Source organism: Thunnus thynnus, chromosome 3 (assembly GCF_963924715.1).
Source record: "Thunnus thynnus chromosome 3, fThuThy2.1, whole genome shotgun sequence".
In the NCBI taxonomy this organism is placed as follows: domain Eukaryota; kingdom Metazoa; phylum Chordata; class Actinopteri; order Scombriformes; family Scombridae; genus Thunnus; species Thunnus thynnus.
In genome coordinates, this window is record NC_089519.1 from 7,081,048 (window position 1) to 7,153,136 (window position 72,089).

The 72,089-nt window shown below is 39.0% G+C and overlaps 3 protein-coding genes and 1 long non-coding RNA gene across 8 annotated transcripts; 1 reads left to right on the forward strand and 3 right to left on the reverse strand.

Moving 5' to 3' along the window:
* Nucleotides 1-9,557: 9,557 nt before the first annotated feature.
* On the reverse strand, nt 9,558-35,905 carry LOC137176866 (complement C3-like). The gene is made up of 43 exons (XM_067582860.1): nt 35,743-35,905; nt 34,711-34,903; nt 34,345-34,507; nt 33,671-33,765; nt 33,191-33,279; nt 32,266-32,348; nt 32,071-32,158; nt 31,799-31,901; nt 31,366-31,486; nt 30,965-31,080; nt 30,404-30,550; nt 29,535-29,634; nt 29,318-29,412; nt 29,004-29,195; nt 28,701-28,856; nt 28,277-28,406; nt 25,943-26,011; nt 25,482-25,679; nt 25,234-25,354; nt 25,026-25,114; nt 24,722-24,861; nt 23,668-23,880; nt 23,302-23,353; nt 23,104-23,193; nt 22,720-22,926; nt 22,256-22,331; nt 21,953-22,112; nt 21,693-21,788; nt 19,342-19,492; nt 18,036-18,121; nt 17,547-17,624; nt 17,259-17,414; nt 17,076-17,138; nt 16,863-16,944; nt 16,669-16,717; nt 12,765-12,855; nt 12,577-12,666; nt 12,377-12,479; nt 12,092-12,181; nt 11,040-11,132; nt 10,866-10,949; nt 10,093-10,237; nt 9,558-9,825 (listed from the first exon to the last, which is right to left on the reverse strand). The coding sequence occupies exons 1-43, from the start codon at nt 35,817-35,819 to the stop codon at nt 9,681-9,683; spliced, it is 4,965 nt and encodes a 1,654-aa protein (XP_067438961.1). The 5' UTR covers nt 35,820-35,905; the 3' UTR covers nt 9,558-9,680.
* LOC137176868 (uncharacterized) lies at nt 12,862-14,434 on the forward strand. The gene is made up of 2 exons (XR_010925877.1): nt 12,862-13,308; nt 14,018-14,434. It is a non-coding gene; the product is annotated as an uncharacterized lncRNA (long non-coding RNA).
* Nucleotides 35,906-43,219: 7,314 nt separating the features above from the next.
* On the reverse strand, nt 43,220-52,010 carry dennd1c (DENN domain containing 1C). 5 transcript variants are annotated; one of them, XM_067582903.1, is made up of 23 exons: nt 51,821-52,004; nt 51,271-51,335; nt 50,553-50,596; nt 50,385-50,434; nt 50,162-50,281; nt 50,008-50,077; nt 49,839-49,919; nt 49,680-49,745; nt 48,671-48,724; nt 48,365-48,475; nt 47,930-48,030; nt 47,787-47,832; nt 47,578-47,679; nt 47,150-47,275; nt 46,834-46,935; nt 46,033-46,123; nt 45,893-45,933; nt 45,751-45,801; nt 45,594-45,641; nt 45,383-45,490; nt 45,036-45,115; nt 44,714-44,921; nt 43,220-44,618 (listed from the first exon to the last, which is right to left on the reverse strand). In XM_067582903.1, exons 1-23 carry the CDS (start codon nt 51,835-51,837, stop codon nt 43,605-43,607), a joined length of 2,796 nt encoding a protein of 931 aa, XP_067439004.1. In that variant the 5' UTR covers nt 51,838-52,004; the 3' UTR covers nt 43,220-43,604. The 5 variants fall into 5 exon arrangements, with proteins under 5 accessions (XP_067439004.1, XP_067438992.1, XP_067438983.1 ...); XM_067582891.1 differs by having other exon boundaries at nt 45,036-45,490; nt 47,578-47,676; nt 51,821-52,010; XM_067582882.1 differs by having other exon boundaries at nt 45,036-45,490; nt 51,821-52,009.
* A 735-nt stretch (nt 52,011-52,745) lies between these two features.
* zgc:65894 (uncharacterized protein LOC335798 homolog) lies at nt 52,746-56,117 on the reverse strand. The gene is made up of 5 exons (XM_067582924.1): nt 55,892-56,117; nt 54,669-54,777; nt 54,452-54,562; nt 54,043-54,287; nt 52,746-53,957 (listed from the first exon to the last, which is right to left on the reverse strand). Exons 1-5 carry the CDS (start codon nt 55,946-55,948, stop codon nt 53,145-53,147), a joined length of 1,335 nt encoding a protein of 444 aa, XP_067439025.1. The 5' UTR covers nt 55,949-56,117; the 3' UTR covers nt 52,746-53,144.
* Nucleotides 56,118-72,089: the final 15,972 nt, after the last annotated feature.

The following is a 72,089-nucleotide window of genomic DNA, read 5'->3' on the forward strand; positions in this document are numbered from 1 at the left end:
ATTGACATCGAGTTGGTCCAATGATAGTTTCCAGAATTCATCTTCAATTCTCTCTACTGTAAGGCAGAGTAGCAGCAGTAGATAGCTCCTTGCATTAGCCAATGCAGCAGCTGGCTTGTTGTAGCAGCCTGAAGGACTCTTTATACATCCATGGAAGGACTGTTAAGGACTGTTGTTAAGCTAATGGGAGAAATTATCTGGACTGTGCAGCGCAGCAGTAGGACAGCACCAGGGAGCGGCTGGAGGGAGAAGCAACCGGAGAGACAACCAGGAGAGCAAGCTTGTTTGTCATTGTTGCTAATGATATCAGACTGGTTAAGCAGCAGCCATAAAATTCTGTTAACTAACAAACAAGATGACCAACAGCCACAAATGGATGTTATGACATGAATACTTCATCTCCATGATAGAAAGAAGACATCAGATAACGTGAGATATACATATAATGCGTTGTGGGTAGTTTGCTTGTTGAAGTTACAGTGAGATGTCTGGACTCACTCATTCATGTGGAATTGATCCCATTTTTAATTGAGTGGTTGTTCAGTCACCTGTTGACATTGTATGATTAGTGTGCAGGAGGTCTGGCTGCTTGCTTCTGACAGTTTCTTTACTTCGTTTTTAGCTGAGCCGTATATTGAGTAATAAGCTTAAAGTAGAATAACAAGTGTTAATTAAAGCTGCAAGCAGCGTTGAACGGGCCTTCGCACCCTTGCGCACAGCAGGCCGCGGCGCAGTCACCTAAGCTTCTGGGAACCAAGAAAACGTTTGGAGATGATCAGTGTGAGAGTCTTTAGACACACAATACTAACCAGTGTCTCTCTGTGAGCCCACCCCTCTGTTCACAAACAATTATGGGTAATTATAGATTATGAAATCAAAATATTGTTCACCTTAATCAATAATTCAGGCACCAACTGTAGGATCTGCAAGGAACACAGTTGCTATAATGATCAATTATCAATGATAAATAATTATAACAATTAACAGAATTATTAATATGAACTAACAAATACGGAGCACCACCCGGAAACCGGGACTAATAACCGAACAAGGTAATCTCATAAATGGGAGTTCACCTAGGATGTTAATATCTGAGAGATATCAACATTCAAGGGTAAACAAAGAACGGTTGAATTCGAGCTCTGACTCCTTCAATCAGCCACTTTTCACAATATGTTACCAATAATGACAAAAGAACTTCTCTTTAAAGATATAACAGTGTTTATGAAACTTAGCAAAATTAACAAAGTTAACAAATGCTTCATTCAATAAATAGCTATTCTAAAATCTAATTCTACCAAACAAAACACAAACAGCTTTGCACAGAGTTGGACACTTGCAGGTTGGACACTTTTGTCCGACGTTATCTGACCATCAGATGTGCAAAACGATGTCGGTGCGTGTATCTGTGCGCACGTGAGTGTGGTGTTAGTCACAAGAGAGGGAGGAGGGAAAGCGATCGTGAGACAGAGAGAAGCGGTTCTTTTTCCACAGAGAGCGCACGTATGGACAGCAGTCTGTAACGCACGTTGTCTGGTTTCAGATCGACAAATCAATTTACTTTCTCACTCAAGGCAGCACAAACACAGTAGTCCCGAGCGAGACAAACACAAAATAGTCTAGCGTGGTGAACACAACTAACAGGCAGCAAACAGGCAGAAGCGGAGCGTTAACTGCAGCATGACCGAAAGAAGCACAACCAGTTAGCCTCTGCTAGCCTCTCAGCTAACCCCGGCTCTCTGTTTAGATCCAAACGGAGCACCGAGTCCCGATTTGTTATTTAGGTTAAAGCGGAGAACAGGCAGCAAACAGGCAGCAGCGGAGCGTTAACTGCAGCATGACCGGAAAGAAGCACAACCAGTTAGCCTCTGCTAGCCTCTTAGCTAACCCTGGCTATCTGTTTAGATCCAACCGGAGCACCGAGCCCCGATATGTTATTTAGGTTAAGGTGGAGAGAACCAGCGGGTCTGTCGGCCAGCTGAGTAAGTGAAACCTAGGGAAAAAACACCGTGACCATCACGGTAAAACAGTACGTAGAGAACTGCTGTGTTCAGCTGCAGAGATAGGAAATCCCTCGGCTGACAGGATGTACCACTCTGTGCGGGAAAATATTTTACCCTCCTATTTCTGGTTTATAACAATGATTGACAACCAGAATATTAGGTGCATTACTGCCACCCTCCGCTTCAGGCTGTGAACCAATGATTAAATCCTACACATTATTCCTGCCTGTCTAATAAACTACATAACGAACCTGCTGCTCCACCCATCCCCCCCCCCCCCCCCATTCTCTCTCACTCCCTCTCAACTGCAGAGAAGGATATTAGTGTACTCTACTTGTGAAATATCCTCATAAATCCCATAACTTTGGCCAAATTCTACATAAAAATCACATTTTTAAGTAGGAATTTTCGTCGCGAATCCATTGATACAGGTTTGAAAGTGGTCGGACTTATAGTTTAGACACCAGATGCCCCAGTTTGGCACAAAGTCCATGCCCAGAGATTGCCTCCCCATTGGTTTACATTGTAAGGTGTAATGTCGCACTCCAACTTTCAGGGCTTACTAAATCTAAACTGTTCGAGTTATTACAAAGTTTTTAATAACTTTTGCTCAACACAGTGTGATAAGTTAAGTATTAAAGTTTGAAGCCGATACCATTAACGCCCTAGGAGGAGATAGCGTTTATTCAAGGTCCAAAATTGGCACAAAATCATATTTTGAAATTGAGATTGCGGACAATGATGAGATACATAAACGCGAAAAATGACCACTTTTATCAAGATGGCCGACTTCCTGTAGGACTTACAATACGGCTCCAAGAGGCTTTTTTGTGCGTCTTCACATGATACATAAGCCTCCCGAATTTCTTTTTCCTAGGTTAATCTGGAAGGCGGGGCTACAATTTTGAAATTTTCAAGGGGGCGCTGTTGAGCCATATTGTCACGTCTATGCAAATGAAGTATCGAGGATTTTAACTGGTGTCACTCCAGACATGTGTGCCAAGTTTTGTGATTGTAAACCCATCCCTTGTCCCTAAAATACAGCATCGTATTTCATGGCGAAGGATGTGTCGCCATGGCAACGGCGTTTGGTCATGGGTCATGACCTGCCCAATGTAGCATCACCAAGGTCTTACATCTTAGCTGAGTGAATTTCAGGTGCATCGGCCAAATTTCCTAGGAGTAATACAACAAAGAACGACGCATGATACTTCCTGTTGCACTCTGGCCCGTCGGGATCAGATCACGCTTTTTAAAAATGAGGGATATTTCTTACAAGTGTGGTGTGCTTTTATTTTGAAAGTTTGATTGACATGTGTACTGTCAGGTGTGTAGAGACAATAAGTAACTGCAGCTGGACACAGAAAAATACTCATATTTTTGAATGGAGAGTGTGAGCGAACCCACACCTTTTTGAACATTTACTGCTTCCACATAATTTTAGATACAAACTTCATTTGAACTTTAAATGAGCCACGAGACTTTGACCTACAAATCTTGAATTTACATGTTTTTTCTATCTTTTATTGTTTTTGAGATATTAGAGTGTGAGTTTTAAAGTCTTTTCTTGCTCCTCCTGTGATTTTATAATGAGTGTGTATTGCGGAATGTTTCACAGCACTGAGGGAGTGACATCACCAGGAGCAGTTGGAGAGGAGGATATTAGAGAACGCTTCTTGTGAAATATCCTCATAAATCCCATGACTTTGGCCAAATCCTACATAAAAATCACATTTTTTTGTAGGAATTTTCGTCGCGAATCCATTGATACAGGTTTGAAAGTGGTCGGACTTATAGTTTAGATGCCAGATGCCCCAGTTTGGCACAAAGTCCATGCCCAGAGATTGCCTCCCCATTGGTTTACATTGTAAGGTGTAATGTCGCACTCCAACTTTCAGGGCTTACTAAATCTAAACCGTTCGAGTTATTACAAAGTTTTTAATAACTTTTGCTCAACACAGTGTGATAAGTCATGTATTCAAGTTTGAAGCCGATACCATTAACGCCCTCGGAGGAGATAGCGTTTGTTCGGGGGCCAAAATTGGGGCAAAGTCTTATTTTGAAAAGCTGATTGCAGACTTCCTGTTGGATTTAGGTCAGGGGTGTCAGCGTATGATTTGTAGGTCTTGATGAGACGAATAATTGAGTTTTGGTTCGATCTCTCTACGACATTCCTACGGGCCGTGGCGGCCGTTTTAGATACATAGGTGGCGCTAGAGAGCACATTTTGGCACTTCGGGGGTTAATTTTTACATTTTATCAAATTTTTCACCAGACCTGATGTGCGTGCCAAATTTGGTGAGTTTTTGAACATGTTTAGGGGGTCAAATTAAGGATTGAAGTGGCGTATTAATAAAGAATAATAATAAAGAAACAAACGCACGAAAAACAATAGGGTCTTCGCCCTTTGGGCTCAGGCCCTAATTAAAGCTGCAAGTAGCGTTGAATGGGCCCTTGCGCTTCCACGCACATCAGGCCACGACGCAATTGAAGGTCTTCTGTCACAGGCATGTAGATGTAGATGTCCCGGGCTGTTTTCAGACAAGTCAAGAAGGAGATAAACATCACTTCCTTTGTCCACTGTTTTGCCCGCTGTTGAGGCTGCTTTGCTGAAATTTCGTAGGGGGCGCTATTCAGCCAGTTTGCATCACTGATGGAATATTATCATGTAGACGTGTTCAGGCCGGGACTCTTATCAAACATGGAAAGTTTGGTGCAGACTGGAGCATTTACAATAAAGTTATAGCAACTTCCTCTGTCATGGTGAAGCATCAAGTCTCGATGGAGCGAGGATGAGAATTTTCTGCAGGGTGAGACATGTCTGTCTTGCTCACATCTGTGTCATCAAAATTATGCAAGTTTTGGGCCCATTCACTTGAATTTCAATTAGTAAACAGAAAACTCTTGATGAGTTTGTGTGTAAAACAAATTCATTTCCTAATTTTCATCAAGTTTATTTTTAGAAAAGTAAAGACTTTTAACCCACATGACCTGGTCAAAGTTTGATTGAAATGTGTATTGTCAGGTGTGTAGAGACAATAAGTAACTGCAGCTGGACACAGAAAAATACTATATTATATATATACTACTATATATTTGAATGGAGAGTGTGAGCGAACCACTAGGTGCTTGGGCCCTAATAAAGGAAAAACTGCAGTACAGAGCTACAAATTTTAGTTTTGATTTTATTTTTCTGCATCACTAAACTGTCACTCTCACTCAATGAGCTCCATTCAACCCCCACACCCACCCCCCCCCCCCTCCTATTCTCTCTCTCTCCCTCTCCCTCTCAAATCTTACATTAAAAATCACATTTTTTGTAGGAAATTTCGTCGCGAATCCATTGATACAGGTTTCAAAGTGGTCAGACTTATAGTTTAGACATCAGAACCATTTGTTTGACACAAAGTCCATGCCTAGAGATTTCCTCCCCATTGGTTTACATTGTAAGGTGTGATGTGGCACTACAACTTTCAAGGCTTATAATATCTAAACTGTTCGAGTTATTACAAAGTTTTTAACAATTTTTGCTCAACACAGTGTCATAAGTCATGTATTGAAGTTTGAAGCCGATACCATAAACGCCCTAGGAGGAGATAGCATTTCTTGGAGGTCCAAAATTGGCGCAAAGTTGTACTTTGATGGGCATATTGTGGACTTCCTGTTGGATTTAGGTCAGGGGTGTCAGCATATGATTTGTAGGTCTTGATGAGACGAATAATTGAGTTCTGGTTGGATCTCTCTATGACATTCCTACGGGCTGTGGCAGCCATATTAGATACATAGGTGGCACTATAGAGCACATTTTGGCAATTTTTACTTTTTATCAAATTTTTCACCAGACCTGATGTGTGTGCCAAATTTGGTGAGTTTTTGAACATGTTTAGGGGGTCAAATTTAGGGTTGAAGTGGTGTATTAATAAAGAAAGAATAAGAAAGAAACAAACACACGAAATACAATAGGGTCTTCGCCCTTTGGGCTCAGGCCCTAATAATAAGAAAGAAACAAACACACAAAATACAATAGGGTCTTCGCCCTTTGGGCTCAGGCCCTAATAAGAAAGAAACAAACACACGAAATACGTTTCTTGCTGTAAGTGTGTTACAGAATAAATGGAAAACAAAGTTTTATTTGTTTGACTCAAATCCATGATACGATCCGAACTACGAGTTTTGTGATCTGTTGCACCCCTAGTGTCAACAGCACATTTTGGCACTTTGGGGGATAATTTTTACATTTTATCAAATTTTTACCAGACCTGATGTGCGTGCCAAATTTGGTGAGTTTTTGAACATGTTTAGGGGGTCAAATTTAGGGTTGAAGTGGCGTATTAATAAAGAAAGAATAAGAAAGAAACAAACACACGAAATACAATAGGGTCTTCGCCCTTTGGGCTCAGGCCCTAATAATAAGAAAGAAACAAACACACAAAATACAATAGGGTCTTCGCCCTTTGGGCTCAGGCCCTAATAAGAAAGAAACAAACACACGAAATACGTTTCTTGCTGTAAGTGTGTTACAGAATAAATGGAAAACAAAGTTTTATTTGTTTGACTCAAATCCATGATACGATCCGAACTACGAGTTTTGTGATCTGTTGCACCCCTAGTGTCAACAGCACATTTTGGCACTTTGGGGGATAATTTTTACATTTTATCAAATTTTTACCAGACCTGATGTGTGTGCCAAATTTGGTGAGTTTTTGAACATGTTTAGGGGGTCAAATTTAGGGTTGAAGTGGCGTATTAATAAAGAAAGAATAAAGAAGGAAACAAACACACGAAATACAATAGGGTCTTCGCCCTTTGTGCTCAGGCCCTAATAAGAAGAAGAAAGAAACAAACACACAAAATACAATAGGGTCTTTGCCCTTTGTGCTCAGGCCCTAATAATAAGAAGAAAGAAACAAACACACAAAATACAATAGGGTCTTCGCCCTTTGGGCTCAGGCCCTAATAAGAAAGAAACAAACACACAAAATACAATAGGGTCTTCGCCCTTTGGGCTCAGGCCCTAATAAGAAAGAAAGAAACACACAAAATACAATAGGGTCTTCGTCCTTTGTGCTCAGGCCCTAATAAGAAAGAAACAAACACACGAAATACAATATGGGTCTTCGCCCTTTGGGCTCAGGCCCTAATAAGAAAGAAACATGTTAAAATGTTAAAATTGCCATTGTCTGTTTTGCTTAATTGCTTGTTTTTTTAAGCCTGCAACATGGGTTAGCTAGTGTGGCTGTCTGGACTCTGAGAATAAAACGTCTCTAGTAGTTTATAGTTGTGTAACGTTATTTGTGTTTTGACACAGCTAACGTCAGTCAGTGTTAGTTTACAAAGCGAAAAACACGAAATACGTTTCTTGCTGTAAGTGTGTTACAGAATAAATGGAAAACAAAGTTTTATTTGTTTGACTCAAATCCATGATACGATCCGAACCATGAGTTTTGTGATCTGTTGCACCCCTAGTGTCAACAGCACATTTTGGCACTTTGGGGGATAATTTTTACATTTTATCAAATTTTTCACCAGACCTGATGTGCGTGCCAAATTTGGTGAGTTTCTGAACATGTTTAGGGGGTCAAATTTAGGGTTGAAGTGGAGTTTTGTGATCTGTTGCACCCCTAGTGTTAACATGTCAGCTTTGTACACTATACTTTGTATGTCGTGCACATAGATAAGAGTGTGTAAGTCATGTATTTGATACATGCATTAATACTTTCTGATGTGAACCAACACTTTTAGATCTGTGAATGTTTTTAGTGCTAGTCTCTCTAGTATTCAGCACTGATCTGTTCCTGTATCACATTATAAGCTTTGTGGTACTTTATATATTTCTTAAACTAAGAAAATACATAGGAAACACGTGTAAATCATGTGATATCTTGTCTGTTTTTGATGAGAATGTAAATCTGTTGTCACAATAGAACAATACTATAAATTTGAATTTCAATTTGTTGGTAAAATCACACATCTGAACCACTCCACGGCTAAAATGAGCTCTTCTTTGTGTAGAAACAATATGTATATGCTAAATGTCTTTAAAGAAGCAGCCATTACACCACTCAGGGGTTTTTGTTTTTAAAAGCAAATTGTTTTATGGGCATATAAAATTGCCCCCCACCCCTCGGATTTCATCAGGTGGGACAATGATATAGTTTGATGCAGTTTGTTATAAGATTCCATGTTGTTTTTCCTCCTGTCCTCCCCAATTTTTTGAGTCACCAGCTGCCACTGGTGTGGGGGTTGAATGGAGCTCATTTTTGTAGGATACAGCAGAAAGGCCTATATACATATATTATGAAAATAATCATAAGGCTATAGAAATACTGAATTAAATGTTTTGTTTTTAAACAGAGGAGTGACTGTGTACTAATAAAACCCAAATATAGAGTGGGTACATAGTATAAATCTAGGACTACCAGCCAGAAGACAGACTGCAATTCGCATGTAAGTTTATATGTACCTTATTATTGACTTAATAATAACTTTCTAGCACTGCATAGTAGACACAGAGAACGATTGTTATCTCCCACATTTAATGTCAAATATTCAGGAAAATGCATATCCGTGTACAATACCCTCTAGTAAATGCTGCATCATATTGCTTGGCATTAACAGCACTTCAACTGTGGCACACCCCGACGTGCGCAAAGGTGTGAGGGCCCGATCATCGCGGCTTGCAGCTTTATTATTATTATTATTATTATTATTATTATTATTTGAAGGGTTTCCTACCTTTTGATAAAACGCCTCATCAGCTCTTTGAATGATTTTTTATAGATCCATAACCACAAATCCTTGCACAGGTTTGGTGACAGGCCAGAGCATTATTATTATATTAAAGCTCAGGAACCTGAAGATGGTAAAACACATTGTTGCTTTGTCCAAAAATCACATTCACACTAACTCTGTAATAATACATGTTACTTATCCAGTCACTTCATGCTTGCCTTAGAGCATTTGACTACTTAATAGCCTTAACTTTTGTAAATGAGCTCAGAAAAAGGTCCTATTATTTGTGATTGTTAATGTTAACCCACTTGACTATAAAGGTTCTGCAAAATAGGAGACTAACCATTAACAGTTATGTGTATGCATGTAGCCTATTAATTTATGTTTTAGCCTATTATTGGTGGAATATTAATGCATAAAAAAATTCTATGCATTGTGTGTGCACATTAACAACACATTGTGGCCACCTCTAGACATCCCTTTCACACCCCTGGGCCACCCCAGTTAAAAATTCCTAGAACCACCCCTGCTGCTGAAAAGACTACATAAACGAACAATAGTTTCTCCTTCTTTACTCAGAGTGTAAACTTCTCAAATACATCGATACATGTTAGAGCACAAAGCCAATCCAAAAATAGTATGACACAGTATTTACTGCATCATTTCCTGCTTTTTCTCTATTTCTATAATTAACCTGTAATAAACCTCTCGATACTGCCTGAGGAAGAGCGCCAAGCTTGAAACACGTTGCAATCAGTATCTGCTGATCCATGACAGTAATCATTACTTTTCTATATTTATATAAGACACAGACGATGGAAATAAGATTAAATTTTAATCAACATAGTATAACATTCAACTTTTACATCACTTATATCTCGTAGCAGTTGAAGTTTTACACAAAACAACAGCTAATTTTAAAAGAACATTTTATTTCCTTGAGTTTCACTTCTGCTGACATCCAAAGACCTCGTACTGATTGACCATTTCCTCCATGCCCACACAGGCTGCTCTGTGTTCCATAGTTTGACACTCTGCATTCGTAGGCCAGTACTCAATCCAGGTTCTCTCACCGAGCACATACTGATACCTGAGGAGAGCAAAGTAAAAATCATATTGTATGTTCATGTGGTCAGCTACCTGTAGTGCTCTAGATTTAACTTTTTGGATTGAAATATAAACAGATGAAAAAGCATGACTCCCTCCCTTCCATAAAAGGTTATATAGCAACAAACTAAGCTGCACATGACAGGCAAACCTGATTTTGTGTATGTTTTGGTAATAGAAAGCGGTGAAACAGTTTAATAGAGATGATGTTGGGGGGGGGGGGATGCACACACACAAAGACCAAACTTACGATTGCCTCTCATCGTCTCTGTGAATATCTTTGGATGTGCCCATGATAAGGAAGGTTTTGCCAATCCCCAGATCTAAAGCCTCTCTGCAATGTGGATAACTGAGGAACGTGCGCAGGGAACCCTCAGGACCCACATCATAACTTCCTGTAATTACAATGCAGGAGAAGAGACAGAAAATGCTTAAGGATTAAATGCATAACTAAAGGTACAGTATGAAACTATTGTATTCTCACATCTTCCAAGCGGAACTATACTTAAAGCAACAGTTTGACATTTTTGGAAAATGTGCTCATTCGCTTCCTGGTGACTCAGATAAGAAGAATGATAAAACAATTATATACAGTAAGTACAGTGAATATGAAGCTACAGCAGCAGCCAGCCAAGTAAGCTTGGTTAGCCTGGCTGTGTCCAAAATCTGCCTACTAGCACTTAACGCATGTCTCATGTGTTTAATCTGTTCCAAAATTGAAGTGTGAAAGCAATGATTCATCATTTTATGAGGGGGTTGTGTACCAGACTATTTCTTGACCAAGACCAGTAACTTCCTGCAGTCTCCACTAGTTACCTGCCAATGCAAGCTAAACTGTCCAGCTGCTGGCTGTAGCTTTCTGAGAGTGGTATCAATCATCTAATCTCACTCTTGGCAAGAAAGTAATTTCCTAAATATTCCCCAAAATGTCAAACTAAAATATCTAAGGTAGAGGCAAAAAATGTCACCTATTTTCAGGCACTTTTGTTTCATTTTGAAGGTTCAAAGCAGATAAATACCCACCTTCTTTGATGACTTCCAGTATCCGCATTGTATAAATGTCGGTGGACAGAATGTCCTCGAAGTTTTCCACTCTCACTTTGTAAACTGAGGACAGACAAGATGCAGATGTTAGCTCACATACTTACTTCCTTGATCTCTCATTAACACAAATGCAGTCCATTTACATTTTCTTACCAAAATCAATTGTGCCGGTCGGTGTAGTCTCACACAACTTAGCTGTGCGCTGATTGTTGTTGATTTTACCCTTCTTCTGCATACTGCAGTTCTCTGGAAACAGACAATGGGCACAAAACAAATACACAACTTAGGACCTGATTAAATAAGCACATGTGCATATGTGTGGATAAGTTGATGGGTGAGTGCAGCTGTAATCAAAGTCACAACTTAATTTTGTAAGCTCTGAGTACTGCTCTGATCCTATAGGATCCAGCAGGTGCTTGCTGATAACTACAGTACTGTGCAAAGGTTTCAAGCACTTTACATGTTAAGATTCTTATCCACACATATTTCCATCTGGGAGGCAAATGAACAGTCCCAAATTCAACCTGCAGCATGACAATGACTCCAAACATACAGCCAGAGTCACAAAGAGCTATCCTCAGTGAAAAGAGTCCTGCAACAGATGGTATGGTCCCCATGGAGCCCCGATTTTTTCACTAGTGCCTAAAACTTTTGTATAGTATTGTATGTTATCATCTGGTGATTTACAGTAAACAAATTCTGGGACCATCTCATTTGCCAGATCTTAAAGGGGCACTTTACTGATTTTATGCATATTTACCCATCTGAGGTGTTCTACTCAGCTTGTGAAAACACGTGATCAAGGTTTGACCATTCTTTTTAGCCATATTAGCAATGTCTGTCAGTTGGTCCACTACTTTGGTTCAGACTGAAATATTCCAACTATTGAATGGATTGCCATGAAATTTGGTACAGACATAAATGTTTCCCTCAGAATGAATTGTAATCAGTTTGGTGATCCCCATCTGTCTCAGCTATACTTTGTGTTTTAGTGCTTATTAGCAAATATTAATACTAAATCGTTTACAGACAAAGCAGAATGATCACCCCCCCAAACCATTGATCAAGATATGCTTTACGTCTTTGAAGCACATTGTTCGTGTTGTGTTTATGTGTTTCTTTTAGAAGAATTTTAGGTGTATGGTTTGCTTAGGTATGCCTGCTGTAGACAGATTTTATCATCCGTGAGACTTCATCCTGCTTACCTTCAGCACATGTGCATTCATTTTTTGTACAGAGCCTCAAAAGCTGTCCAGCTCTTCTCTCCGGATGGTAGAATTTCACACAACGTGTCTCTGCAATGAGAAAGAAAGATATTGAAAAAATATTTTGTGCTGATTGCTGTACATCACAAAATAATCATAAAATACTAAAATATAATAATGTCTGCTTATCCATTCTGTTAATTACTCTGAATATTTATCAGCAGCAAAGAAAAAATCATGAAACTCATAGAAGCAGCATATAGTATAAGTGTCTTTGAGACTCACGTTCATAGTATTCATAGACAGACACAGCAGCTGGTTGTAAGACGCCCACTTTCAGCTTCTGATGAATCCTAAAAGCAATCTCCTCTGGACGTTCACGAGAAACCTATGGAGAGATGTAAGACAGAGGTGAGACAGAGATGAATAGAGAAAGAACAAGGCAGAGAGAAAAGGGGTAGAGGGAGGTAATACTGATGCCTTGCCTTGTCCAGGTAGATGATGAGTGAGCCTCTTTCTGACAGGACCTTGTTCATCTCATATTTTGCAATGGTGCGGGCACGTCCTTTGGACAACTACACACACAAACATACACACAAACATGATTAGACAACTTTCTAGACCATAAAACACATCTCTATATGGGTATGTGCATATCTGTAAAGACTCTTACTAAATCGAGGTCTTTTGTGTTAACAGTGAAGCCCGTTAGCAAGCCAATATCCAAGATTGACATGGTTGCATCACGCTTGGGGTCCTTAAAGCTGAACACAGAAAATGGACAGAATATTTTAAAAAACAGAATAAAACAGATAGAGAGAATGAAAGTGAGAAAGTGAAGCTTTAATAAATATCCTTACAAGGCCACCATGAGCTGTTTTTTTTCACAGACAGTGGGCTCCCTTAAAGGGCTATATGGCTATATTTTATATAGCACTTTTATCCTATATTTTAGCTTAACTCATTTACCTGTCAGACAGATTTTGTTTACTTTAGTTAATCATTGGTTAGGTGGCGTATTGAAAGTTCCTGTTGGTGGACTCTCTACCCACACTATGTGCTAAAATGTTAATGAGAGCAGAAGTAGAGAAGAGTGCGCAGTGAGTGAGAAATTCTTTGGATATTAAAAAGTGTAAAAAGTAAATAAATGTGATATGTGTCTTGAGGACAGCAGACAAGTGGAATGACAGAGTGAACAATCCAGGGACCTGCGTGCCGTAGGTTAACTATTCTTTTGTAACGTCTCGTGAGTTAATTTTTCTGCTAAGCTAGTGTAGCTAACTCCTGTAGTTGGCATGAGACAGTCAACATGTGGTTCTGCAGGGAGAGTGTGTATGTGCAATGCAGAATTGTGTGAGCAACATCTATTACATTTTACTGCTGTGAGATATTAGTGTTGACCTTAAGTTAAAGGGAAATTTCTGTGGTGTTCACTCTGAATGAAAAACCTGAGATGTAAAATGTTGCTCACGAGTACTTTTCCACTGTGTCATAATGGTGTTAATGTGCATAACAGAATAACAATCCTAGTTTCATACTGCTAGTGTGATAAACAATTTTATTTGTGCATAAGGATATAACATAGAAGTGAAAGCACTTAGCTAAATGTTACTTCTATTATAAAAACATAAGGTGTGTAAGAAATGAATACTGTGTACTCCACCTCAGTCCATGGTTAAAAAAAGAATAAATTCATGTGAAATGTTATTTCTAAAATGTTAAAATGGTTAAAATGTGTAATCATAATTCATGATTGATGTTAAAAAGAGGAGAAACATGGTTCATAAAAGATATTGTACAGTTAAAACTACTGAACTAATTGTTATTATGTTGTAGAGGGATATTGAGAGTTTAATGATGTGTTGATTCACCATAGCCACAGATAATGGAGACATGACCGAGAGTAATTGCCCTGTTGTCATACAGGCTAGGTTTTTGAGACGCCCTGAAGATACCATGCCTTGGACCTTGGATTCTGAATTTGCTCCTTGATGAAGAAGATGGCAAGCCACTATTTGTACTTCATCTACCCGGAGGAAGACACCTTTCCTTCATCCCCTTATGTGGTGGTGTGGTGGGACTGTATTACAAGGCCTGCGATCCCTTTGCTTTTATTACCGGGTGCACCCAGAACTATAAACTGACCTCAGAACTACCAGATCCAAAACTGGCTGAACCTGACCTAAACACTGAATAGACTGACTACAACTAAGGACTGATGAAACTTGAGCATAACAAAGAACTGAACTTTGTTACACCATAAGGGACATTGCTTTAGAGGAACTAAAGACGTCTACTGTACATGGTTTATTAAAATTGGTTATTAAAGTTGAATTGGTTTAAGTTTTGTCTGTTATTGGTTTTAACAGTATATTTATCTGCTGAAATATTGAGGAGAAATATGGGTTTCGTATAGGCTGTAGGAGTATTAGTACTTTTAGAAGTGAGTTGCTGAGCAAGTGAGGCTGTGATGAGATGTCTCAGCCCAGAATGATCATTTGGCTTTGGGTCACAGATGTGCAGAGGTCCATTTGGGCTTTTGCTGGCTTCTTGTAAAACAACGTGCCAGTGGGGATACAGGCTTGAGACTTTTGTGATCTTTTGGTTAAATGCAGAATAAACTTTCCTGATTACACTTTGTGTTTACTCTGGCTTGAAAGAAACTTCAAATAAAAGACTATGAAAATATGAAAATGCAAGGCTTAATCTTAAAAAGATCGATAACTGAACGTGTTTTAAAAAGGTTTAAAATATGCGCTTACTTAGAAAAAGGAAAGAGAAGTCTTAAAGGGGTAGTTTCTTACTCATGAGGAGGAGGCCAGCTCAAAGAAAAATCTCTGTGAGGATATTTTATGGGTTTGGACAAGAGCAGAGTAGTTTTGAATGTTTTTTTTAAACTGAACTAAGCTGAATTACTGATGAATATTCAATTTCTTTGTTCTCAGGGGACTTCAGGTGTGGCTGATGTCTGCAGCCTGCATTTTCGAAAATAAGTGAACTTTTGGAAAAGTCTAATTTTGTGTTTTTACATGCAAAAATCACACTTCAAGTCACTGTGACCAAGTATTTCACATTAAAGTTGTAAACACATTCTTTTTATAACGTTCAAGTATTTCATAATATTTTCTGATTAATAACGATCCTGCTGTAAAATAGTGAATAAAAGAGTTAAACCAGCAATTCTGTGAGGTTAGCACAACATTCAGAAACAAATATACATTCAACATAGTTATTTCATTACTTCTGTAACAAAGCATTCAAGGTGACTTCCTAGCTAATGTGCTAATCAATATATGATTAAAGTTAACACTTATTTTCAAGTAATATTGCATAGACTATGTAAACACCAACAAGTGAGATTATTCAAACCTATACTTCTAACCTTATCAAAAAGATGACAATATTATGAAATATAAGATGACCAACTTTTTCAACATCTCACCAATATAACATATTGCACTTATCAAAGTTACATCATTCTTTATGAATTTTTAAGATAAACAATTTGACAGAGCCCATATACTGATTAAATGGCTAATTTCACAGTTATTAAGGTTTGGAATATAATAGGAGTTCATTTTGCAGTCTTGCAAAGGAATGTTCCTCTTGAGTTTTATAACCTTGGGATTGTGTAGATAAAAGGGTCCGTGTCCCATTTAAGGTAGGGTTTTTTGTTTTTTCTGTGGTCCAAGTGACCTTAGGGTCAGTTTTATGCTTTTACTTCAGGCAATAATTTCAGGATGTTCAGTCAGAAATGGTCTCTTAGGAGGTCTTTCTAAGTCTGTTGAGCATCATTGATCAACCTCCACTTAGAGGGTTACAAAGGTCAGTTCTGCAGGCTGAGGGTGTACTCTTACCAACTTTGGAATCCAGGTAAGTCTGTCTCTTCCTCTTAGGAATCAAAGATTAGTTTAACACAATTAAAGAACAAGCGGTTGTCAGGCCTGCTGTGAAACTGGTTCATTGTACCCGAAGAAGGTAAAAAATAAGTTTTTCTTTTGTAAAAAATAGCTGTATCATTTTATTTTCTTACAAAAGAAAAGTTTCAATGTAAGCAATGTAAGTTTACTTATCTTCAACCCCGCCCTACGAACTTAGACACTGGTCCAGTATCATTTAACTACCCTGTGGTCATTAGGCGTCGCAGGGGTTACATAACCAAGCGTCCTGAGTGGTTTTGCCATAATCTGTGTCCATTATGAGATTGGCCAGCAGCTGTCCTATGATGACATCATTGATGACTTTGCTGCTAAAACATCTAGTTTTGAAGATGATGATGATGTTAACAATGCTAAGCTAAGTCCCTGAAATTAAAATAAGTTTTTTATGTGTAAACAGCAGCATTTGGTCCCATTTATATGCATATGGAATATGATGCAGCGATGGAATATGATCCAAAATGCTAGAAATGGCCCTTGACTGCAGGCAATTAAAATTATGGTAAAACTGAGAGGAGAGAAATAGAAACAGAGCAGGGAAGAAGTGAAATATTGAAGGACCATAGCTCGTTAGAAAATGTTCTGTATAAAGCCATGTTACTGAAACACAAGTCAGTGTTACGTCTTGATTGTACTCACAAAACTTCTATTTTCAGCTTGTATATCTTCTCATCATCTTCCATTTTCTCTGGAGGAGCAAACAGTAGATGTAGTGTTTAGTTTATTAGTATTTTACGTATTTTACATAGTTTTTCTCATTAAAGAAAAAAACTTAAGGAACACAAAAAGCAACAAATAAAGACTAATATATAAAGTGGAAGAGACAGAATTACCTGGGACGAGCTGCACAGACAGGTTAAACTGTTGACAGTCACTCTCCTTTTCTTTAGGCAGAGCGTAATACAGTGACACCATCTGTCACATAGACAAAAGTGCATTTTAATATTGCATTCATTGTGATAAATGAAATTAAATAATCTGGAATTCCAAAGGGACACATCAATACACAACAGATGATCCAAACAAATATATTATCTTTTACATACTGTCAGCGTTGCTTCTCCGGTGCCCTCGGCAGTCACTTTCACATCCTGGTTTATATTATTGATCTGTTGGGATTTAAATATGCACACAAACACACGCACGGGTCAGCGGGAGAAACACACACAGAAAGCAGAATGCATGATGGTATGATATGTGTGTTTGTGCATGATGAGTGTGTGTCTCACTTTAGATGTTCTGGTGGCATAGTGGTTCTCCTTGTTGAAGTTGAACTGGTCAGGCTTTGACTTGCCTGGCAATAGGATGTCGACATTCAGATCATACTCTGGTTCTTGTGCATTTGCCCAGTACTCAGCTACAGCCTGATACACTATTATGGTAGCCTGGAGGGAAAAAGAGTGGGGGGGGGATCAACGAAACTTGAGCCCATTTGACCTTAAAAAAAAGTGCAGTTGATGCACAAATAGTGGTATATGAATATACAGTATCAAGATTGACAGAAATGTCTGTGTTACCTGAGTTGATCCATAGCCTCCACCCACTTTCTGCTGTTTGTTGAACCATCTCACAATAAGTCTGGCATCCTCAAAGGCCTTTATTAACAGAAGGCAAGAAAAGGGTTGAAATCTGTTTGATTGACTGTGTATTTGATTTTTTAAATCTTAATTCTGTTATGGTTATACTTTAAATTATTTCCTGTCAGTTTCTAAAGCCTACCATAGATTGTTAGATTACCAAATCAATTTTTCCTATTATTATGACACAGTCATCTTGCTGAGACTCGAAACTTGTCTGATAGAATCAATCAATCACAATAAAGTGTCTGCTTCATTTTTACATTTGACATTACTGAGAGACATATTTCACTGACTTTGGTTTCCAGTCATGGAAATGCCTCTCTTCACCAACCATCTGCCCTTTAAGTGACCTAATAAGAATAATGACTCTCTTGTTTTCTGTAACATGACGTGCTGGTGAAACACACATAACTGGGACGTACTCACCTCGGCCTTGACCAAAGCCAGAAGGGCATAAGCTGTGGCTTCTAGGGTGTACACACGTCCCTTGGGAACAGGCCAGTGGGATAATTCTGAAGGAGACACAGACAAATATTTCTTATTGTTATGCTGTATCTGTAAAAAGCTTAATCGACTTTTGAATTCCCAATCCCTAATCTTAAAATTTCTAACCTAATCTGTGAAAAATTAAATAAAAAATCTGACTGATGAGGCCAGTACTGACATTGATATTTGAAAGTTAAAATATCAGATATTTGTCTTTTAACATTAACACCTAACATAACCAAACATTTCTGATAAAGATTGATTAAAATTTCAAAATTCTTATATTCGTACTGAGCAGCACACTTTTGAACAGTGGCGGATTGTAACTAAGTACATTTACTCAAGTATTGTCTATAAATACACATTTGAGGTACTTGTACTTTACTTGAATATTTCCATTTTATGCTACTTTGTATTTCTACTTAATGTTGTTGTTTTTATTATTGAATTATTATTATTATTTTACTTCACTACAATTATTTGCCTCTAATAGTTACTGGTTGCTTTTAGATTAAGATTTCACATAAAATATTATATTTTGATATTCTAACTGTTGTTTCAGTTGTCTGCTCTTTTCTGTTTAAAATTTGGTATGCACTTTGTGTGAAAGGTGCTATGAAATAAAGTTTATTACTATTATTATTATCATAAAGAAACATATGATTTTATGATGACACTTATGTAATATGATGCAGTACTATGACTATTAATCTATGATGAGATAAACTACAACATTAAAATGTTCTTACATGTATTTGTTAGTGATAAAAACAAACAGTATAATATAGGCTACCAATAAAATATAACACTCTAAAAGAAGCCAGTCTGCATTATGGATACTTTTACTTTTGATAGTTGGAGTGTATTTAGCTGATAATACTTCTGTACTTTTACTTATATAACATTTTTAACTCAGGACTATTACATGTAATGGAATATTTTTAGACAACAGTATTTCTAGGATCTGAATACTTCTTCCACCACTGCTTTTGAATGTCTTGAACAATGTTGAAAAATAACATTTGTTCTGGTGGACAATCCATGTAAATGAGATACTGTTTCTTAATTAGCTCAGATATATTGTTGGTATTTCTCTACTGCAGTTTTTATTGTCTAATGTATTCACTGATACTGATATTCCTGTGTCTGTGATAAAGTAAAATCATCAGATTATTTTGGCCATGTCAATGTCCATCTATAAATACTGTTTCTGAATATGATAAACAATATTGTTGTGTGACGACACCTGGAGAAACAAAGGAGTAGAGGATCTGCCGGTTCAGTTTGCCTTCATTGGCCAGGGCATATGATGTCATGGCAACAGCATATGGGTTGGTGAGGCTAGGCAGACGCTTTTCCAGGAAGGCAACAGCTTTGTCTATACTGCCTGGCAGACTCTGGACAGTAGGAGAAGATGAAGGAAGGAGGAAGAAGAGAATGGGAGAACAGGCAGACAGTAAAAATGAACACAAAAGGCTTTAAAATGGGGGAGAAGACAGCAACTCATTCATTTTCAATAACCACTCTGTATGTTAGAGCAGTATTTGAACCTGAGACAAGTCTGGATTGTTCCCTCTCTCACCATCTTCTTTGCCTTATGAGCCATACTGAGCCTAGTTACTGAGTTACTGAGTTGGTTACTGTTGGGGTGTGGGGTAATGATGTTATGCATAAACACAAGAGAAAAAGAATGAGGAGTGTGTGTTTATCTGCTCTATTGTAAGTTGCAATTGTTTGCATGTCTGTCTACAGTACTATCTACAGTGGCAACAGATACTTACTTTTATGGCCAAAGAGCACATAATTAACTAATTCAAACCTGGAAACATGATGTTAGGCTAACGCTAGTCACATTCCAGCAACCCCAGAATATTTTACACAACAAACACAAGTTATTCCGTATCCACAAAGGAATTTCTCTAGTCCTGTTAAAAGTGAAACACTGTTACACAGTTATGTTGCAACAAAATAAGTCTGATTTTACTGTTTTTTAAAGGTGCCTTCAGACAGCAAGTAGTTGTTGCTGCCGCCTCCTTTGATTTCAGTGTAAAAGTGATGGCTGCTGTGCTGCCAAGGCTGGAGCGACAAGGAGAGGAAGGGCAGCTGCCGCTCTTTTGAATGTGCACAGATCTTTGGTAACTTTGGTGACGCTTTAGATTACAGTCCACAACGTACAGCTTAATTACTCCGTAGTTACAGTGTAATCTTTTTTACTAATGGTGTACCAGTGCAGTGCATACCAATACATATACGTAGGTACAGGGGAACAAGATGTGACGCTATGGAATAAGGGGGCAACAACTTTGGTACTTATAAAGAACTTAAACTGTAGTTACTTTTTAACTGCTGGGTATCTATTCTATTAGAGTACCTATTCTTCTACAGAGTTAGAGTTCATTATGGTTCAGCTTTTCCAACTTGCTGCCATGGTTTGCCATGTGACCATAGCAATCACAGAAACCACAGTTAGGGAAGAGCATTGGGAAACAATACAGGAGTTGATTTTACTGGCATCAGAGTTTCCTGAATGGTACACCTATACACTTGGTTGATATTAGCAGCCTGTGGTGTAGCCTACAGGTTGGAAGGATCGGAGGCAGCTGGGAGCCATTGTGGCTGCATTCTGCCCTGCCGACTCAAAACACAGAATATCAATGTTGTTTGTTTGAAAGCAACTTAATGAAACTAGGACTAACTAGCTCTACAGCAAACGTTAGATTAATTATCTACTTTGCCTCAGCTGATAAATTTGCTAGCTTGCAAAACTGATGGTCACCGGCTAGAAATGCTTTTGCCTGCTTTTATCTACCTCTGTCTCATATTTAAAACTTTCTCCAAATTTTCAATCTGTCACTGTTACTATTAAGTGCATTATCCACCTGTTGTACATTTTCAATTTGTGCATAAAGAACCCTGAAATTTTGAAAAAGAGTTTTTACATTTGGCTGAGGTGGAAAAGATGGTATATTGATAAAATCAAAATGCAACAAAGTACAATAGAAACCTGAAGCATGTGACTTAAATGTCATTTAAGCTTCTGCTTCATTGAAGAAACTACAAATACCATGTAGACAGATGAGGAGACTATACCGTTCCCCAGTTTAATACATGAGACAAATATAAATGTAATATGTCCATCACATTTCCACATGGTTTTCCATTGTTTGAGGTTTGACTAGCGTTCTTTCAGTTACGTCAGCTTGTTGCACCCTCATCTTCTGCAATGGTGTCATAGCACCAAACTGGAGAATTAGCACCAGTAACTTTGTATCTTGATGTGCCCGATTCCTAACATTTGAAGTCAACAGTAGTTGATGAAAACATGCATTAAGGCATGCATTCTCATTTTCTTTAGCCAATTTTCTGGAAACATGATTAAAATTTGTGCTACACTGAGTATTGTAAACCACATATGTGCCATGCAAGAATGGAAAGCAGTAACAGTAACTAGGGGAGCAGGGATTAGCTAGCGGTCAATTGCTTAATGGTGGTTCAGTGACTGCAGAAAGCTTGCTTTCGCTCATCATTAATTTGTAGTCAGTGAATGAAAAAATAAAACTGGTGAGGGAAAAAGATGTTTGCAGGTGAGGTACTCACATTCACTGTGGCAGCACATAGTGTGCGTGACTCCTGCATAGCAATGAGGCAGAAGGCCGTCATGGAGGCATCTGAATCTGTGCCACGCACATCACCCTACACACACAGACACACAGTTGTCAGAACCATCATCAATATCAACATCATGAACATCTCTTTGTTTATATACTGTAAGATCATAGTGATGTGATTGTTTTTGTCTCAGTAGCTATTTTTTAGCATCAATTAAAGACTGATGTAACTGAAATCATTGCACGCACAATCATCTCTCCATGGGACACTTTTCCAACTTCTCTAAACAGGCCATCAGGTTGTTGTGCGTTGAGAATTAGAAACTTGACAGCATCACAGATCTTATCTTTTTCCACTGCCACCAGACCGTTGGCCATGGCAAAAACCTTGGCAACATATGCTGTCAGCCTTAGAGAGGAGAGGAGAGGGTGTAAAAGTTTAGTTAAATTTATTTTCACATGAGACACACCCATCCTCACAAAGTTGGAATCTCAGTTAAGTAGGATGAGCAAACATTTACATATGTGATTATGAATGTTTTGATGCCTCACCACGTGCTACTTTGATGATTGGCCCAAACAGCAAAAGAACCATCCTTCTTACGGTAATTAAGCTCATTCTGGTAGCCTGGACACAAACAAAACCCACAACCTTTTCACTGACTGCCATTCAATAATCTTATCCAATGTATGACAATTTGAGAAATCTTGTTAAAGTGTGATCCCCGTTTAAAGTGTATAAGGTCATGTTTTTTTCTGCAATTTATAGCATCTTTCAAATAATTTTGATGGATGTAAAAAAAAAAGTAAGACAATCCTAGTGAAAACTTCTGTAGTCTATGTGTTGCATTCATTCAACCCATATTCTGAATGTTCCTGGCCAGGATCTGTGGGGCAGGAGCAGCATGCATTGCTGTCTACCACTGTCTTTTTTGATATCACTTCTGCCAGTCAGTAATGTAGAAATCCAACAGATAGAGGTTTTTGTGCTAATTGTTGTATCTATGTGTGCCTACCGGTTTTGATGTGTTGCAGAGCTTCGTTCCGTTTCTGAAAGCCCACAGTTTCCCACTGGTTGGTTTTATCCAAATATGTGGTTGCAATGACAGGCAGGGTCATGTAGATCATGTTCTGCTCTCCACAGCCTGAGGGCTGGACAATCAGACTACCCATTGACGTCCCACTAATGGCGCTCTCCACCAGATGACTTACTTGCTCTCTCCCTGCATGCACACACACACACACAGAAACCATAACATTATAGATCAACTGGGAGAAACAACCAAACAAACATGTAAAGGTCCCGCACAACCAGTGAAGTCATTGCCAATGAGAAGCAACAACAGTAACAGTTTACACCAGTGCAGTTTTTTGTTTGCCCATACAACATTATATCTCACCTGTCACAGAGATCTGTGTGCTAGTAGGTGTGTCTGGAACCAAATCCTTCTTAGGAATTGCACTGTTGATAATTTCTTCTTGTTTACCACCTAAAGGGACGCACCATGGTCAAGTTGGAGGAAGAAAATATGATATTACTAAATTATTTCGTTGCTCCTATATTGCAGCCATTTAATGGGTAATCTCATCACACAAACCTTTAGGGTCCAAAATTATAATTTGAGGAGATTTAATCAGTACGCCTTCAGGCTGGAGAAACGACAGGACAAACATCAGAGAAAATATTTTTGAGTAAACTTTATAGGCTGGTGTGTAGGAAAATACAACATGGCTTCCTTGTTCAAATATTGCTCTATCTTTCTTAGTCTGTTTTTCTTATTTTCAGTTGCATTTAAAAAGACTGATATACAGAAAACAAGAGTCTTCTAAACATGCATCAAAGTTAAGCCCCAAAAGATGAGTGTTTCCCTTTAATGACAATAAGTAACATGACTTTGATTTCAATCGAGTGGCTAAATAGGGCAACTGAACAAACTGATTGTAACTGGTTGAAAGCCTCTTACCACCACCCGCAGTGGTTTCATGATTCCATCATGAAGTGATGAGTCTTTAACAGCTGCTTTGACCTCAATTGGGTATTGTCCGTCCTTCATGGGAATAATGATAAAGGGTACAGCTCGTGTCGTGTCGGGCCCAATTTTAACCTCCTGACGATACTTTCCACGCTTAGAGGCTGAACTGCACACATGGTCTGCCTCAATCAGATCCACGCGCACCTTGAAAACAAGACAAAGATGGAGAGAGAAACTGAGGTATGTGCAGTTGATTGAAGATGAGGATCCCCTCCCTGAGTAGAAGATTCTGAAATACTGTATGTTGATTCTTCTGAGCATCTACATATAATTTCTTATCACTTTCAACAATTTCTGCCACTGTGTTTCCTTATCTATAGAATAACAACAACATTATTTTTTTCTTAAAGGACCAGTGTGTAGGATTTAGTGTCATCTAGTGGTGAGGTTGCAGATCACAACTAGTTGAATACCCCTCCCCCTCCAAGTGTGTAGGAACACCTATGGTGGACACGAAACTCGCAAAAAACACAAAAGGCCCTCTCTAGAGCCAGTGTTTGGTTTGTCTATTCTGGGCTACTGCAGAAAAAAAATGACAGTCTCTGTGGAGGAGGACCTGCTTTCTATGTAGATATATTGCTAAGCCTGTTCTGCTACTTACCACTAAATTCTACACACTGCACCTTTAAAAAGGGATTTGCATGATTATTGATGATAATAATGATCAGTATCAGTTTAAGTCAGTTAATGATTCCATCCCCATTTGAAGAAAATATCATTTTTTAAACTGTTTCCTAAAAGATCAATTTGATCTTAAGAATGGAAAGGCACACAGCAAATATTGCAGTGAGACATCACAGTTATCACAGACTGGAGAAAGGATTGCTTCTTGCTTTACTTTCATTTATTATCTCTCATGTTGTATATCAGTCCAATATTTACTATTGTTTTTGCTCTTCTGTTTGCAAACTCTGCAGAAAAATATCATGGTCTCATCGGCTTGCTGAATGTCCTGAAACACTGGAGCAGAGTAACATAGACTTACTGTGTGATGGTCTGGGGTGTAGTTGTGGAGAATTGCCTTAACTTCTACCTGCTCTCCACGAACAGCAGAGTAAGGCAGCCTGAGATCAATGAAGAAATCCTTCCGGACAATTACCTCTAACGGATCGCCAACACAGATTCCTTAAAGATGGGAGGGATTAAAAGAAACACAACAAAACAAGGGATGACAGAAGAGGAAAAACAAGTGTGAGGGATGGAGAGACAGTACAATAGTGGGCTTTTGGCTTTAAGATTAAAGAGGCACAATTAAAGCACAAGACAGATTTTAGTCACTGAATCCTCACCATTGGTTCTTGACAGACTAATGCCAGTGAATTCCCAGGTTGTGATTGAGTCTTGCAAAGGGACATTTCTCTGATGGAATGTTTTTTCACTGAAACATAGAAAATTGTAATCAGGTTGACAGGTAAAAGGTCATTTTAAACTCAAGTGGTGTCATGAAATTAGTTATCAGTATATTTGTATGTTTTTTATAGATGTCAGTTGACTCACCAATCAGGTGTTTGTAGAGGGCAAGCAGGCAGTGTGATATCTAACCACAGCCAACTTTCAGGGAACTTGGTGCGAGAAATAATCTCGTTGCTGTCCATGTAACTGTTGTCATCTTCCTCACCTGATGAATACATTTAAAAAGGTTACTATTTTTAACTGGGAGACAGTGATTGTTTTCTAGCTTCCTCTATAACCATGGAAAGTAACCACCCAGGGCTTTTCTCCCATCCCTCGTCCCTGTCTCTTACTGCGAGCCAGTTGTAGGCTGTCATGCTTCATCTCAGCTTGCTGTCTTTCCAGCTCTTTGCAGCAGTGCAGAAAGGCCTCGACACAGGCTGTACCATCAGTGATGTACTCGCTGCGCACCTCACAGGTGTAAGAGAGGGGGGTGTCCCTCATGCCATCCAAACAACAGTCACGTTGCAGTTCTTCTTTATATAGCTTCACTGGAAAGAAGGAGGAGAAACAGTGGTGAGAAGGTATAGAGAGCAAGAAGAGGGGTGACGTACAACTGGACAGTTATTTAAAATGTAAATACATTTGAAAATAGGGAAAATAGAGATATGAATTGTGTTTCTATCTTTCCATTGATAGACAGAATTGCAAAGACAAATATTGTTTGTAACTACAAACATTTTGGAGAGTCCAAGCTGTGTGGCACAGGGGACTGGATATGTGTTTATTGGATAGTTTCAGCTGTGGTTCTTACCTAAGCTGGTTGTGACATCTGTTATAGTAGTGGCTCGTCTCCTCCTGCTGGGGGCCGGACATTTCAATTCTGGAAACGCAACACAGACTAAATCTTTAAAGGAACCCAACAAGGTTAAATGTAGACTTGAGTTCTGCATGGTGTCTGTGACGTGATGCTATTAAAATCAGAGTGAGGTCATTTAGCTGTTTGGACAAAGGGACAGGGTGTAGGTGTGAGAACAATGAATCTACAATTGCATATATCATTTGTTGGACTGTTATATAATAAAACATATACAACATATACAAACACAACAGCACGTTACATACACCCACGATGTCAATTAGAAATTAATGATGTAAACTTGTCAAATTAAAAGCAAGACTACCTGAGAAGACCATAGATGAAGTTTAGACTCACAGAACTGATTAGTCTTTAGTAGATTTTTCAATTTGGCCTTGAATGTATTGATTGAACTGCAGTTCTTCATATCATCAGGTAGGGCATTCCACTGAGTTGTGGCTTTCACAGAGAAAGCTGACTGTCCAAATGCAGTGTGACTAAATGGTACAATCTTGTATAGAGAATATTCTAGAGGATCTAATAGAACTTACTGAGCTAGTGTACACAAAGTCACATGGTGGAGGAGGGGCCAAACCATTTAAAATTTTATAAACTAGGCACAAATTTGAGAATAATCTAAAATTCTCAAAGCTCAGTAAATTGTATTTCTCCAGTACACTACAGTGATGGAAATGCATTGGCTTTTGAATTTTTAGAGTTTGTTTGTATAAGAAACTTATGGTTGTTTCTCCAGCTTGCCCCCAACATGTGATGCAATAAGACATATGGGAAAGAATCATAGCATGCATAAATATCTTGGCTGTGTCCAAAGAGAGACAGTTTCTAACACGTCTGAAATTTGCTAAGTTGTACTTTATGATTTTAACTGTTTTTTAACATGTTTCTTAAAGTTCAAATTTGGATCCAGTGACACACCAAGATATTTAAAATCAGTAACTATGTCAATCTTTTCACCATTGATGAAAATATCAGGAGGTATATTAGGTAATATTATGAGGTTGTACCATGGTTTTAGAGAAAAACATACCTTTTGTCTTGTTTACGTTTAGACTCAGACATGATTGATCAAGCCAATGTGTGATCCTTCTCAATACAATTGTTAGCTTAGCAGCAGCTAACTCAGCTGTTTTTGCAGGTGTGTACACAATGGTGTCATCTGCATACATTTGTAGTTCTACATCATGACACTGTTGTGGGAGATCATTAATATATAGGCTAAATAATAGGGGACCTAACATTGACCTTTGTGGAACACCCATTGTGCACTTCATGTTACTGGACAGTGTGTCACCAACTTTAAGACATTGTATCCTATTAGATAAATATGAAGACGTCCATGCCAGTGCTCTAGATGTGAAGTTAAATTTAGAGAGTTTCGATATCAAAACATCGTGATTGACTGAGTCAAATGCCTTATGCAGATCTAAAATTACAGCACCAACTACTCCTCCTTTGTTGAGTCTTGATTTAATTTGCTCTATCAAGTGCAAGGTAGCAGTTTCAGTGGAATGATTTGCTCTAAAGCCAAATTGCATACAATGTAGACCAAAACTGCTTGTATTAAGAAATGTTGTCAGTTGTTTAATGACAACTTTCTCAGCAATCTTTGAGAGTACTAACAGTATACTTATTGGTCTGTAGTTACTGGCTTCAAGGCGGTCTCCAGATTCAAAAATAGGCGTGACAATAGCACATTTCCAGTCATCTGAAAGGAGCTGTGTTTAAAAGATAAGTTAATTAAATTAAATGTTAGTTAATAATTTTCTCACTTTCCCTAGTGGTATTTGGCAGGTAGTTTTGGAGATAAGATATCTGTTGCTGATTTTTTTGCAAATTCTGTTAGTTGTGCTGAGAGCATTAAAAAATGACATTAAAAAAAAAAACTTACTACAGAGTCCCTGAAACCATCTGCATGGCAAGATACCTTATCTTGGTTGACCTCCAGTGGTTTAACTTCTTGATTTCAACAATAAAGTGAAATCAATCAGATACAACAAAAGGGAAATATAATGTAATTTGGGTGAACCAACCATGTGAAGAGCAATTTAACACCACTTGATAATCATGTCTTTGCTGACCTCTAGTGGTTTAACTTCTTCTCTTGCTGCAGTGATGCACAGGTATACTCAATGACCCAGTGACATCACTGTTGGGTGTGGCTAAAGGTGCGCATTTCTGACCACACTCAAGCTGGGTTTGGTTGGGAATTGATGAATGAGATAAGTAGGAGGAGGGAAAACAATGAGACTACATATTAAGTAGTATCACCTTGTCTGTAGGGGGTCCCAGAAGCGGAGCTGGACTCGAATAACAGCCCAGCATCGTAGAACACATTCATGCTGTCCTTCCCTCCACCTGGTGTGCAGCCTGTGTCGTACTTCTCTACTTGGTCCCAAACCTGAGCAGTAAAATACAAACATACAAGGGTTAAGTTAAATGGACATATCAGTAAACTCACATGACAAATTGCATGCCAAAAATCTGCTGCATGACAATATCCTACTGGATATTATTTGAAAGCACAGACTAACACACTTGTACACTTTGTACCTATTTTTAGAGAGTATTTATCTGTACCTTAGAAATACTGAAAAGGGAACGTGTGTACAAGTTATTTATGTCTTAAACCTAGATTTTTCAATGAATCCCCTTTCAAATAGTTTGGAAAATACAGGTAGAATAAAGAAATTGCCTTTTTCTGGGTGAGGCGGTGCTTGTTGTTTAGGACGTAGACACCTTTGTCAACTGCCACCAGTCCCACTATGGCCCCTGGGTCTCCTGTGACCTTCAGACCAAACATCCTGCGAGGCTCATAGGTTGGAGCAGGTCTCGATGATTCCAGCTTAAGCTAGATGTGAACAGAAGGACAATGAAGGAAACATGCAGATTTGCATTTGTTAAAGCAGTTACATAAAAATATATCCTAGAACTTAAATCAGCTTGACTGTGGGTGGATTTTTCATTAGTTTAACTACTTCAATGTTGTGTGCCTCACCGAGCCCATGCAGGAGTCCTTGACATCCACCCAAACAGAGTCTGATACCACTTCATTGTCAACTGTATGGTAGTAGGCTATGATGCGGAATGATGGCAGCATCTCTTTGGTGATGGGAAATGACAGGGAAATCAGTATTTGTCCTTTTGACTTGTGACGGCCATGTTTCACCAGCTGACCTCTGCTCAGGATCTGAGGGCACAGATTTGAACATCAGCACTCAGCCAACATGTGTGTACATATTGGCACAAGACACAAACACTCAAGCATGTGCACAAACACACACACATGCACAGGTATAAAAAATTTCTCACCAGGTATGTGATGTCTTTATCTTGAGTTTGCTGCCTGTTGAGGTTGAGGTTGATTTTCAAGTTGTCCCCTAATTCCATCTCAGCTGTATCCACCCCTACAAAAATTACATTTTGTGATTATTGCTAGACACAGAGGAGATCTTGGCACTTAGGCAGCACTGCCACTGCCATCCACATCTTCTTTTAAAACCTCATGTTGTTTCAGGATGCTTCTTACCTATGTGGATGTAGTTTTTGTTTTTGGTAGTATATGGGAGAGCTACCATGGTGGCTGATGCTTGCCTTTCAGGTGGAATACGAGGATTGTTGGTCTTTGCCTGCATTTGAACACACACATAAGTAAGTGTACATGCACTGTTAAATAAATATATGCACATGAAAAGTCTCAGGTCTATCCTATCCAATATTGTCCTTGACTAGCGTACCTCACCCTAGAAAAAGTAAAAACAATTAAAGAAATGGAAAAAAGATTTGTATCCTTAGATAAACATCAGTTGACAGAACAGAAAAGGACCTACAGATAATAGAGTGACACAGTATAATAAAGGCCGGTCATCGTTGCCAAATTCGTTTTTGAGCTTGCAAACGATATGGCTTTGTCCTATTTGAGGGCTGTTTTAAATTTTGCCATTTAATTGTGTTAAATAAAAACTGTTCCTTTTTCTCTCCTGAGTTAAGGCACTTTTAACTGACATCCAGCATTAACTGACCCTACAACTCAACTAGTATTATCAACACCACTAACTTCACAGCTAAACCTGTGCCTGGCTTTTTGTCAGTCATCTCCCCAATGAGTTTTGCCACCAGGGGGCAGAAAAACATCAACATACACAGCCTCCACATGCTGTATTACTAGCTTATAAATTTATAATGATGATAATGATGATAATATTGATCAACTTTCATATCCAGCAGAAACAGAACCACATTAGCCTTCATTTGGAGTTACATTTCTGGCCACCTGATGAATGTGAACCTAATATTCATTCTCCTTTTAGCTTAAAAGTTGTAGATTTAAGCCTCCGTTTGCCAAACCTGGCTGTAATGCAAAAGGGTAAAGACTTTCAAAATATTTTGGAGACTTACAGTGATCGTCAGTCTTGGAGCCTGTTCCTCTGTATTGACGGTAACCCTGGCCATGCCATTGGATGCAGTGACGCCGCGCACCTGGCCTGGGTCGACCATCACATCAACACGATGTGCTGGAGTCTCATCAGGATTCAGAACTTCAACCTGCCATCCAAGACACAAACAGCTGAACAATCAGAAAAGATCTAACTATTATTGTTATTTAATGACATATTATTAATGGTAACCTAATGCTATTAGATTACTTTGGCTGCAAACTGCACAAGCTGAGCACTAAATATTATGACTTAATATATAGTGACCCTGTGTGTTTATGTGTGAATTTCTACTGTGTAAAGATCTGTTTTGCATCATAATGATCCAGACAAATTGAATCATTACACTAATCAGTTACAGTTTTATGGAGATTTAGGGAGCATTAAACAGCGTGTGGCTTTTGAAAAAAAAAAAAAGAAAGAAAACAATAATTGATGGTATGAAAGTTGGGTTCAAACTGTGACTGTATTTCAGCAGTGAAATGTTTTCTGGAAAGGGTTTATTTAAAGTAGAATTATTTACCGCAACATCAAAGGACATTCCTGGTTTGAAATATTTGGGTGTTTTCTTGAAGTGGATGGTGTAAGGTGATGTGACAATCTGGATGCCTCTCAACTCTGCCTCCACCATTTCACTACCTGTGAGATGATGCAGAAACACAAACACATGCACACAAAAAGTATTTTTACACATTTTTGCTTCATTCATGATTAATCGATACAGAAACAATGTAAATCCATTCAATTTCTGACATACTTATCCTGATATGGCATTTTTATTTTCTTTCTTTCTCTTTCTTGTGTTGGAAATGTTTGGAAAGACGTTACTGATGGTTAATTTGAACCCTGTTGTGCTGCTGAGTCATATGATTCCCACATGATCAAACGTACTGAACAGGCAGAAACACAGTCTCTCTTTCTTACCGCTCTCTGTCAGCACGCTGACAGCTACAAATATGGACTTCCCCACCAGCTCATTGATGTTTGGGAAGGTCTGTGTGATGTGGTCTCTCTTCAATATGGCCTGTCCAAGACCTTTCTCGACCTAATGTGACATAATACAGAAATGCATCTTGAAATACAGTCAGTGGACAGTTGATAGGAATTTTGTTGGGTGTGTAAATTCTTATGTTAATCTGGCTTAATTCTGAACTTGAATACCTCTCTCTGAATATAACAATTATAACTGACATATGGACAACAGTAAAATCCCAGACATTTTTCATGTTCTGCAGTCTTGCAGATTTTGTAGCACTGGTAAAGGCCAGATTTGAGTTTATATGCTTGTGTATATGAGAGATTAGACACACCTAGTATGACAGATAGAGATGCGGCAAAAGTATTAGTATGGACTCACCGGCACTCTCTGAAGAGAGCTGGGAAAGCTGTTCTTTTGACCCTCTTGCACAACCCCAAACACCACGTAGGCTGTCCCATCCACGTCTACACCAAACAGATACCTAAAACCACAAGAGAAGGACACATTTTAATCAATCAAATAAAACAGGAGAGAGTTAGAATAGGAACTATTACAAAGAGAATAGTCAAAACACCTTTTACTTTGTCGTCCAATCTAATCTACCAATCAAACTCATTCTCCAAATCCACAAAACAAAAACCTGCACCTACTTAGCTTTAATGTCGACGGTGAAGTCTTTGCTGTCCACATAGAAGAAAGCGGTAAGAGGCATCAGTTTAACCTCAAAACTTGGCAGCACTGAAAAATTGAAAACATTATTATTATTATTATTATTGGATGTCCAATCAGGTAAAGAGTAAGTTGTATAGGTTTTTAAATGACAGTCCAAGTAAAGAGGGACTCACCGTATTCTTTGACTTCAAACTCTGCAGAGAAGCTCTGCTGTGGGTTGCTGTGGAACCTGGTAATCACCTTCCACAGTCCGGGACTACACACAGACACACACACACACACACACACACACGGACAAATACTTCAATAATCAAGCAAAAGATTAAAATATTAGTAGTAATAGTCCAAACCTCAGATTCAAGTTATTTATGTCTTATACAAGTTGAGATATGAACAAATTAGCTGCTGCAACACACTTTTAGTGTCCTACATTCACGTTGGCCGACAAACTACACAATTGTTAGAAAGGTACCTTTATTTTACCCCTGTTTATACTGATTATTTAATAAGATTAACTGTGCTATGATTCATTTACAATAAATATTCAGATTGAAATAGGCTGGATATGATAAATTACCATGCAATTAAAAGGAATAGTTTTGGGAAACAAACATAATTGCCTTCTGATGGAGAGTTACATGAGAAGATTGATACTTTACCATTCTCATATCTGTACACTAAATATAAAGTTAAAGCCAGCAGCTGGTTACCTTAGCTTAAAAGACTGGAAACAAGGGAAACAACTAGCCTGGCTCAGTCCGCAGGTAACAAAATTCATCTGCTCACTAGCTCACTAATTAACATGTTATATCTCATGTGTTTTGTTTGTACAATAACCTAAGTATGAAAACAATAATTTGCCTGGGGGGTTGACCATTGGGCCAGAGCATTTCTTGGCTCCACGCAAAAACTTCCTGGAGTCTGCGCTGGTTACCTGTCAATTGCTAACTTTTTACTTTCAGACTTAAGCCAGACTAGCTGTTTCACCCTGTTTCCAGTCCAAATTTTTACATGTTAAAAATGTTAAATTCCCCACTAACACCTACCAACCACAACAGAATGTACAGTAGTGCAATTAAAGTAAAATAAAATACACACCTGACAATTTCACCCAGTTTGAAATGTCCAGAGTGGATGCCTGATTCCAGAGAAACTGGATCAAGTGGCATAATGACGCCTTCAGGGGTCTAAAAATATGCAAAATTGAACAATCATTAAAAATGAGCCTTGTCAGTTTACACATTTATTGAAATCATTCTATATTTTCAACAAGTCCTTTGTTTACTGTCCATAAATCTGATCAGTCCTTGGACACTGTCTTAAACATTTCTTAATTTTTTTTTGTCTACCTCTCAGGGAGAGGCTGCAACACAACCACTAGAGGGAGACATTTATTTTTATGGGTGGGACGTGTGTCAGAAGAGATGAAACAAAGGAATACAAAGGTCATTCAGGTGTTTAAGAAGCATACAGAGACAAAGTGGAAAGTATGAAAATGATCTCACCTACAGTTGAACAGTGACATCTCATTACAATATTTAATTGAATTCTGTGCTCATCAAAGATAAAATACATTACCACAATCTCAATGGCAATAGAAGTATCAGCTTGGGTTGCGTCATCTCTCTCTACTGGCTCCATATTGGGCGTCACTGCAAACATCCTGTAATAAACTGAGAGACAGAGAAGAGGTCATGGTGTATCTATTTTGAGTTTTCACTTTATTATTCCACTTATGTGAAAAGAAGAGTTCATTTTATTGTAGTTTATCATGCAGTCACTCTTGAAAAATGAGAGATGTGCTAGTCAAACTGTGATGCTCTCAGATATGATGAGGATTTTTAGGAAGGGAGTATGAGGGGGAGTATTTGCTTTCTGGCAGGTGTTTGTATTCTCTATTTATTAAATATTTTTCATGTGTTTTTTTCTTTTTTCATTGTTTGTTAATGTGTATTTATCTCTTGCTTTAAAGACCTCCTTAAAAATGATAGTTCATCTTTAGAAGTCTATTCTTGAATTTTGATATCGATATTGTACATTATCAACACCAGTAAAGAATAAATGCTTTCAAAATGTCCTTTATGAACACTAAAGAAGTAGTTCATAATGTGTATTGTTCAATTTTGCAGCAGCTTAATACATTTTACCTTCTGACATAGATTGGGTGATATATTTTCTAGGGAGATACCTTAGCATGCCTACAGATATTTTCACAAGGGTAGACGTATTTCTCAGCAGTGATGCGAACTCACCTGTGCTGTCGGGGGTGTAGAGGGTCTTGTCGGTCTGGATGAAGATGTAGCCAGACTGGAAGGAGACTAAGACGATTTTCTCCAGCAGACGGTCAGGGAACTGAGCTTGCAGGTACACATACTGCTTCATGTTAGGATCCTTACTGAAGTCCCCAGCAGGGATCTGAAACCAGAGACATAAACATTATGTGAGCAGCAGAATCGATATGTCATGAGCTTTTATAAATGCTAAATCTATTGTTTGTGGTCTTAATAGAGAAAATTATTTCTACAAATTATGTGATGAATGCAGGCAAAATACAAAAAGTCAAGTATTGTGTAAGAGTAACATTAAACATTATACAGTACATACAGTATTTATTTTACCGTAATTTGTCCGAAGCCCTGGAATTTTGCTCCACTTAGGGTCACAGATGTGGTTGCCAGCCTTTTGGTTTTGGTTGGATGGTTCATCACTTTGATTTCGACCCTGATGTCACCTCCGGTGCAATCTTGACACTCCACAAAGATGTTTTCTGCTGTTCCTACCCGCAACAAGTTGGGGGCAGCCATCACTTGTCTGCAGAGCAGTGGGGACAGAGAGAGAGACAGTGTCACTGCACTGAATCACACCGCTGCTCAGGATGCACTGACTTACTGACAAACATGGTCTTTTTAATTGTAAGGCACTATAACCCCACACACATGCTAATGACAATGAGGTTTGTCACTATTTAAACACAAGATTTACTGCTGTAACCCTTAGCCACATGTTAATGCCTTAGTGTGGACATTTTCTTACAATATTTATTTCATTTAAAGGACTTTTACAGACTTAAAGAGGTAGAAATGTCCAGAATTTCACATTGTTTACATATTTTCCCTTTCTTATTTCTTTAATTGTCTTATGACCCCTCAGGTTTAATTTGGAACCACTGCTTTGCAGCCTGAGGATCATCTGATCTAGCATGGACTTCACACACAATGAGTAATCTATTTATTATCTTAACTAAAATCCAGCACTGGATCAATAGAACTGTTTGCTGTGTGTGGTGTAATGCATCACTGTGCAAACTCAGAACAAATGTGGGCCAACTTGCTGGCATCATTTGAAAGACCACATTACCTTGACTTATGAAACTGTAAACTGGTCCACTCACCATTTTGTAAGACACAAATGAAATTAGAACTGTGTTAAACCAATACATGCACAATACGTCCTTTGTATCCATACACTTTTTAAATAAATTATAAATGTAGAGAACCACTGATCTTGTTGTTGTGCTCCTTACAGTTTCACCACAACAATTTGAATATCAGGAAGCTGAGTAAACAAACTGCATATTTTGTATTCTTTTGTTTTGTCTGTGTTAATTAAATCTCAGGAAGAGTGTATGAAGGTAAGCTAGGTCTACTTACAATGGAGCTCCATCAGCCAGAGAAGACAGGGAGGCAAAGGCCAGAGAGGCCAGCAGCCACAGTGGAGTTCTACACATCCTCCTACCTGATCCTGATCTGCTGTCAATGAAGACTCTAGCTGCAGCACTCTTCTTTTATCCCCCCACAACTCTTCCTGTCTTCACTACTGTCTCATCCGTCCCCTTCTCAAAGGTTTCTGCACACATGTGTAAACACAAACACACACATGATTTCCCAGCAACAGTTGAGAAACGGTTCAGCTCTGATAAACATTGAAGGGTAAACAGAAAAAATCAATGAGGGTTTACATGCTTGACTAACTTCTGAACACTGTTGAGTAAACAGTTCTTTGCAGAATTAAATAAAAACAGCAATTTCACATTTCTGATGTACATTTTCTAATATGATTCCCTTGTTTTTTTCTTGCTTGAAAAATGTAGTCACCTATGGTTATTCTCAACCTGCTGAATAAGTATATTTCCACATAAACATATTGAACATGCACAAACACACAGACAACTGTTGAGGTAAAAGTCTATCTGGCAGGGTTTTTTGAGTTGCAGCACCAAGGAATTTTCTCCAATGACAATCTGCTTCATGTAAATTCTGGGTTTTTCTTTCATGTTGACGTGTCAGGTATTTAATTTGCTGGATTTGCCAAAAACAGACATATATCTCAGGTATTTTATCCATGAATTTCATATATTACAACTCTTTCATCTCTATTGATTGCAACAAAATATATTTTGTCAGGAAATTGGACTTGAGACATTTTTTTATTAACATTTACATTAAAGAACATATATAAACAAAAGTAGTATATAGGAGCAAAAAGTGTTTATGTGTAGTATTGAGGTTGCAGTGGGTGGTGGTGCTGGTGTACTGGAGTGCATTATATTGAATGGTGTCCCTAATATTTTGTCCACTCCAATAACATACATGGGAGGGACTAAATATTAGGAACACTTTTCAATATAAAGCACTGCGGTACACCACTACCACCCACTACAACTTCAATAATAAACATAAACATAAACATGGACACTTCTCCAAATTGGAGCCACAGAGAGACAGATGTAGAAAATGTGGAAGTGATTTGCCACAGCGCCTCTGCAGGACCTCCAGCAGTGTAGTTAGTATTTTGAGCTGGAATACAGAGGAATCGAATCACTTCCAGTTTAATTGTCTCCATGTTGGAGCGATTGTCATTCAGGTCCTGCCCCATTCTTCCTGTGTTACTGTGAAATTTTCATAACATGGCTTGTCTTAAAGAATTTGTTTGATATTTGGGAAATACGAGATTCCTCCTTTCTTGCAGAGACAAGACAGTTAGCTTAGCTTAGCATAAAGACTGGCTAACCTAGCTCTGTCTGCCAACATTACAGTGATGTCAAGACTCCAGGAAGTGACTGTGCACGGCCAAGAAACAGTCATATATATAACCCCCCATAAAACCATGTGTAGTTTTTGCATTTTGGATTTGTTGGGATCAAACAAACCAGATGTAATCTTTATCAGTGAGCTTCAGAGGTTCTAATAGACAGATCTGGTTACCTCTGGACAGAACCAGCTGTTTTCCCTACCAGCTAAGTGAAGTGGTATTGATCTTTTTATCTGAATCTCAACAAGAATGAGCTCACAGTATTTCCCAAATTGTCAAACTAGTCCCATAAAACACATACAAGTGCTGTAAAGCAATAATCTTTTTGTATACTAGACATTTTGTCATTGTTTTTTATTTAATATTTTACTTTTACTCCAGTTCATTGTTCCTCAAGCAATCATATAGAGTGCCTATTTTGTGGACTATCCATAAGAAAATGAAAGTGGCAAAGTTCAGGACAGTCATCTGGCTTATACATTTTGTTTTACACTTGAAAGAGGTGATTTCCAGTTAAATGGACTGAATTTGATCTCTCATATCTTACACATTTGCTTTAAACTATTACATCTAACAGTACATTTATACTACTATACTTTCTATCTCTGCTCTTAACTCTTTGTGGTGACTTTTTCACTTCTGGTAAGACTTGATTCATAGTCATAGTCATAGTGTGTCTTTGTCTGATAAGTAATAATGAAAGTAGGCAACGCCAGAAAGCAGGCCGTCCTCAACTGGCACAAGGCCTTTTCTCTCTAATTATTAAACCTAGGCCACCGTGATCTCAGTGTGATTGATGATTTGTGTTTGTCAAGGCAAACAGCAGCAATCCACATACTCTCTGTAGTGAGCTCTGTGGCTTAGTGTTAATACAATAAAGTCACAAAAATATATAGAACATATATATAACAGAAAATAAAATATCTGAATTTGAACTAATAGATGCAGTGCAGTTTCGTGTTTGTGTGTGTGTGTGTGTGTGTCTATGTGGTCCAGGTATTCCTCACGTTGTGGGGACCTAAATCTGTTTACACAGTCATGTTGTGGGGACTCGCCGTCCTTATGGGGACAAAAAGCAAGTCACCTTAACGTAAATAATCGCTTTTAGGGTTTAAACTTGGTTTAAAGTTAAGGTTAGTTTAGGCTTATGTTAAGGTTAGGGTTAGGGTTAGGATAAGTCTCAAGGAAATGAATGTAAGTCAACGTAATGTCCTCTGAAGTGATGGAAACACAACTGTGTGTGTATGTGTGTGTGTGTGTGTGTGTGTGTGTGTGTTTGAGAGAGAGAGAGAGAGAGAGAGAGAGAGAGAGAGAGAGAGAGAGAGAGAGAGCGAGAGAGAGATAAGCAGCTGTTTCTGATTGGCGCTGGGTGTGCACGTGACCAAGCTCATTTGCATAAGGGCAGGTAGGTGAGCGTGGGAGAAAATAGCTTCAGGTAACACCTCGAACCCTGGCGTTTTGTCATTTCCGCTCCACATTGTACTTTGAACCAAGAATCACCACGGGACACGCGAGTCATCTCACCTTGACACCTCATAACAGACCAGGTAACTCTCACTGAATTCACTACTTTTTTTTTCCTTCAAAAGAAACTTAGTGTAGTCAAGGAGGCGACCCACTATTGAAACAGCGTCGAGTCAGAGAGCCCTCAGGAACTGCTTCATTTCTCTACCTGTAGTTTCACTTGTTACTTCGCTGCAGCAGCAGACTCACCTGATCTGAGAGGCCACCGGTTAAACAGGTGTAGCAGGACCTACATTCCGCCGTGCGGAGACATGCATCCGCCTGTGGCAACATAAAACTAAATGTGGGTGTGTCAGTGTAATTAGTTTACCGATCATGGACAAAATAGGCCCTTTTCTGTCTGAATAGGTCGATGTACAGAAGCTTTACATCTTTTTCATTATTAAGAAAAGAAGTATCTGCTTTTAATGTCTCTGTAAGGACTTCTATGGTGAGTTTAGTGTACTTTCTTATCCTCCTAATCAATGGTATTTTCTTATCTCTATGGCTCCTACCAGGATTTATTCTGTACTTTTGGTACGTTTCCTGTCCGTGTTGTTGCCCATTTGAGGATTACATTTTAATTTATAATTTACACTCTTCCCAGTCTGTGGTGATCAAGGTTATCATATGAGATGGAGAAGTAACGTTTTTGAAATGCTTGTAATTTAAAAAAAATCGATGATTATTATTATTATTATTATTATTATTATTATTATTATTATTATTACTACTATTTTAGGTTCATCTGCTGATTATTTTTTCAGTTAATCAATTGATTGTTTTGTATAACATAGGAAATAGTGAAAATGTCTGTTTTAGTCCATGGTGACGTCTTCAGATGTCTTGTTTTGTTCGATCAACAGTAAAAAATCCAAAGCTATTCAGTTTACTGTGATGTATGAAACAGACAAACTTATAATCCTCACATTTGAGAAGCTGCAACCAGCAAACATTTGGCATTTCTGCTTGGAAAAATTGACTACAATAATGAATCGATTATCAAAATAGTAGCATATGAATTTTCTGTAAATTGACTACTCATTTAATCAACTAATCATTGCAGCTCTAATATCAGGAAATGAAGAAACATGCCAATCACAGCTACCTGGAACCCGAGATCCAAAGAAAGCAGCAGATCTTCACATTTGTGAGGCTGGAACAAACTGATTTATGGTATATTTATAATGATAAATGTTAATGTTCTGTTGACAATTGAGGCATTGACTTGTTTCAGCTTCAATGCTTCTTGCTTTGATTGTTGTACTCACACAGTATTGTATAAATCAGCATTTCTTCTCTTTTCCACTGCTGTTTAGGTCAATGTGCAGTGTCTGTGGTTTCTTGGCCTTTTGGCAATAATACACTCACTTAGCAGAAAATTCAACACCCCCTGAAGAGTGTAATGCAATCCAGTACAACAGATTTGCTGTTAATATTACCTTTTGTGAAACAAACTGAAAAGAAACTTGGTTGTGTGTGTCAGAAATGTTAATTCAACTCTGTGGTAACTTTTGAGCCTTTTGAGGCTACACTTTCTGGTGTTGGACTGGTCTGGTCTGGACTACAGCATATTGAGGGATGTCTCTGCACACATCAGGCAACAATATGCTGCCATTTTTTTTTGTCTCAAAGAGGATTTTAGAGCAATTCATTTACAGCTTATCCAGAATACTTCAGTTCTTGTCTTGACTAAGTCATGACACACAGACATAATCTTTCTTCTTAAATATTTTAGCTGTCGTCCAGCCAGTGTTAGAATTGATAAGATCTTTTTCTGGTATTCAAAGCTCTCAGAGGCCTAAAAGAAACATATTTCTTTAAATGTACTATGCAGGATTTTCCTAAAAACCAATGTATAGACTCATACAAAAGTAATCCCCCCTCAATCATCACTTATGACCCACCAGAAGCATGTGGCAGTGTATCTGCAGAGACTCTGCCCTCTGCCTGTATTTTCTTATTTTCTTTTGTTATGTTCATTTTTGGGCGTCCATCTTTGGGCGGTGGGTGTGTAGCCCCCAGTCAATAACCGCGTGCAGGGTGTGAGGTCAGGACTCGTGGCGTATCAACCAGGTTACATCACTGTCTCTGTCTCTCTCCTCTGCTCCGCTCTGCTCTCTGTCTCTATGTCATGGATGCATAAAGAGCTGCAGGTCTGTGTGTCTGCTTGACCGAGGACGGGGCTGAGCCACACATACACAGAGCAGAGAGGCCACAGCGGACAGGATGAAGCTCTGCATTCACATAAAATCTGGCAATGCAGCACCTTCCTGCAGGGTTGTGTGGAGGTGTGGGTGTGTTTATTTGCGCTTTAGAACATAAATGCTGTGAAACAATCAGAAAATAAAGTTTTATTTATGTGATTCATGGCTTTGTTCTCGCCAGCGCCACTCACCCCTGTATTCACTCTCTTATCTTGCTCGACCACCGCTGCACTCTCTCTCTCTCTCTATCGCTTGCCCAGGAGGAGGGGCCAACTTTGAATATGGTGTGTTTACAAACACCAACAGGCAAATCCTGCGTAGTACACCTTTTAACAGTTACGTTGCTTAAATGTTTATTGTTGCACCACTGGCCACAGAGAAACTGAGTTTCATCCCTACCGTGTACTTGTACTGTACATGGATGTGTGGATGGTGTGACAATAAAGTTTTCTACAGTCATGAGTCTTTCAGGTCACTCAGGTCATCTGGTTGTGGGGTTTTAATAAAGCCGGCGCCAGTTTAGAAGCAGCTGGTTTTTATGTGATGTGCTTTAACAAAAACAATTTACTACATTTTACAATTTCATATTGAATTTAATTTTATTTAGTCTGGCATATACATGTAGCTACATGTATACCTGAGATGATGGCCCGTACCCCTTCCTCACTGTTTCTTTATGTATGAATCCAGAATACACTGTTTGTTGTTGTTGTTTTTCTTACAGAATGTGTTGCGTAAATAAATGTGATTTGAGATAAACCTTGCCCCCCACATGAAATTCTGACCAGCCTAAGAGATTAGTTTTTTTTTCCCCTGGCACATAAAATCTCAGACAGTATCTAGTAGGATCCATCTGATTAATCCCTGATTTGTCTGTTGTTTTGTGTGTGTGTGTGTGTGTGTGTGTGTGTGTGTGTTTTCAGATGCCCCACCATCTTCTTGTGTCCAGCTGTATTCTGTCTGTCCAGATGTAAGATCTCAGGTCTAGCAGCCCTGATTGACACTTTTTATTCCTCAGGGAGGTGAGTTTTGAATAATCCCTGTTACTTTGGTAATGCTTTTTGTCCTCCCTTGGATCAGTCATTTTGTAAAAGCAGGTTTCCTGGAAAGAACTGTGTATTTTGGAACAAATTATAATAAATTCCTCAACAGCAAAAATTATAGACCCATGAAAATATTAATTAATTATCAATTTATTATAAGGAACTTTATTCTGTGTTGAATTATATGCTTGCCTGTAGACAAATTTCACATTTCTGCATGTTCAGCTGAATTGCTGTCCTCCAAATGTTATGCTTTCACTTTGAAGTGTACCAACTTAGCACTGTCTCTATTTTCCCCATATAAGTAGTATTTTACTAATATGGGGATTATATTGTTATACAGTATTATAGTACCAAATTACATAGTTAGTTCTATGAAACATCAGGAAAATTATTTGGAAATTATGGGACAGAAAAGCATCACAGAAACTTTAATTGACATGTTGCATGTGCTCATCAGTGGTTTAATTTGAGGTCATGCATTTATTGACCCCTCTGACAGGCTGACCTGTGTGTGTGTGATTCCCTCCGCAGCTGTCTGTCACCACAGTGATGCAGATATTAATCTCACATACAGTGTCAGCGTTGGTCAGCACCGCGCTGTCCCTGCTCAGCTTGGTTCTGCTGCTGCTGCTGTGCGTCATCAGGAAGAAAAGGAGGATGGAGGGAACATACCATCCCAGCTCAGAGGAGAGAAAGCAGGCAGGATCAGCAGGATCTGAAAAGCCAGGCCTGCCTCTACCATTGCCCAAAGAAGAACGCCTCATATAATGAACGCATAAAAGTGGCCTTGCATACTTTTTGCACCACATTCAGTTTCACTTCACTCTCAACGTGTAAGCCTGTGGATTAATACCTCCTGTCCTCTGGGATGATCCAACAAGGTAAATGCTGAAACTTTTTATTCACAGTGACAACAGAAAGACTGATCAGATCTGATCAATTCTATCACCGGTTTCACCGCATGAGAAGAGGAAATGTGTGTTATTTGAATGTGGATATTTTGCTCACTGTTGTATTCCCTCATCTGAAGAAGTCACTCCCTTTACTCTGCCACATAAGGGACTTGCTGAAGTATGTTTTGTATTTGTTTGTCTGTCATTGTATTGTGTGTTCTGTGTATTTATATATAAAACATGTATTACACTATTTCTTGTTAGGAAGAATGTTGATTAGGAACACTATGACTGCGATGCACTTTTACTAAGAAGCATGATTTTGTTTTAAGAAAAAAAAATCAGTATGTATGATACACAAGGTGTTCTGTTAATAAACCAGGAATGTGCACATCTAGTACTACTGCTCTTTCTTTACCTTATCCTGGAGCAAAAGGGGAAAACATACATGTTCAAAATGTTTATTTTATGAATTCATTTATTCAAAATCTGTGTGAAGAGTTACCAACAATGAAATGATTATCCTCGGAATTTGTCAGTTTTTGTTGGGGAAGTAGCTGATGGAGAGCGTATATCTCTCTCACACACATACATTTGTAGAAAATATTAATGTTACAATGACATGTGGGCCATGACAAAGTACATGATGTGCAAAACATGTTTTGTCCTCACAGATACAAAATGCATTTCTTATTTCACCCATGCTTTGTAGATGCCTCAATCCTGAGTGCAATTCGACAAGTGCACAAAATTAAGACAAGACACAAAAATCTGTTTAAACATTTGCAAAATCTCAATAAGGCAACCTGCCAGCCAGTCTGGGGCCTTCACATTAAGCCTCAAATCTCTTCTTAAGTTCAGACACTTTGATAATTGGAGATGGGTCTTCCTCCTCATGTGCTTTGGAGCAGCTGCTAGCTTCTGATCGGGTATTTGAGTCACATGACGCGTGAGTTTGTGCGTTCTCCTTGCTGCGAAGCGTGCTGCAAGGTCTCTCAGGTTCAGCCAAACCCTTGGTCCTGGACTTCACCTGGAAGCCTTGGCTGGGTCCCTGAGACTTGGAGCGTGCAACAGCAGATAGGACTTTAGGAGAGGGGGTCTGTGTCATTTCCTGCTCTTCTTTTTTTACTGCTACTTCACCCCTTATTTCCTGGCCTGCCGGAGGTGTTAGGTCAGCAGCGAGACTCTGAGGCCCAGCAGAAGCTGCTGTTTTCAGATTGAGTGTCTCCTCCTGTCCTTGCTGTTGTTCCACAGTGTCAGGACGATGGTCACACTTGGGATTCAGTTTCATAAGTTTGTTTAAAGATTCTGTGGCCTCTTTACTTTGCTCTTCCAGTTTCTCTTTTCCTTCTTCTTCCCTTGCTACATCGTTTTGCATTTCATTTGTTCCTTTTTCTGTCTCGTGTCCCTCAACTACCTCTTCACTCTGATTTTTCTTTTCTCTCAACTCTTCATCCTTTCGCTGCTTGACTGTTTCTATCACAGGGCCTTCTTCAAGACTCACTCTCCTTTCCGGATCTTCTTTCTTTGTCTCTTCCTCTAACTTCACTTCCTTAGAGTTATTTCTGTCATCTATTTCCTCTCCTTGGTTCCCATTTATTGCTACCTTCACTTCTTCCTGTTTTTCTCTGGCCTCCCCCTGTCTCTCTTCTTGTTCCCCCATTTCACACGCTACCAGCAGACTTTCTGATCCCTCTTCTGGTACGCTTGTGTCGAGGCACAGCCAATTAGAGTCCTCTGTCAGGTCTGACACTTCTTCTGTAGTTTCTACATTCCAGCTGTGCAGGCTGCCACTGCCACTGATGGACAGAGACAGGCTCTCCTGGCTCGGGTTGGCTTGACCGCGCTGGAAAACATAACAAAAGCCAATGTTAGGCCAGAAATTACAGACATCAAATATGTATTTGTGTCTGTGTGTATGTCAGTTCCCCATTTTCTTACCTTTGTAATATAGTCATGACTGTCCAGTCCAAACAGATCCAGGCTGCGTGTGCCGTACAGCAAGCCGCGTTCGTGGGAGCTTCGGGTGCTAAGTGTGTCAAAGATCTCCCCAAGCAGATCCATCTCCTCCGCGTCACACAGCAGTGAATCTTCCCCCTCTTCTTCATCCCTCTGAAGATCAGGCTCAGCCACAGGCCCAGACACAGCTCTGATGACACAGAGATAACAAACAGAATGGCAAAAACAAGGAAATACATATATATTCATGCTATATATTCTTTTTTTGGGAGGTTTTTCATTTCTCTGTCTCTTCGTTTCTCACCCATCCCATGCATCTCCAGTGTCCATGTTGTCCATATCTCTGGAAGCACTAGATTTGTAAATAGGTCGACGAGGACGTGACTGACATGAGCAACATAGTAACAAAGCAAAGAGACGTCCCCCAACAAACAAATGTTGGGGGCGAAACACAATAAAGTGATAGAGATGAAGCAATGAAAAGTACAAAACAGCACAAAGAAGCAGTGTGAGACAACAGAGAGGAAGATTAGTTGATGATGAAGATACATGTGGAAGGTGTAGTGGTTTTATAAGACATTTAAAATGAATGAGATGAAAATGAGATGTGGGATTGTTCCAAATGGTTTTGAAGAGTGAGACAGAACTCACTTTCCCAAAGTGTTGTGTGATTGGAAGGCGGTTCTGGAGACATTCAGATTTGGCACAGCGGTGTGACACTGATCCACCTCTCTGAAGGGTGTGCTCTTCATTGTGAGTCTGTATTTTACACACATACACACACAAACACAAGGAAAAAGTATTACAACCACAGCTGAATTTGTACTAGTCAAATCATGTACCCACATACACACGTGCCCACCTTGTGCATCAGCAGGTTTTTCAAACCAGACTTGGCAAGACCTTTGGCCTGGGAGATATTAAAAAGAGTTTCAGTTGTTTTGGTAACATAGATAGAATTCAATTGTGCAAAACAAACTTCTCTTCCTCCCAGCAAAAAGTCCTCAGCTTGTACTCACCCTTATGTTTGCTTTGGACTTCATGTTGAGTATTAACGCTCCTCCCCCTTTCTGTCAAAAGCAGAAATGCATCCGTGTTGTACTTTCCAACAAGATGGGAACCAATGCAATGTTTGTTTCAGCAATGTTTAAATGAACCTACCTTTAAATTACCAACTAACTGTTGATAAGATTTGCTTTTTCCTGCAAACAGACATAAATACAAAGTAAAGTGGATGAGTGAGTCAAAAAAAAGTCACATCACACCACCCCAAAACATACATACATGCAAAAGATACACACCTGCTGTTGTTCCACACTTAAGGATTTCCTCCTCAAAGAGGTCATCTGGTTCCTTCCCTGCGTTCAGAATATCCAGGCGGCCATCAATGAACTGAAAATATATATATACATAAATATATTACTGATGAAAATATTGTATATGACATGACAATACTCACTAATTTAACAAAAGGATGACTTTGGCTTCACATCAGCTTTGCATGGGGCCTGTTTCACAAAGGCAAGCTAACGGTGGTGGTCATGTTTCACAAATGATGTCTGTTTGCAAATTGAAGATACATTAGTGAATCCTGTATTGCTTTTGCTCTCATGCTCTTGCATGGGTTGCAAGTATGACTTTTGTTTTGATGAGGGAAACATGTCAAAATTAACACGAGAGGAAATGATCTCATGCAGCAAATAGCGCCGTGCATGTTGCAAATTTGGTGAGACCTCAGTTCCCTAAAAAAAAAAAGTATCAGAGGAAGACTGACACATTTATTAATTTTCTTTCTTTTCTTTTCTTTTTCCACATGCTTTTGTATATGCTGTTGTCTTTGTATTACCATAAGATACATGTTTTGTAAAATAGTGGTGTCTTGTAAGCCCTTGTGGAATGGGCCAGATGTTTTGCATGAAATAGAAATAAAATAAAAATAAAAAACTAAACCTGCTTCAACATTTCACCGAAAAAGCATTTCTCCAGTAAATACTGTACCTGTATAAACCTAAGCTTTGAGTTACAAGTTTAACCAGACGTATATGTTATAATTAGAGTATCTATCCAGCAGAGGGCAGTAACTGAACAGAAAATCTGTGTACCTGTTTGAAAAACTGTAAATGAACAGCACTCTGTAGAAACTGCCTCATAGTGGGGGACTTGTGATCTAAAAACAGCGCCTCACTGAACCACATTTCATCCTCCTGCAAAAAAGAGAGAGCAATATGCACAACAAAAGAGAAGAATGAGAACAAAAAACACATATACTGTAGGCATACTGTCTGGTCCTAATAGTCATACAGAGCTGCAGTTTGACAATGCACATTTTTTTCTGTACATGTTTACAAACTATCAACTTTTACTTATCATTTATACTATTTAAAATCAGTCTTAGTAAAGGCAACAAGCCATTCTCACCGCATGGGTCTGCAGCGCATCCCTGTAGCCTCCAAACAGCAGAGCCTGAGCTTTCAGGAAGGCCCTTGAGACACCACAGCCGGGAGACACTGCCTGACGCTTCAAACACATCTTCAGCCCGGACATCTGGAGACATTTACATTACATTTATATATGTAACATCAATCAAGAGAAATGTGTCATTTTGCCTAATTTGGAAATCTAGCAAAGGTCCCTGACCCCTCACATTGCAGCCAAGATCTACAGTATGTGTGTTATGGTCAAGTCACCAGGACAACGATAAACCTTTAACTAACCAGTATCGCCTGATTCTGGTACAGACTCTAGTCATACTTTCCTTAATATAAAAAAAGTGACAAAGTGTTAAGGGGCACCAACAAAGATACATGTATATATTTAATCACAAAAACCTGCACAGTATTTATTACCACATCTGAAGGTATCCTCTTAAAGTCATCAAAGGGGGTTTCCAGCGTGTTTGTATCCACGTTCAGAATAACAACTTCCTCCAACCCACGACTCCTCACCTTCTGTCGGACAGACACAGTATGATCAGAGGTACGTGACTGGGGACAAACATGATAGATTCATAGGTCTGGTAATACTTTTGTGATAATCATTTTAAACTGTGGTTTACCTCAGATAGACTGCTGTGGACCCCTATTAGGTATGGCATAGGTGCACTGTAATATAAAATAAAATAAGCTAGGATAAGTTAAATAGATAGATAGATAGATAGATAGATAGATAGATAGATAGATAGATGGATAGATGTCTCACCAGCAGTAGTCCAATAGGTGAGGTGGCAGGACAGGGATGAAGATGTGTTGCCAGTACATGGGGTACAACACAGCATTGAGTGCATGCACGCAAGACGTCAGCTACACACAACACGAAATGGAGGACAGTTTCAGACAATAATAACACACAGGATACACAAGTCTGCCTGTGTGGTTTGTCCTAGACCACATACGGTGGCCAATGTGTGACTTCAAGCAAGCAGAAATGTGGCTTCCGTGTCACTACATTCAAGAGAAGCTAAAGTGGCTTCTGTCTCTGGGGTTAGGTGAATGTTGATGGGTAAAAGTTCGGTTTAGGCAGTCAGATATGGTTATAGGTCAGGGTAAGTTTCCAGAGAATGAACTTGCTTCAGTGAATGAAATAAATAAAAATGAAATACTACAAGAAATAAGAGAAGAGAAATATGTGTCTTACAGTGCTGAGTTTGCTAGCAATGATGATGATGCGTCTCTCAAACAGCATGCTGGCATAGAGTTGGAGCAGGTTCCCCACATCTACTGCCACAATAAGCTCTGTCAAGTTCCTCTGGTAAACACACACACACATACACACACACACACACACACACACACACATCAGTTTGAATGGGCATGCAAAGCATGCAAAAAACCCCTGTATATATATATATATATATATATATATATATATATATATATATATATATATATATATACGATATACGATATAAACCCTGAGTTTAGTTTCATCTAACATACTTACATTTTCAGGAATGGAGGGGAGGCTTCTGGGGTCTGGAGCAATGAAGTATGGAACCTAATCAAAAAGAATGAAACTAAATATTATTGAGAAAGTGGTGGAAATGTAATGAAAGTGTTTTAGCTTTCAGATGGCTTAGCATCTTCAGCATCATACAGATAAGGGTGCATTACAGGTTACAGGATTAGACTTAAGGTTTTCATTCCAAAACTCTATCTGTTAAACAATGTTGTTGTTAGATGCAAATAACTGTACAAGCTAATATCTTGTTGTAACAGAACCCTAAAATTATAATCCCTAAGATTTTCAATCATCAAATATGTTTGATACTATTTATGGTTGGCAATTTTTCTGCGATAGATAATTAATTAATAATAAATAATAATAGTAGGTAATTACATTCATTACATTACAAGTAATTAGCCTACCTACTGTATTGTTAGTAGCAAGTCCGCTATTGCTGTACTAGATTCAAATGGATTCATGTAATCTGGCATGATTTTACCTAATTGATATCAGCCTCATTGTTTACTATTCACTCTGTTTACACTGTAACAGAGCTGTATTAAGTTATAGCCGATTCAAATCAGGATTCTTAGACTTGTGGTACCCTATTAAGTCGCACTTGCTATTACCATGGTAACCACAAGTTTCGAAAAACCAGTCAGGACCGAAATCTTACAGATTACAACTTTAATAATATTTTCTGTATTTTCACACCATAGAATTGTTTAGGATGTGTAAATGTTTCTTTCAAGTGATGGATATTTTCTTTTGGAATGAAACTCTTTGAATACAAAAATCCACAAGATACAACCAGCTGTATGGGTTAAGTTAATTAGTCCGCAGGTCATACTGAATCTCAACAGTTAGTGCAAATGGTGTTAAGTTTGGCTTGAAGATTTAATCAATTAGAGGACTTAGTGACAAGGTTTTAGTCCACACACATCAGGTTTAGCCAGCAGGGGTTAGTCTGCATCTGCTCGACCACATGAACCCCTGTGGGACTCACCCCCTCTTGTCCCTCTGGGTGTCCAACAGGATGAGACACCTCTGTGCTGATCAATAGCTGCTCTCCCTCAGAAAAAAACACAACACGCTAACCACTGACAGTAAATGGCCATAAAGTCAAGGGTGACTCCTGGTTTTCATTGGCTAATTAAAGATTTACCATCTGCAGAGTGACAGATCCAGCTGCCAGTGGTATGCGCTGCTTGTAGAGCGTAGCCAGCAGGGCTTTCATCTCATTGGTCTGTTGAGAACACGATGACAGTCATGTTAATCATATTCATACAAGAGAGTGTGTATAAGACAATAACTGAGGAGCAACAGAAACTCACCTGTCCTTTTGTTAGGTAATCAGCTAAGTTGTTGAGAAGTTTGTAGAACACTTCAAACCATGGAAGGTAACTGTAATCAGTTTGAGCATGGTGTTAGAGGCATGGTTCAACTCGACATGAGAGTGACTCCCTCACATCCATACTCTAGATGTACCTGAGTATGCAAAGGCAGGTCTGTGTGCTGTTGGTGAGACGACAGAAGCCAAAGCGCTGGCATCCCTCAAGGTCAGTCAGAACAAAAGTAAAGTGCTGCACGGCCACTCCATCCCTCACCCTGAAGAGATGAATGGGTAAGGGAGTGAGAGATGGACAAATAGAAACTATCAGGCCACAAATGTAACCTGGAGCAAATACAGTCATGGAAAACTTATTTTCACCTTTGTATGTCATACGGGAAGCAGAACCTGGGCAATGTTTGACAGGACTCCTAGAGTGGAAGAGAAAAATGTTTGTGTAAAAAATCTCTTTAAAAAAGCCGCTATGTTCATTTCAATATGACAATAAATCTGTAAATGTTTCCAGGAACTGGAGACATGAGCGGCTACCTGATCACTGAAGTCCTCTGGAAACTGAAACTGTACACCTGGATCTGTAACATTAAATTAAATTGATAAATAAATGAACATCAAGACTAATCCTCAACACAAACTTAATTTGCAAAGGATTTATAGCAGTGTTTTAAATCAAGGCAACAATGAGTTAAATAGAAAGAAGATTAAGTATTTATTTAAGTATTTAATTATTGATAATAGACAAATTAAATACATGCTGCAAGTTAATGAAAAGTATGATTTTCAAGCCCTTCAGTTCACACCGAGCTGCTCAGTCAGTCACCACAACATGTTCTGGTTCAAGTGCAACTAGACTGTGTGGTTTTTCTAATCACATGACAGGAAGTGTGAGCAATTCTTGGCACAGCAGAGACATCTTCATTAACTATAAGACTTTTATATTTTATCATCTTATAATACAGCATAAGTAAATTTAGAAGTGTTCCTTTCAAAATAAAAAATCATCCACTTAAGGTGTAGTCAGTGTAGTCTGAGTCATATGACAAAATAAAGAGAGTCATGGAAAAGTATTTGAGGAACACTTTTAATCAACTTCTCTGTTGCTGACAAATCATTCTGCGCATCTAAATGGTTCTATAGCAGATCACACACTTGTGGTACAATTTGGAGTTTGAAACAAAAGCTGGGAAACAGTACTTTCAGATACTCGCTGGAACAGGTGTGATGCAGAGAAAGAAGCTAGAGGACTCACCTTTGTCTCTGGCTACAGGGCAAGTTGCTTCAAAGAAGCAGTTGAAGGTCCGCTCAGGGTTTTGACTGACAAGGGAGAGGTTCACAGCACTCATATGAGATTAAACTTGTAGTGTGTTACCCACCAGACATGGACACTAACGCTGAGATATAGCAGTAAAAACATTGATCAGATTACTTAAATTGTAATTTCCCAAAAGCGAAAAGATTTTGCTCTCAGGTAATTATGAAACAGGTGTGATCTTAAAGACAATGATAAACTTTAATGTATCTATTGTATGCTGGTATTTAGGTCTTTAGAAAGAGTTGAATGTGATTATATTAAAACATTCAAATGCTGGTTGTATGTAACAAAGACAGGGGAACATTTTGCTCTGCTTTAGACAAGTTCAGGTTTACCATGAAGAGTATGGCAGCTTATAGAGGGCAACAAAGTCGCTACAGGAAACTTCCTGTGCAGTTGCGAGAGGAAGTAATAAAAACCACAAGAACAGACTGACGGGCAGAGTGATGATGATGGCATTTGATCAAAAATGACACGATTAACTTACTTCAGTCTGGATCCCATGCTGTCTGAATGTGACTGTGTCCATATGTTTGTCCAGGAGGGAAGAGATCTTCAGCAGGTGTATTAGATGATGGTCATATCTCCGATGTAGCAGTGATATAAAGCAGCAACAGTAACGTTAGCCTGCTCAATCAGCACCGGAGTGAAAGACACTTCCTGCTTCATGGCAGTATGTGTGTTGTGTCAGTGTGTGAACACAAATGTGACGTCTGTTACCTCTCAAAACTCTAAGCTCTCATATTCGCTTCTGTGAACTTTAATTCGTCAGTTTATAGACAACAGATCAACAGGTAAAATAAAAATACAAAACACTAACAACAAATAGTGTGCATCTGCATGAGTAGCTGCAAAATGAATCAAGGTACATAAATAACAATCCTGCTCAATGACCATTAGAACTACTGCTGCCTGATCATGCATAATATGTTATATGAAGAGACATGATTTTATTTATGTAAATGCTTTCCACATAAGGACAGTGGCTTCAAAATCCTTCACCTTTCCAATAAAGGAGTATGTACGACACACATCATAAGTGAGCATTTGGTGTAATAGGTTTCATATACATGTAAAAGAGGCAACAAAGTAGCCACATCCTGCTCAGAGACTCTAAACTCACAGATCTCACACTGCCTCCCTGTGGTGTTCAAGTTAAACTGCTGAATCTGATGACAGTGCAGGTCTCCATTTTGGTTTGCCTCATATGTGGCATCCCTGGATGCTGAACTGGGCATCCTCAAAAGTTGCTGATACTCTCTATTTCTCTCTCTATTTTAGTCAAAATTGATATATTTTTGGAAAGGTATGGCAGAAAGTGTGATTATTCACTTATTTTGTTTGTATATTGTTTTAAAATGTATTGAATTTCCAAATATATCACAAAGAAGAACTTTCAACACTCAAAGAGATATTTTTTTTCCAACAACTTTATTTCAATCAATGCCAAATTAGACAAGTGATCAAATTTCAAGCGAGTTAAACAGTTTTATTGGATACTTGGCCCAGGTATGGAACTGTTTGACTGATGAGGATGAATGAACATGAACAGAAAAGCCACTGACAAAAGACCACGAGCACACCTGTGTTAGCTACCTTTATATGAGCACTGATACGGGAGAATCAGTTTAGTGCTGTGAATTCCACTCTAGCTGGAGGAACGGGGACTGTCAATGGAAGAACAAAGACAGGCAGAGGGAAAAGGAAACAGGAAATACAAGAGTGAGAGAAACAGAGCATAGTAGGACTGAAATAAGTGGATGGATGGAGTTAGGACGAGTGCAGATAAGAAACGATGAGTGATTTTAGCCTTAGGCCACCTCTTCCTCTCCCTCCTCCTCGAACTCTCCCTCCTCGGCAGTGGCGTCTTGGTACTGTTGGTACTCGGACACCAAGTCGTTCATGTTGCTCTCCGCCTCGGTGAACTCCATCTCATCCATGCCCTCGCCAGTGTACCAGTGGAGGAAGGCCTTGCGGCGGAACATGGCGGTGAACTGCTCAGAGATGCGCTTGAACAGCTCCTGGATGGCCGTGCTGTTGCCTATGAAGGTGGCTGCCATCTTGAGCCCACGAGGCGGGATGTCGCACACTGCTGTCTTGACGTTGTTGGGGATCCACTCGACAAAGTAGCTGCTGTTCTTGTTCTGCACATTCAGCATCTGCTCGTCCACCTCCTTCATGGACATGCGGCCACGGAAAACGGCGGCCACTGTCAGGTAGCGGCCGTGGCGGGGGTCGCAGGCGGCCATCATGTTCTTGGCATCGAACATCTGCTGAGTGAGTTCAGGCACAGAGAGGGCTCTGTACTGCTGGCTGCCCCTGCTGGTGAGCGGGGCGAAGCCGGGCATGAAGAAGTGCAGACGGGGGAAGGGCACCATGTTGACGGCCAGTTTGCGGAGGTCAGCGTTGAGCTGGCCGGGGAAACGCAGGCAAGTTGTCACGCCGCTCATGGTAGCAGACACCAGGTGGTTGAGGTCTCCGTAAGTGGGTGTGGTGAGTTTGAGAGTACGGAAGCAGATGTCATACAGGGCCTCGTTGTCGATGCAATAAGTCTCGTCTGTGTTCTCGACCAGCTGGTGGACAGACAGGGTGGCGTTGTAGGGCTCCACCACTGTGTCTGACACCTAAAGGCAGAACATGCAAAGGTCAGCGAAATGAAAATCAGGGAAAGGAAAAATACCAACAAGCAGTGTGACATGATCACTGTACCTTAGGAGAGGGCACCACACTGAAGGTATTCATGATACGATCGGGGTACTCCTCACGGATCTTGCTGATGAGCAGAGTTCCCATACCAGAGCCGGTACCACCACCCAGGGAGTGTGTAAGCTGGAAACCCTGCAGGCAGTCACAGCTCTCAGCCTCCTTCCTCACTACATCCATGACCGAGTCCACCAGCTCGGCTCCCTCTGTGTAGTGGCCCTTGGCCCAGTTGTTACCCGCTCCGCTCTGGCCTGGAAAGAAGGAGTTAATTACAATCTGCTGAGCCATAGTCCATCTGTTTATAGATAAAACCAATGTGTCTTTCTTTTAAAATGAAAAACTTAAGAAAATTAACATGAACCTTCCATTTTCTATGTAATAATCAACATATGTGCAGGTGCAGCTGATCACATACCAAAAACAAAGTTGTCGGGTCTGAAGATCTGTCCGAAAGGGCCAGAGCGGACAGAGTCCATAGTTCCTGGCTCCAGATCCACTAAGATGGCCCTCGGAACGTACTTCCCTCCTAGAACACAAATACTTGTGTCATTTTTTTTTTAAATTAAAAAAAGGAAACACTGAGACATCAAACGCACACTAATATGGTAATATTTTATTTTGACAATCCTGACCTGAGGCCTCATTATAGTAGACATTGATTCTGTCCAGCTGCAGGTCGCTGTCTCCATGGTAGCTTCCTGTTGGGTCAATGCCGTGCTCATCACTGATCACCTCCCAGAACTACAGACAAGTAAATGCGTAGATATGTCAGAGACCAGTTAATAAAAAACATGCATGACACAATCTGAATTTAACTACTCACATTTAACATCACAACACAGGAAAGCATGATATCAATATTTATGCAACAATGAATCGATTAGTTGATCAACAGAAAATTAATGAACAATAATTCAGATAATGCATAATTTGCTAAGTCATAAGTCATTTATTATGCAAAAAATTTGCTTGTTTCAGCTTCTCAGATGTGATGATTTGCCACTTTTCTGTTTTGTATAATTGTGCATTGATTTTTATTATTAATATTTTTTTTTTTTAGAATTTGGGCTATTTGTTGGGCAAAACAAAACGATCTGAAGCTATCACCTTTGGCTTGAAAATTGGGATTTTGGACATTTTATTGACCAACCAATTAACAGATTCATCAATAATTAATGTATTTGCAGTAAAATCGTTAGCTGCAGCCCTGGATTTTACATTATATAAATATTCAGATTCATCATCCTCAAATTAACCTCTGGATCACACATTGACAAAAGACAAAGAAAGATATTTAAAGAATTTTAAAATGTCTATTAGTTGTAGCAGGGATGTGATAAAATATCAGCCTTTAGGCCTAATTATGATTAACTATGATCTAATGTGTGTTGAAAAACTGCCTGCCGGCATTCCAGTGCATCATTCGGTGTCTGAGCACCACACCCCTCACACACACGCACACGCACATACACACGCACACACACAATTTTCTAGCAAAAGCTCTTCGGATTTCAGAGGCCAGATCAGTCTAATGTCACACACAGAAACAGACGCTACCAGAGGCCCACAGTTGACAGTGATCAGCTCACTTGTATGTATTCGTTCATTTAAAGGTCATCCAGCCACAGCAGCGGGGATATCTCGGCCTGTCACCGCCCATCCTGAAGGATGCTATTGTACGCTGCCTCCACCACACAAACACTTTCCATTACGTTGACCTATTTAGTATTTCCCGTGGACAGCAAGGCCTCTTCCAGCGGCCGACGCAGGCAGCAACAGGGATAAACTTGCAGTCAATTACATAAAACTGACTGCAAGTGAGAGTTAAATAACAGGCCTAAGTGTGCTCTCATACCTTTGCTCCAATCTGGTTCCCGCACTGCCCGGCCTGTAGGTGCACGATTTCACGCATGTTGTCGCTGCGGTGTGGAGAGAGAGCTGGAGAAACTGGGGAAGCTGACGGGATCCGGTTGTGTTCGGTTCTGGCCCTCCCGGTTCAGCTAGTCAACAGTCTGGCTGAATGTCGGAGGACTGCTCTGGCGTCGTAAACTCTCTCCCTCTCTCTCTCTCCCTCTCTCTTTATCCGCCTGCGGCTGCGCCGTTCCTCCCGGTACTGCAGCATGACGTCATCTCCATGGCAACGGGAACCGGGCACGGCCGGAAAATTGGCTGCCTGGCCTGGGCTAGCTGGCAGACTGCCGTGCAGACACTAGTTGTTTCGGGATCGTCATGCCTGTATGACATGACAGAAAAACACCCGAGAATAACTTTCACCTTAAGACTGGATCCTCTAAAGCTGCAGGAGTGCACCATGTGTGAGGGAATTAATGACCACAGATGTAGCTAAATGATAGTTCAAATGTATGGAAAGGGAATGATACATTATAAAGACAATGTAACAGTCCTGCAGGTTGTCTACATGGAATAATGTAGCTATTTAGCAGTAATGTGGCCTTACTGGCCAGTGAGTGTGTGTGTGTGTGTGTGTGTTTGGGTGGGAGCTTTCACAAGTATACCTGTATAAATATCTATATCTATATATTTATATTTATATATTTATATGTATATGTGTGACATGCAGGGACTTTTTACCTTTTTTTTCTTTTTTAGGTTTTCAGTAGTGAGTACTAGCAGAATATGTTTACATGCACACATTTTGTTATGAGTCTCATTTGTTGGGCCTCTATTGTTCCTCCATCCCCACCTCCTGCTTTCTGTGATTTGTACTTGATATGTAGGGGTTCATATGCTTCAAACAAACTATCTCCTATGACTGACTAAGCAAAAGTGTTTGTACCTGTTCCAAATGGCCATACTCAATGGTGGGGTGAAAAGCCTGCCATAGCCTCCTCCTGGTTGCATCTCAGCCTTCCTGATCTGTCTCCAAGAATTCTGTGTCTCGTGTGTGTCTTTGATGAATTGTAAGGGGATAACAGCTTCTCAAAGGCATTCGTGCTGTCTTCTACAGCTTTGCAGTCAAAGTTTACAGGACGATATGGCCGACGGCTCTCTGCCTAGACAATCTAGATATGTATACATATATATATATATATATATGCAGTGTGTGTGTAAACTAAAGTAATAAAGGTATTATGTCAATATTTTGATACAAAGATCATCTACATGACTGGGTGACCAGAGGTAGTAGCTCAAATTGACATTGTACTTAAGTGGTGAAAAATTCTCAAATTTGCAATATTTTCAAACTGCCAAAGTCAATTGAAATGCAGTGAACTGGGACTTTTGGGGTTCTGGGTCCTGGGGCAGTTGCCCACTCTGCCCAGTAGGCAATCCAGCCTTTATCTGTGTATATATGATCCTATCATATCCGGGTTCCACTATCTGTCTGTTTCTGTGCTGACTGAGCTACCACAGAGAGACTGAGCTATCACTCAAGTTGGAGACCCACCTACCTTACAAAAACAGTCCTACAGGAATCCTGCAGGGTAATGTAAAGTTCATTTATGTAGGACTTTTTAACAGCAATTTCCTGTAGTAATTCAAAAAGAATCCAGGTGAAATCCTCTTAAGTTGCTGCAGGATTCCTCGGCTTAAAGCCACAACAACCTTAAAATTACGAGATAATCACAAAACTACGTTAACATTAAATGTTCCATCATGAAACAATGAAATAACCTAACTGTTCAAATTATTATATTATCGATCCACACAAAATCTGAAAGAAAAAAACCTTAACAGCCCAAGCTTCTTTGACTTGGAGGAGGGGAGGAACAGAGGAATGCAGTATGTCATAATAGAAAAACACAAAGAAAAATAGCATTTGTTTCAGCTGCAGTTCATTTTCAACATTAACTTTTCATGGAGTGAGCTTAATAATAATTGTATTTCTCAAAACAAGGATATTTACACATGCAAACACATAACTGGGACACTACTGTGTATGTAAACACACTCAGTGTTGACTTCTGCATTTTAATCCCATTGACTCCTGTTTGTTGAACAGAAACACACTGAAATTTCAACTGAAACCCTTGTGAGCATCACGCATGGCCAGAGCTATCTTTCACACTACATTTGCACTGTGCCAGCACAGGAGAACGTTTTTTTTATATTTTATTTATTCAGTTAACTGGTTGATCTTATTTACCAACATGCAGGTCTAAATGTGCATGTTGTTCTTTTTTTCTTTTGGTCCAAAAGTATTCCAATCTAAATATATAATTGGAAAAAAGCTTTACTAACACTTAACACTACTCACTCTGTCAAATTTTAAATGTAGAATGAAACTCCTCTCAGGTTGCCAAATTCTCATAAAAACCGAGGATATGTTTTCTTATGATACTTTGCATGTGCCGATCATTAGGAAGCAGCTTGTTATTTGTTTGTGCTGTTGCCCATAGAAATAGGAAGTCTGAAAACAGAGATTGGAAGAGAGTAAGGAAGGAAGCAGAGTGTGATAGTCTACGAATAGGAAGGCATTCCCCAAACCGTCCTCTCCCAAAAGTCAAAGTCTTCCAAAGGAAAAAGGCAAGTAAGGAGGTGAAATGCAATCACAAGTGGTCACTCAGTGAGTAACAGTTTTAGGTTATCCTGACACAATCAATCTTAGACCATCTGAATACAAGATTGTAGATCATGTTACTGGCACATACTGTAAATTAGGACATAAACATTATGGTTACAGTCGATTTGCTGCTGTTGGTTTGTGTGAGCATCACATTGTCTTTGTCAAACCTCAAATGAACTTTAGCCACATCCATGACGTCAATAACTAGCTACACAGTAATCAGTCAGTATTGCAGCCAGAAAATGACATACATTGAAACAGAGCCAACATAGCTCACAAATAACATCAGTCTGAGTCAATAGTAGACTGTGCTTGAGGGATTTTAATCAAACACAAGCTTGACTGCTTTTCTCGCTGCCTATAACTGCTCAGTCATTAGTTTAAATACTTTGCTATCAACAACATACAAAATTTGATCTTTAAAGGTCCAATAATACATAGAAGTATTATTATTCACACAACCTTCTAAAAATACAGTAACTTTGTAGAATCACCATCATTTGACTTTATTTTTTAAAAGAATGACCTGTCATTTTTGTGGTGGGATTTACTCTAATATACAATTTTTGATATTTTTTTATTAACACAACCTTCTAAAAATACATTCATGTTGTATGGTTACTATAGCATTGGCCATATTTATAACAGAAAACCTTGTGAGGTTTTTTTCATTATGAAATTTGAATGTGAAATTAATTTCATGGTGTGTACAAAACCTTGTAAAAAACAGTGTTGACCTAATTTTTTGACTGTTTTAGGAATTTACAGAATTTAATTGTAAATTGATGACAGAAAATCCAAAAATAGACATTAACTATAAATTTATAGTGACTCAGCAATATTCTTCATAAATGTGAAATGATGTGAACTTTCATTGCACATTGTGTAAATATACATTTTTTTAACAGTGTAATAAAGTATATCTTATCTCTTGACATAATATGTTGATCATGGATTGAGGCTTTTAAAAACATAACCTTTTATCCCAAGGTGCACGTCTTGTTTGAAAGTATAAACAAAGTTTGTAATTATTATTATTAAAGCATTTTGGCCACCTGGGGGCAGCAGAACAATCTGTAAACACAACATTGACAAATTATCTCCTTATGAAGTAATAGTTTATCCCCATCTATTCAGCACTGGGGGAGGGGAGGATCAGTTATAAGTATTTTGATTTGTTTTTGTATTTTTATTTGGGTGTACAACAACATTCAATATGTAAACACTTTAATCACTGTCTTATATGCTCATTTATACCCACCAGGCCAAGTAGGCATCTGCTCTGAGACTAAAGACCACCAGAGTCCCCGACTTCTTCAGGTTTACTGTGTCATTTTGTGTATGTTAATTTGAGAAAAATATGAATTTGTTTAGGAATATGTATTACTAAAGCAGTAGTACTTTGCTGTGTGTACAATAGTGGGTACTTGAAGAAGACAGGATACAGAATGCAGGCAGCATTGTACACTGCACCGTATGTGTTTGCTAGATTGGTGGTCAGTAGGGGCTCCCAGCAGGCTTCATCCAGGATCACTGTAGTCATTTAAAAAAAAAAAAAAAAAAATGTATTGCCCAATATCATAAATAAATCACAAATTTGACTCAGGGGGCTTTACAATTTGTACAGCAATACAACTTCCTTAGACGCTTGATTCAAAATAGGATAAAAGCCTAAAAAACAAACAAACAGCAAACAAAAACATAAAACTGCATTAACCCTTGACATCCACAGAGGGGCAGCAGAGATCTAAAGTTGTTCAGTAACTTTGCTGCCTGCTTCCCTGGTATCATTACTATCCCTTACTCCATCTTATCAATTTCATTACTATTTATGCATTATAATTTATGGATTAGTGCACTATATTATGTGCCCTGAGTACATAAAAAATGTAACTGTGAACATATAATAAGTGAGGTTTTGGTCTATTTTTGAATTGGTTCCATAATTCTTTTTTTTCTCTTCTATATAGTGTCTCATTATTATTTACATAATATGCCAATGGACAATTTCTTCAGCTTGCCTCCAATTGTGTGGAATAATTACCATCGTATATGGAAAAAACTCTCAGGCTAATTTACCCATGAAAGAACATAGTGAAAACTGAAGCCTCTAGTTACCTGTCCTCTCATTTTCCTTTTTTAATATATTGATTTTTATCTTTTTTCAAGTGGCACATTAAATATTAACAGAGTTCTGATGGCCTGAGGAGAACAGTGGAGCAACTAAAGACTAACACACACGACACACACACACACACACACACACACACACACACACACACACACACACATTTGACATTCCGTGAACGCTGCTGCTGAGATTGCCTCCTCCTTTCCTTCTGGAGGATATGAAGTGTGCAGAGCATATTGTCCTCTCTAAGAACATATCCTGATCTCATATATTCAAAATGCTCCATCAAGCTCACAACGCCTCAGGTCACATTCCCCTATAGTGTCAGATTTGTCTTGTTCTCTCAGTCTCAGCCTCCCACAACACCACTGTCATGCCATCATCTTTGCATCTCCTGCTCTACATCTGTCCAACTGATCAATCCTTCCCTCGTAGAATGCTTTGTTGAAATGTCACGCTTGAAAAACACACACACACACACACACACACACACTACCTTCAATACATTTTCACAGTCTTACCATTCATAAATTTCTCGGATATTTAAATATGTTACACCGAGGTGAACACCTGAACAGCGGTTTGTCATTTTATGCCAGAGCTGGCAGATGAATTCCCTCTCATTTATGAGAGTCATAAAACCACCCGGCCTGTCGGAAACACCTAGATCACTGAAGAGGGTACTCAGCAGTTTAAAAGGACAGACACACAAGTGCAAGCACTCACAGTAACACACACACACACACACACACACACACACACACACACACACACACACACATACACACACACACACACACACTCACACAAATAAAAACAAGTAAAAATATGATCAAAAAAGGACAAAAGTAAAGGCTGGCTGGGCATAGAAGGAGATTCACTGTATAATGCAACATATAATTTACTGTGTTATTCACACACTTTCATAAACATCAAAACTTTATGCATATCTGTTTTATTGCAGGGATTCAGTCTTTGTCTTGAGTAGATACTCACACCCCGCAAATCAGTGCTACTGTTAAAGACGAATAAAAGTTAAGTGATACATGAATTACTGGAGTAAAGGCCAGCAGAAACTTCCTGTTACTTGTTTATCTATATGACCGAGAGGGATTCGATACGAACGGGGGAAGTGATTTTGGCAGTCGGCCATTGTTGCATTGTTGGTTCAAGCAAAGAGGAGGAGGAGAGGTGGAGAGGGAGAAAGAGAATTTGTAGGTGTGCAGTGTGTTTGTATGTGTGTGTTTGTATGTGTGTGTGTGTGTGTAGCAGTATGGGTGTATTGATGTCTAAAGGAGATTTATTCCTCTCCGTCTTTACATATTCCGCATTCATGTTTGTCATCCAAGAAAGGAAAAGAAGAATCTGCCTGCACCATTCATCTCAATTTCATAATTTTGCTTCATATTTATTCTACAAATAAGAAAAGTAAATAAGGATGAGAATAAAAACAATTTAAAAAGCACTCATAAAAGTAAAATAAATAGCCAAGCATATAAAAACAAATGTAGAATCATTGTTTTATTGATCATTCATTGATTTTCTTAACTCATCCAGACTCTGAGTTGGCTGCATTAAAAGGGATGTATTCTGCACATTTCCATGTCTATATTTATATTCTGGGGCTCTACTGGAATATCTTTGCATGATTTACAGTTTTAAAAAAACTCCTCATTTATCTTATACTGTCCCTTTATGCAGCCCCACAGTTCAGCCTCCATCTGAAACAGACCATTTTAGCTCTTGTCTCTTTAAGGTCCCCCTCCCGATGAGCCCACTCTGTTCTGATTGGTTAGCTTCTGAAAGCTACGTCTTGGCAGACTTCTGATGGCTCAGGAAGCTACATAAACAAACAGTACTATCATTTCACTTCTTTTTTCCTGTTCTTTACTCGAAATGGAAACTTCTCAAATACATCCGTACATTATCGAGCCAGAATCTGATCCGAAATATGTGAGTGGACAATGTGAACATCCCATGGACAAACCTTAGCAACAAAGACAATGGACCAGATGGCCAATTGTGTGCATGCACGAACGATCTGATGTCATCACGAGGAGGAAGTAGAGGTAATTTTGCAAATTAAGTCTTCAGAGCAGGTTGAAGCCTGGGGCTTTGACTTGCAGAGAAGATTTTTGCACAAGTTCACCTCAAGTTTTGGAGCTTTGACCCTGTTTAACATAGATATCTGACATCATAACAGTATAAAAATAACAGATAATCACACAAAGCATGATATGTGTCCTTAAAGTGATGCAGTAATGTGCATCATGAGAGGACTGAAATTTGTCACCCATCAGATATTTTGCTGTTCTGTTTATTATAAAACATAGCTATCCCTTTTATATCTCCAGTTGTACTAGGCTTTTGTGGGAATCATTTTCAGGCATTTAGGTCACTGGATTAGCCAGAATTAGACTTTCCTGTCTGACTATTTTATCTATGAATATGCCATATAACAATATATACAGATATTGCCATATAAAAGTACATATACTGTTATATCCAAATTGCCCATCCTTTGGCTGAATAATTAAATTCACAAGGTGAGATGTTACACAAGGCCTCCCTGGTGCTGCTTTATTAGGTTTTATTACTCAGGGATTTTACCAAGTCATGAACAATGACCATGATGATCTGTCAACTGATTTACAGGACACACAGGTCACAAAGTAGCCTTGAGTATGTTTCACTAAGGTCCATTTTGTTGTTGTGTGGGATTTGATTGTATCACACAATCTCCCTCAGCAGATTTAAGACAATATGACAGAGAAGCACAGAAAAACACAAATTTCAGCATCTACAATTCCATGACACCCAGACAGACTCCATCATCTGATAAGGATCATGTGATATGAACACAAGCTCCAGAGCAGCTACTAAATGGATGTCACAGTGAGATTGTTGTGTCAGCTGCTGCTTCCAAAGTCAAGAGTCAACTATAAGAACAGTATACAGTTTTATTATGTAAGAGGAAGGGGAGTGTAAATAAGACCTATGAAAGATACACACACACACACGCACACACACCATCACGTTGACCGGATCCCTTCTACATTCATCTTTTGTTACAAGTGTTACTCATCGTAACCATAGCAACAAAGAGCTGGAAAGGTTGTAATTTCAACAGTTTGCCGGATGCTGTTCATCTCGACAAGACCACCTACGTTTTCTTCTGCATTGACGGGATTTTCGTTCCTACTGTAAAAGATGATTTTCTCTATGTTGTACTGTCAAAATTTATGAATGATAGCACTGTAAAAACCAACAGGTGTCTATTTCTGCTATACTGTACTTCATGAGTAAAAGATTTAAAGCATTTAACGAGGTGGGAACAGCATCAAACCGAAATTTACAAGTGAGGAAAGATTCACCAACTTGATTTAAAGTGCAAATGTGTCAAACTGCACTCAAACACTAAGTTATTGCTGATTAAAGATCCACTCCAGACATGATTTATGAAATAAAAAAAAATACTCTACTATACTTTAATTTAATAGTTTGTGACTGAATTGTTTTTTATACATAAAAATTCAGTTAAAAATCCCTAAACTGACATCAGCTCCTTCTCTTCTATCATCTTCTATTTATGAATATGCAAATAATTTTCCTATCAAAAATTTAACTGCTGACACAAGATGTCTCCTGCTTCACTGTTAAGTCCATTCTGAGTGTATGTGCACTGGAGGCTTCAAGTTTCCACATCACAGTTGACCACAATTGGCTCCAAAATCATTGTGGTGTCACAAATCATGCTTGTAGATACACACCTTGAACTCAGATTGAAGTTGAGCACAGAGAAACTTTCCATTTTCAGCAGATGAATGTGAAAACAGCTTCCAGTGTCAAACTCTGCACAAACATCAATCTGCACAGTGAAGCTCAAACATCCGACGGAAGTAACAGAAAGAAAAAACATTTTTGAGTTATGGGAGACTTCATATATAAAATAATTTTAATAAGGTATATCTTTAATTCAGTCATCTTAATATTAAGTCATCCTTGCTCTTTTCCTGCTTTTACTCTCTCAGGGTCTTGCAGGACTGAGCCCATCCTGGCATGCATGAAAAACCTGAGCAGATGTAAGTCCATCACATTTATAACACAGGTATTTACTCCCATTCAGATATCTAGGGAACGTCCTTGTGTGTTTGGAGTATGAGAGGATCTGAGAGAACCCAATAAAAACATAGAATCAATCTTGCAGCTGAGGGGCCAATTGAAAACACTGTTCAGCCACTGTGCTGCCTTAATTACCTTAATTGGCTTTTCTTTATCTATTGACCACCTGTTGTATATTCTGGAATTTATTTGAGCCATGGGAACCTACTTGTAATTTATGGCTCCCCACTCTTACATTATCCAGGATAAGTACCAAGAGAATTAGCGCTAAAGTCACTTTGTAATTTGTTTGGTTTAATGCAGTTGTATGTTGTTTACTGATATCGTTAAACTAATTATCTTTCTTTCTCAATGTATGCTCTGTCTCACAATGCCCACATCTCCTGAGCAAGAGCCTCCATCCTTCCACAGTATTACACAGACATGTGCACACAAACGACACAAGAGCGGAGCAATCTGCCGCGTTTCTCTGCATGTGCTTTGAGATATGATGCTTTTCATGTCTGCTGCCATAGAGAGTTACTTAAAGCAGAGCTTCAAAAAAAAAAAAAAAAAAAAAAATTGAGTCACAAGTGAAATTCACACTTACATTCACACATAGCCCTTAGGCACATACACACTTACACACACAGTCATGCACATTCATGACACACTGAAAAAAATCACTTATATTAGCCCATTATCATAATTACAGCCATTAGGAAGTCAATAACAACCAAAATAACATTCAAATAAACAAGCCGAAAGCAACTAAATTAATTTTGTCATGAAATACTATGTCTCAGGGGAGCAGTCGTGTTTTTATATAATACAGATGTCACTGCTTTTCTCTTTTTCCATCTTTCTCTTTTCCTTTCTCAAGGACTAAAACAAAGGGTTTCAAATCTTCTTAGTGGCTTATCACAGAGAAAAACGTGACTTCAGTCAGTGACAGAAGGGGTGTGAAGATGTGTGGTGGTGTGTGTGAGAGTGTGCATTTTAATGGCATGAAAACCAGTTAAACACACATACACACATGTGCACAAAGAAACACACACACACACACACACACACACACACACAGATTTCAAAATGGGATTGGGATGGGATCTATTATTTATTCACATGCACTTTAATTATTCAGTGGGTGATCAATAGACTTCAGTAATAAACCCGGTGACTCACAGAAACACCAAACACGGACAAGCAGCCTTCAAAATAATGAAGGTCATTTAAAAAAAGCAAGCTGTTTTAAAAAGCCTCATGTGAAGGGTTTTATTTAATTTAAGCTGTAAATAATTTAGGTAACCTGTTGGTTTTTAGTCAGTTTTTGAGCATTGGCTTTGAATTCAACACAATGATCACTGAGTTTTCTATTCTGTGAAATTTTAGCTAATTTTTTCTGTTTCGTGTTGAGGTTTTTTTTGTTAACGAAGACAAAAAGTTGGGTCTGTCTCCCTCTCTTTTTTCTCACTTCTACCTATCAAACCCCGCCTCCTCCACACTTATTTCTCTTGTATGTTTTAATCAAACCGTTATGGTTCCCCTCAATCTCTACAACAGACACCGAGCTTCCAGTTTGGAGCTTCATATTCACTGTACACTTATAAAAGTGGTATCCATCTCCTCATCTAAGTCTCAACAGGAAAGCAAAGTGTTTTTCCCAAAATTTTCTCTAAGAAATACTGAGGTCATGAATCTTATGTGCAGTTTCTTGTATTGCTTTTTACTTAATCTGGTTAGATTAAGTAAAAAGATGTGAAAAAATCGACTCCATGTAATCAAAGTTCAAAGTGAAGTGTATCATACTCTATTATTTTTGTGTATTTTCTCAAACATGGTTTCTTTCAACCATGTCCCCTTTTCTTTGTTGAGCACAGAGCCCTGCTAGCCTTCAAGTGATTAGTTTGTATCATCTATCATCTCACAGACTGATTCGTGGTGTTTCTTTATTCACGTCATTAAAAAAAACCTTTTTAACCAGCTCAAAAGAGAAAAAAAGAAGCAGCATAAGCACACATTGAAATTCCACCATGAAAATAGACAGCAAAGGAAGGAGACAGATAAATAGCTCCAACTGCTGCTTTGCAAACATCTGGTCACTTCAATCTGCTGTCACTATGTGGGCACAATTATAGACGATGTTGTGAAAGAATGTTGAGAAATGTTTTTGGCTTTGACACTGCAGTTCATGTCAAAGAATGTTTTAGATCATTCTCCAAGCTTCCACTCAGTCATCCATGACATGTTCGGTTCAATGATTCTGACTAAAAGACTAAATGGAAAATGAATTTTAAGACGCTTTAAATTCACAGATACTTTGTCATACTGTCTTCCACTTACTTAACATAGTCTACTAACCATGTAAAATAAGTGGGAAAGTGAGAGGGAAAGTGGGTGATGAGAGAGAAAGGTAATTAAAAAAAAGGTGATTGAAGAAAGTCAGTAAATGTCATCATGTCCACATAATTTCACCCTTGGATTTGGTCCATTTAGACTTCCAGTTGAGATGCATGCTTGTTATAGAAAGAAAGGGTGGTCTGCTGGTTAAAGGTATACTATGCAGGATTTGTCGATTGGTGTTTGTAAACAAACAGCATTCAAAGTTGGCCCCTCCTCTCCAGCTTGACCTGCACGAGCTGAGAGTAGAGAGAGAGAGAGAGAAACAGAGAGAGAGAGAGAGAGGGAGAGAGAGAGGGAGAGAGAGAGCAGCAGTGGTCAAGATAGCTAGAGAGTGAATGAAGAGAGCGAGTGGTGCTGTCGAGAACGAAGCCGTGAATCTGATAAATAAAATATTATTTTCTGATAGTTTCACAGTGGTTATGTTCTAAAAGACAAATAAACACACCCACACCCACACCTCCACACAACCCTGCCTGAAGGTGCAGAGCTTCATCCTGTCTGCTGTGGCCTCTCTGCTCTGTGTGTGTGTGTGTGTGTGTGTGTGTGTGTAGCTCAGCCCCAAGCAGAAACACAGACCTGCAGCTCTTTATGACACATAGAGCAGAGTGGAGCAGAGGAGAGAGAAGGAGACAGTGATGTAACCCAAAGCCATGTTCACAAACATTCTGAGAAAACTCTCAGAGAGCCCCTAGCTTGGCCTGAAATTTCTAGCAAGGAGTCCTTGCTTATCAGTGATTTAGGGCAACTCTGAGCAAGGAAAGGACAGAATCTTTTACTTTAGTGAGGAGGTGTGGTAGACCCCATTGCTATGTATGACTCATTCTTTTAAAAGTTGTGATTGGTTGATCAAAATAAATAAATAAATAAATAAATAAAATAAAAATACACTCTTAATGATACTGGGCATAAAATGGACAGTGAAATGATAGACTTTAGTCTCCATTAAGACATGGTGTACTGATGAATACTATTTTATGTAATGAACATTGAATAAATTGTGAGCCATACTTTAAAAGTAGCCTATAAAATGTTTGAAAACACAGGCCTACTTGTGCAGGTCATTTTAGTACTTAATTTATTTGATATTAACGGGGAAAAATGGCTCAGCTTTCCTCAGTTTCTGTGATTGCTAGCCAGTCTATATAAGTAGCAGCATTGATTGGCATATATATCTTTTTTCCAGCCGCCAGCAAATTCCAAATTTTTCCAGTTGCCAGATATCTTAGTGTTGTGATCACTTTCATCTCTGGCGTTATAGCCTTATTGTGTTGGGTGGGAGATGTGAGTGCATCTCTACTGAGATCGACCACAAACATTATCCCTGCACAATCTTATCTGTAGCATTTCATTAACTTACTGTCATTTGAAGAATATTTTTCCTACCTCTTTGTCTCTCCGCCATTTTCCCCTCTGCTTAAGAAACTCTTAAGCCTGTTAAAGTCCTCCTCCTTACACCTAACAGTTTTTCACCTTAGGAACTCCTTTAAGGGCCAAGATGCTTTATGAATAATTTTATCTTTACTAGTCTTAACTGTAAGGAGAAATTCTTAGAAAATGTTGTAATTCTAAGACTTTCGTCACTAGGAGCAACTCTTTGTACTAGGGAGCTTTATGAATATGGCCCCTGATGTCTCTACGCTACAAGTCCAAACCTCACACCTGTGCACTGTTATTGGCTGGACACCCACTGCTCAAGGTCGATGTCCAAAAGCATCCCGCACACAGCAAAATAATAAGAAAATACAGGCAGGGGGCAGGGTCATAAGTAATGGTTGAGAGGGATTATTTTTGTATGAGTTTTAGTGTTTGTTTGTTTTTTAGAAAAATGCTGCATGGTATACCTTCAAAGAAAAGACAGTCTGCACAGAAACATCAATTCTTTCTCTGTTGAGGCATTTCATTTGGTTTGGTGAAAAACATGATTGATTTAATAAAGGAGCAGAAAGAAGTGAAAATTAAGGAGATAGAAATACAGAAAAAACAAAGATGAAACAGAAGAAAACACTGTCTTCTCAAAAAACTTTGTTTTTTATGTGCGAGCACTACGTTTTCCCCTCAAAGCACGAGTTCGAGTTCAACCCTCTCTGTAACCCCGATTTCTTATTTCTCTTATTTTACATTCCACTCTGACTCTTAGCCTTAACTATATCTTCTAATACGCTTAGTGTGATAGTGTGATCTGTCTGACTTTTCATGCCATAGATTTCAGAAAACTTTGGAAGATGTAATTTGCATAAACCCACTTAATCAGAGAAATAGTCTTTATACGTTTTACACTGGCAGATGAGTTTAGTTTAGTTTAGTTTATTCTGGCTGGACCATGGACAAGAGACTGAATAAGCACTGAAATCAAACATCAGCTGTCTGTGACCAAACACCTGACCAAAACCTTCATGAGGAAGGTGTGGTTGAAAGCTTCAGAAACACCAAGTAGCCTTAGTGGACCTGGTGATGAGAACTTTTTGTCACACTGTTATTTCCAATGTCAAGAATACAATTTTAAAATCTAGTTTAGTTTAGTTTAGTTTAGTTTTCAGGGCTATGGTCAGTTTTTAATTATTATTTACATACTCAAAGCCAGTGAGACATTGCCGATATTTTCTGTCATTTGAAATATTTACAAATTAAATGAGATACTTGTGTGGAATTTAAATCCTTCAGATTTGACTGGATCACTCAGAGGGGGCATCGCATACAGAGTGATTGTTAGAGCCTCCTCAGATCAGAAAGCAGAGAATGAGGGAGGAAAGAATAAATTAGAGCTCAAACAAAATTTGTGTGTGTGTGTGTGTGTGTGTGTGTGTGTGTGGGTTGCAGTGGGTGAGATTGAAAGGAATTCATTGAAACATCCAGGACCCAGAAACAGTGATCTGATACAGAAAATTTCAATCGAGATTCACGCTTCCTCTGCACTCTTGTTATTCTTAACAATATAGTAATCTACTCACAGACACATCAATGTATATGCACATACTCCCACAGAGGTCTTGATTATGTGGACATTAAATTGAAGCTGCCGTCTAATCAAGTCCTACTTTTTATCTGTAATGAACACGCTTCTCCCTTTGAGAGATGTTGAGAGGAGGTGGCGCTAGAGCAAAGGAAAGAAAAAAAAGCAAGAGCAAAAGGAATAATTCAATGACCATTTACTCGGAGAGAAAGTAAACTACGAGTATGGCGTGAAAAGAGTGTGGAGGGAAAAAGAGGAACCATAGAGAGATGAGGAGGATAGAAATGTTAGAGGTATTGCTTGTAGTAATGAACGTATCAGCGACTCTGCAGCTTTATAGTGAGTTTCAGCTCATTGTTTATCTGTCCAGCTGCAACTTTACTATTTTGGTTCACTCTCAGTGCTCTCATAGTCGTTTTTAGCCACAGCAGACAGCTGTTTTCAGAGAAAAAACTCTAAGAATCAACTGTACACTACCTGCTCAGCACCAAACAGCAAACAGAGTTAGCAACTAGCTGGGGAACATAGTGTAACATTTAGCAGCTAAAGAACCAGATATTTCTTGCCGGAGTTGATAGAGACCAAAAAACAGAGGTAAAAGAAAGTGAATATTGGACTTAGATTCATTAGATGGACAGAAACATGACTCCAAATGAATGATAATGTTGCTCCATTACTGCTGGACGTCTAAATAAGCAACCATTTGCAAGTTCACTATATACTTAAAAGACAATATGTCAGTGCTGTGTTCACAACTTGTTTCCGCTGCCCCCAGGTGGCCAGAATATCAGATAATGCAGGTTTAAAGGGGGAATATCATGCTTTTGTGATTTTCTGTCAGATGTCTGTGTTTAACATGGTCAAAGTTCCAAAACTTGAGGTGAATGTATGTAAAAATGTTCCCTAGAAAGTTAAAAGCCCAGGCTTCAGCCTGCTCTGAATGCTCTGTTTGCAACGTTACCTCTACGTCCTCCTTGTGATAACATCAGATTGTTCACACATGCCCAAAAGCAGCCATCCACACCGAAGCCTTTGTTGCTAAGGTTGTTCCTCAGGTTGCTCACATTGTCCTACTACTACTGTTTGTTTATGTTGCCTTTGCCGAGATGCAGCTTCCAGGAGCTAACCAATCAGAACAGAGGGGGATCTTAAAGAGACAGCTAAAACGGCCTGTTTCAGACAGAGGCTGAACTGAGGAGCTGCATAAAGGGCCAGTATAATATACATAATGAGGTTTTTTTTAACTGTAAATGTAAATGCAAAAATATTCCATTAGAGCCCCAGAATAATATAGACCTGGAAATGTGCATGATTTGTTGTCATGGTGTCATTTGTTGTTGCTATATAATCCCCTCCGCTCCCTATATGATGGCTTTGTCACTGGAAAGTAAACATATTTTGTTATGGGAACTCTCCAGGTGAACTTTTCATCCACTGTTGCCCTCCTTACGAGGAGATGTGAACAGAAACAGCTTCAGGCTCCCTCCTTGCTCCTCATGCGTCAGCGGTTCCCCTCTGACCCAGGAGTTAATAGAGACAGAGACTGGAGAAAAAAGAGGAACTGAGGAGTGAGAAAGCAGAGAATAAGATGGATGCAGAGAGGATGAAGGGATGAAGAGGAGGAGGAGGAGGAGGAGGAGGAGGAGGAGGGGTGGCTTCTTTGCCGCAGCAGCTGCAGGTTATAAAACTAATCTATGCACACTGTTTATCTCCTTAATTAATTCATGTTTATTCGGCTCATTGTCTCAATTCTCCACAGATTCCTGTTCTCTTCGTATGAATCTTTTAACGTTGTCACTGACCTTGGAGCCTCACTAATATGGCGTGATGATCCCTGTTGTTTGAGTTTGGCTTGGCGGTGTGATTCACTCGTCGTTCTCCTTTGTTTTACAGGTGAGTCATTAGCACAACTGAGAACAACTGACAGCCCGGTGTTCCCA

Bases quoted from the DNA above. Each gene is read 5' to 3' on its own strand.
- LOC137176866 (XM_067582860.1), bottom strand. From the start codon at position 35,819: ATGTGTAGAACTCCACTGTGGCTGCTGGCCTCTCTGGCCTTTGCCTCC. The intron at 24,862-25,025 runs GTGAGGATTCAG...CCCATCTTTAAG, and splicing joins TAGTCTGTCAAGAACCAATG to GAATCTGTGTTGGCGATCCG. The intron at 17,139-17,258 runs GTGAGACACACA...AAATCCCAACAG, and splicing joins ATGCCACCAGAACATCTAAA to ATCAATAATATAAACCAGGA.
- zgc:65894 (XM_067582924.1), bottom strand. From the start codon at position 55,948: ATGCGTGAAATCGTGCACCTACAGGCCGGGCAGTGCGGGAACCAGATT. The intron at 54,563-54,668 runs GTCAGGATTGTC...TTTGTGTTCTAG, and splicing joins CTACTATAATGAGGCCTCAG to GAGGGAAGTACGTTCCGAGG. The intron at 54,288-54,451 runs GTATGTGATCAG...CCTTCTTTCCAG, and splicing joins ACCCGACAACTTTGTTTTTG to GCCAGAGCGGAGCGGGTAAC.
- dennd1c (XM_067582882.1), bottom strand. The intron at 50,435-50,552 runs GTAGCCGCTCAT...CTTCCACTCTAG, and splicing joins CAGAGGACTTCAGTGATCAG to GAGTCCTGTCAAACATTGCC. The intron at 46,936-47,149 runs GTGAGAATGGCT...TCTTTTTTGCAG, and splicing joins ATGCGCTGCAGACCCATGCG to GAGGATGAAATGTGGTTCAG.